Raw genomic sequence first — 72,089 nt, forward strand, 5'->3', positions numbered from 1 at the left:
GCAGTTAAAGGCTCTCTTTTTGGTCTAATGGCAATGTCTTGATCTATAGTAGTTGTAAAACTTTCAGAATCATGAATGAAAAATCGTGGCAAAACTATAACTACAACACAATAGTCCTTAGTCTGTAAAAAGTCCTTGTTGACAATAAAGGGAGTCAGCCCCGTGGAACAAGCAAGATAAGAGTTACTAGGGGCTTTAGTATATATAAAGGAGTCATTGATAATAGCAGTTTGGTTGCATACTTTTTCAAGAGTCAGAGGAGGGAGCATATCAGGGCCTAATAGACACAGTCCGAGGCCGGAAATGGATGCAAGAGTAATACCCCCCTCTGGGGCAGAGTGCCAGAATAATCCCTCTGGACTGTTAGTAGACACAGGAGATGTAAGGATGGCAATTCCCTCATAAAAGGGAGGTCCTAGAACTTTTAATCTGTATGGCATTTCAATCAAGCTCTATAATTTTATTTGAGGAACTTTAAATAAACTTATTTTAAGTAAACTTTATGACAAGAGGAACGTATGGTATAGACAGCCTATTTCCCTTTTATTTCTCCCTCTCATGAGAAGACACTCTAACTGCTTTAGGGGGCTGGGTCGAAGACATCAGATCATTTACTACTTCCTGCTGAATGGGACACGAAGCGGAGACTTGTTGCAGTTAGAGAATCTCTCCTAGAGAGGGGAACTATTTTAATGTACCCCAGAATGTAGGAAGATAATCTTGAAAGATAACTTTGGAAAGAAAGAATAAAAGTAAGGAGTTACTGAGAAGTGAAGACACAGCAAACTGGTCTTTTTGTAGGTCGAGGGAATCCAGGTAGACAGGCTTGGATCATCTCAGAACCATTTGAGGATGAGCTGGCTGAGATTTTCTTTCAGAACTGTTCATTAAATGGCACAGTAGTATTTAACATGGCTTGTAAAACAGATGAGATGCTAGCAGAGTTATCAGAAACATATACATAACATTTAATCTTAATAATAAAGAGCTATTTTTTATCTTTGGTTATACATTTTTCTCTGAGTGTTTAAGACCTTGCAGATAGCCAAAAGTTAATTAAGGATTAATTTTGGAGGTCATTAATGGCTCTCCAAAGAGACTTTTGGGACACAGGAGTAGCCCCACAGCTTACTGGTGTCTTTTGCCTGTTAGGATGAGTCAGGGCCATGCTGGCCAAGTAGTTTTCCCTTCTTTGGGAAGTCAGGAGGACTGATTGCTTCTCAATTGTGACTCTCCTGTTTTACATTGTACACCACTTTTGTTTGGGTCTCCATATCCTCCCTGCTCAGGAAGACAGGTGACTTACCAGGGGGCCAGTGTATAAGTGACCCATCATCTCCAGTGGCCTCATGACATGGGAGCACAGGCCAAAATATTGACACTTTTTACTCCGATGATTCCAATTGGCTTTGGCTTCTACATAGGTGATTAACACACTTAGAAAGGAAGTTACATCAGCTTGGATGTACATACATATGGAGCACATTTAATTACTGAAATAGACTTAACTAAAGAATGGCACAGGGCTTCTAAAATCATTTTGTCCTATCTTTAAAATTTTTGTTGTACTGTGGTAGCATAAACCATATATCTGAGGTATAGAAAGTAGGTACATCTCCCATTTTAAATATACAACATTTATAAGTATAGGCAGAACCTGTTATCAGTCTTGAAAACAGTACCAGTTGATTTACAAACTTAACTTATTTAACCTAGAAAACAAGTAAGACAGTATAAGGTCTTAGCACCTGTGTGAAAACACCTTTGATTAGTTCAGATACCTGTGTGGGTACAAATTACCCAGAGAACAGTGGAAACAGAACCATGGAGCTTGATTTTTTTTTTTTTTTCTCACATGAGGACCATTGTTTGAGCATGAGGCTGTGCCCTAAAGTAGGGAATATGTCTTAAGGGTTAATTTTGTTATAAGCACTGGACTTAAGATGCCAAAATTGAGACAGTTACTTTACATATAACAGAGTAGAATCTGGTCTTTTCTGAGCCCAAACAGCTAGCTAAATATTAATATAACCCTTGATAAATCTTTTTGAAAGAAAAAAACATTATTTGACAACCAATGATTTTGGCTTAAACTTGATAACTATTGATTTCATGCACCACAGAAATTTTTTATTAACATAAAACAATTTTATGTTTTACCCATGACTTAAATTTGATAAAGCTCAAGCAAACTATCCCAACATACTTAAGCCTGAAAATTTTTTTTTTCTATCATTGCAGCCAATATCCTATTTAAGCTCCTTTCTTGTCTCCTTTTCCCGTTATTTTTTTTTCTCTTTTGCTTCCTTTTTTTTTTTCTTTTTCTCTCTTTCTTATGATAAACCTTTTCAGCTTCCTTAATTATGTCTGTCAAAGCTAGATCTTGTAAACCCTCCAGATGTTGTAATTTCTTTTTAATGTCTGGAGCGGACTGCCTTATCTATGTCATTGTTATCGCTGCCTGTTGACCCGGAGAAGTAGGGCCAAAAGGAGTATATCTCCGGGAAGCCTCCATCAAGCATTCTAAAAAAATAGAGGGAGGTTACCTTAGCCATATTTGCGGGGTGGCGAGCAGCCCCCCTGAGACCTGCCATCAGAGCCTGGCGGTAGACTGTCAGTTGCTCCCTACCTTCTGCTGAGTTGTAATTCCATTCAGGTCGGGTGAGAGGGAATCCCACATCAATCTCATTTGGGAGCTAGGTAGGCTACTCATTTGGGCCTGAGACATGCTAGGGTCAGGGCGAGGACCAAAGGCTTGTACGGTGGAATCAGGTCCTTCAGTTTCTAGTCCCTGTAGCGGGCCCATCTCCTCCTCCCTCAGGCAAAGCTGGAGCAGGGAGAGCAGGGGGCTAAGGTGGGGGATATGGAATTGGGGCAGAGGGCCACTCGGGAGGGTCCTCTATTTTAGGATATACTTTGGGCTGAGCCAAGGGGTCTGGGGCCACTTGGCTTGGTTTTCTCGTGGCTTGTTGGGCCACTGCCAGGACTCGGGAGCCTGACCGTGGCAGGGGTTGGATCCAGGGCTTGACCCATGCCGGGGGATCCGTCACTAGGCTCTCCCAGACCAGGATGTATGGCTGTTGATCTGGGTGAGAATGGGTCCCTTCTGAAAAGCAATATTCTTAACAGCAGAAATAATGGTTAGATCAAATGCTCCCTCTGGCAGCCACTCAAAGGAGCAGAAAGTCTGTTATTTACCTTTTTTAATTTTTACAGATAAGTCATGAGCCTTACTTCTAACTTCAGAGAAATGAGATACCTTCAGAGTCAGGGGGGTCGTCACAGTCTGTACCATAATTAGAAACAAGAGTCCACAAACAAACACAAAATAGATACTGACAAAAAGAAACCAAAAACCGTGACACCTCCGATGCGTCCAGAACAGAAAACCAAATGCAGTTTCAGATGGAAGATGCCTCTGGTTTCTCCTGAAGGAGAAATACACAATCTTCCTTTACCAGATAGGAGACTGTCAGCCACCCTGACTCTCCTCAGATCCTGGGGCGTCCCCCAGGATTGCAGCCTGTGGTCCTGCCAACCACCATTGTCAGGTCCTCACGGTCCTGAACAACAGCTGCCCAAACTGAAATTAAAACAGATCAGAGCAACAGAAATCACAGAAATCACTCAAACACTCAGACAAACAGCGCTGCAGACATTTACATTGTTTACCTCCAAGGGGGTCTCTGGAGTCCGGGGTAGACGTGCAAATCCCTGGATGAGTCCTCAATTGAAAGACCCCCAGAGGGAGACCTTCACTCAAGTCTCGAGATAGCACGCACCCAAAGACACACAGGAGACCCAACTTGCTGCAAAAGCATGAGGCTTTATTTAGGAAACCAGAGCTCTGGGGTCGACACATATCTCACGCAGGAGACAGAGGTGTCAACTCTTTGTCATTTCTTTAGTAGTAAGTTTTTGATTTAATTCTTTATTGACTCTTTGTCATTTCTTGGGATGAATGTTAGGTCCATCAATCATAAACCATGGACATGTCTTATCAACAAAAATAAAAAACTGTATAAAATCCTTTTTCTTTACCCGTATTCCTCGCTCTCTGAGAGAGGCTTTTAAATCCTTTATGAAAGAAGCCTCTTTAGACAATGAATGGCCCATCTTGATGGGATGGAATGAAGAGGGAAAACTTACCAGGTCTTGCCGTCTTCTTGGGCGGAGAAGCAGTGACCACTTAACAAATCCTCCGGAGGTCGCTGAACTGGGGGTCTCCGTCCGGTAGGGGTCCGTGCCTCGAGCCCCACGTTGGGCGCCACTTGTCCAGACCCGTGGGACCTCATTATTCGTGGGGGCGAGGGGGACCCTAACCTGAAATAAGATGGGTGAGAGAGAGAGAGGAAGAGACTCAAGCAAATGTACACTTGTCAAGAGTCCAATTTTATTGAGCCACAGTGGCCTTTATAAGAGTTAGGGTTAGGGTCTTGGGTGAGGGGGGGGCTGGAGGAGGCAGGTGGTGGAAAGTTACAGAATCTTCTTGGCCTTTGGCCTAGGACAGTTTGCAGTTATTCCAAGAATTCACGGTATAGTTCTCACGTCTCTGCAGTTGCCAGGCAGGGTGTTAATTAGTTAGGTGTGGCGGGGTGAGGGGATGGAATCAGTTAGGTATGGCAGGGTGGGGGGATGAGGAAAGGTCGGAAGTTGCTCAGGGCATAAATTGCTCAGGACAGAGGTTATCTCAGGGCAAAGGTCTGTTCAGGGCTCATCTCCTCATCTCCAACAACCTTTGGAAGGGAGAATGAGGGCTCTAGTTTTATCCTTTTCTAAAAATTTTATTTTAGAGAGTAAGAGTGAGTGAGAGAGTGAGAGTGATAAAGAGACAGCAAAAGAAAGAATTGGCATGCCAGGGCCTCAGCCACTGCATTCAAACTCCAAATGCTTGTGCCACCCAATGTGCATGTGCGGCTTTGTGCTTGCCTCACCTTTGTGCATCTTGCTTACATGGAATCTGGAGAGTCAAGCATAGGTCCTTAGGCTTTACAGGCAAGTGACTTAACAACTAAGTCATCTTTCCAGCTCTATCTTTTTTATTTTAAATTTCAGTGAATCCCTGTTCATTCCCTCCATGTTGTGCTTCCTTAAACAGGCCCAAAGTAATATAGTTACCTGATCATGGATAAAAACTCCAAATATAAGAGTTAAAGTAAAATTTTCCAAATTATAACTTGATTTATTTCAACTTATAAACATAGTGGCAAAAAACTAATACTATATATGTATACTATGTGTGTATGTAGTAAATAGATATAAAATTGAACACACTTAAAATATAGTCATGGGTGCAAGCAATTTTTTTGTTTGTTTGTTTGTTTGTTTTTCTGAGGTAGGGTCTAGATGTAGTCCAGGCTGTCCTGGAATTCGCCATGTAGTCTTAGACTGGCCTTAAACTCACAGAAACTCACCTCCCTTGGCCTCCCAAGTACTGGGATTAAAAGTATGAGCCATCACACCTGGTAGTGATTTTTAATCCATATGCTTTTGGCCATTTTTTTTTAGAAATAAAATTATGTTGTTCTTTCTACTGAGTTGGGATGACTTTCCCAATTTTCTCACAAAAACATACCAGAATATGTTGAAGAACACAATCCCCAGTGGTAAAAGGAAATCTATGAAATGAGATAAATTATTTGCATATTATAGATCTGATAAATATTTCTCTGAATAAGACATACAATGATGAAAATTGTGTGTGAAAAGATGATCAATACCATAATCATTAGAAAAATATCATTAGGGAAATTAAAGTCATAAAAACAAAATTATTAATCAATAAAAACTCTAAATGTATATGTAGAAAAATTGACACACTTTGTATTGTTGTTAAAAATTTCAAATTGCATAGTTACTGTGGGGAAATATTGGTTCCTCAAGAATTTCAATCAGTCCCCTAGATATACTCAAAAGAAGTGAAAGAAAATTGGTAAAAGTTATTAATAATGTATCTTCTTTGTTTAGAGGTATGTTTGATATCAATCTTTCACTGTGGCTATCCCAATATGAATTTATTTTTTGTCTCATTGCTAAGACTTGAGAGCAGTAACTTAGTAGAGGGGAGGCATGTCTTGGTTCGTGGTCCAGGAGGGTGCAGTTCATCCCTGTGGAGAAGGCACGGTGGCAGGGGCGGGTCACGGCTGTGGTGGCGGGAACATGAGGATGCTTGCTCACATGTGGGCAAATAAGAGGCACAGAAAATGGAGTTGTTACCATGTGTTGCCGTCTCCTTCTCATTTCTGGTACAAAGCACCCAATAAAAAGCAGTTGTTGGGAGGAAAGTTTGTAGTTTAGCTTGCAGTCTGAAGCGGAAGCTTCACCATGGCAGAGGAAAGCCTGGCATTAGCAGAGGCTAGACACCACCTGGGCCACAGAGGTGGAGAAACAGCAGCTGGAGAGTGATCTGAGCTCTGGCAAGGTGAAACTGACTATAACAGCCCCAAACCTGCGCTTCAAAGCACACCTCCTGGAGCAAGCCTCCATCTTCAAAGTTGCTGTCAGCCAGGGACCAAACATTCAAAACACATGAGTTTATGGAAGACATCAGATTCGAACCACATCAGCTGACTCATTCTGTTTTCTTTTTTATTTATCCATTCACGGATCCCATTCCATGAGATGGTGACTCCCACAATTAAGGTGGGTCTTATTTACTGTTAAATCTTTAGAAATTTTTTTGATAGACTCACCACCCATGCTTATTCAACCATGGTTATTGCAGTTAAGCATTCATCAAACTCAAAAATTTAGGTTTATCTAGAGATGTTTTATTCATATTAAATCTTGAAATCTACCCATCAATACTAATTTAAAGTTTGTTATGGTTGCTTTCAATATATAAGTTTTGTCTTTTATATACTCTAGTGTAGGATATATGACACACCTAAAATTTACAGGTATGCATTGCATTCCCTGCATAAATTTATTAAGTGTTTTTTCTTATACTTTTGTCAAATTGCAATAAAAATTTTGATGCTATATGAGATTGTCATTATGAAGCTATAACCTGTTATATATTTAATCACATTGTTTTGTTATTTATTCCTTTATTTTATTTCATTGTTTGTCATTTGTTCTCTCTCCCTACAAAATTTTAACTCTTAATTTACAATGAATCATTATTGTTAACCATCATTTGTAATGGGTTAGGTGATTTCTTTGCTCTCATATCTTGGAACTGAGTTTGTGTTTAAAAAGGATTTCTACAGGCAAAATTCATGTTGTTTGACAGGTTCTGAGTTATTTAAGCAATCCCAAAGAACATATTGAGTTTTATATCATATGTTACATGTATTCTAGTTTTATGTAGCTGAAAATACAAGCCATAATAAATATGGTCTTGAACTCACAAATATATAAAATTGGATATATACACACATACACACACACACACACACACACACACACACATATATATATAATTGTATACATATATTATCAAGTAAGAATTATGTTTGTAAGTTCTCCATAAAGAATGATGAGTGGCTTTGAGGGGGAACACCATCTGCATTCTTAGGTTTATCTGTTGACCCGAATTCTGAGCTCCCACCTCAGTTGACTCACAGATTTCAACCCTTGAAATCTGGACCCTAGGCAGAGCCTCATCCCAAGGGTGGAAGGATATGTTTTACAACCTTTGCAATTGGATGGTTTACTTTTAGAAGACTTCTTTACTTTAGCACTATCTTGCTGTATTTTAAGAATGTATATAATTGTTATATATAATACAGCCAATTCAAGCATTTTTTTTTTTTTTTTTTTAGTTTTCTCATTTATTTGAGAGTGACAGACAGAGAGAGAAAGAGGCATATAAGTAGGCCTCCAGCCACTGCAAAGGAACTCCAGACACGTGCGCCCCCTTGCGCATCTGGCTAACGTGGGTCCTGGGGAATTGAGCCTCAAACCAGGGTCCTTAGGCTTCACAGGCAAGCACTTAACCCGCTAAGAGATCTCTCCAGCCTGCAAGCATTTTCTATAAGATGTTCTATCGCTACTTAGCTTAGTTCTGGTCATAGAAGTGATAGGAAATTATAGTAGGCTGGTTGGGCATACGTAACAAAACACCACAGACCTGGTGGCCAATACAGCAGAAACATTCCTTTTGATTTTTCTAGAACAAGGCATTTTCTGGGAATTTATATTCACCCTAGAGAGTGGGGTGACAACAGTCCAAAGACACCTTGGAAAATCATTGTGCTTCTGGTACTTGCTTCACCAAATAGCTCCACCCTCATTAGGTGACATCTCAGGAAAGCTGCATCACCTGAGTAAGTGGCAGGCAGCTACATCACTGAAGAGCCTCCTCTACCACAGCAGTTATTTACTGTTTATATATAGAATTGGAGACCTATGAGCCTTTTGAGCTTCATGTGAGTGTCAGGAGCATCATGAGCCCTCATTCAGAAGGAAATGATTTAGCTGCATAATTGACTATCATGTATATAGGAAGTGTTGGCCTAATCTGAATCCTCGCTCCTTGCCTTGAAGATGACTAAATTCTTACTGTGCTCTCCTATGATCTTTTCTCTCTCTGTGTATGTACCTGTGAAATTGCTTCACTGTCCTGAGGTTACTAGCTGTCTTGGGTGGGGCCTACTACTATGATTTTATTTAACACTAATTACTACTTGGATTGGGTTTGAGCGTATGATCTCAGGAGGACACAATTCATTATTATAATTAATATTTTAGCACAATTTCTATATTATGTCTTCTTATGCTTTCAGGTGTCAGCAGCAGTTTCCATTTCATTGCATTTAAAGCTATCAATCGATAGTGGAATATGTAAAATATTTACTTCTTGACATGGATGAAGGAATGCCATATTAGAACCTTATATCTTGGCCTCTTTGTATGACTTAAAGAGTTTCTTAACTTTTGCTTCATTTTCTTTCTATCCAGGTGATTACTATGGGAAAATGTAATAAATTATTATGAACTATAATGTTACAGATGAGTATGCCTTGATAATATAATCAGTGAACTACAAGACATTTTAAATGAAGAATTTATTGTTTCATAGTGAATCTTACATTTTAGCCAACCTTCTTTGGTTTGCATCTTTCCTAAACAGCTGAACTTAATGTCTTTACTGATGAGTTCTGTAAGACCCTACATTGAACCCAGGGCTTTGTGCACACTAGCCAAGTACCTTACCAGTGGAGCTACATGCTTAGCCTTATAGTAGCCATATCGACACTCACATTCTTTCTCTATAATGCCACTGTTGGCACTGTTGCAGTCAACCTCAGTTGCTGGGATGAACTTTCAAACCCAGCACAGTTATAAGAGGAATGGATTTATTGAGGCTTACAGATACAGGGGAAGTTCCATAATGGCAGAAGAAGGTGGTCTGCCTTCACAGGTCTATATATAGGGAGAAGAGAAACCACCAGCAGCACAAGCAAACATACTCTAGGAACTCCATGCAGAACTCAGGCACTTGTGTATCTTTAGCTGGAAATTCCCTTATGTGTTCCCAAGCACCTCAGGGCTGGGCCCTAAGATACACCACAGTGACATTAAGTTACAAACTTGAATAAACTCTCGAATCAATTGGGGGACATCCATTTAAACCACCACAGGCACTAACACATTCTCAGGTTCCTTGGCACTGAATATGCTAGTAAAGAAAGAGGGATTATAAGTTTCTACACTTGAGATGAATCAGTGATACAATTTTGTAGTAACAATTAATTCTACTTTCCTTTATATCATCTAAAACATTTGTTTCACATGCTAAATCTCCTTTTCAAAAAAAATTATCTTAATTCCCTCCATTAAATCACTGATTTTCAAAGACCTCAACAATAAGTTAGAATACAAACTAGGTTTATCTTATTTAGTCTCTCAGTTTTGCATTGAGTTAATAAGAAAAAAATATTAAGAAACTAGACCTGTATTACTTATAGTTATTTCTGTTGCATTTACTAAACTGTGGCCATTGCGAAATTATTGACAACATATAATGTTCATTTACTTATTTATAAATCAGTGGTAGGAATAGACAGTTCATTAAGAGAAAACTGAGAATGGGAGTGAGCCAGATTGCCTTTTTTAAAAAACTCAATACTTTTCCATAATGTTACTATAAGTACAGAGGCTCATATATAAATTCAAATATGCCATTCTGCTTTAGACTACTCCTGGTTTGTTTATGTCATTTCTACTCTTTCAGAATGAATACTTTTTAATATAAAAAAAATGCTTACTGCCTGGTGTGGTGATGCATGCCTTTAATCCCAGCACTTGGGAAGCAGAGGTTGGAGGATCAACATGAGTTGGGAGCCACCCTGAGACTACATAGTGAATTCCAGGTCAGCCATGGGCTAGAGTGAGACCTAACCTTGAGAAACAAAAGCAAAACCAAAAAAAAAAAAAAAAAAAGAATGTTTACTATCTATGTATTGTACTATATATGGTACAAGTGGTAGTTTGAACATGATAGTTTGAATGTGTTGCCTTGTAGACTCATGTGTTTTATTTAAATTGGGCTTACAACTTGAGTCCCTAGCAGGCAAATCCCTTCTACAGGGAGCATATCAGTGAAGGTCAGAAAGGGTAACATTCACATGTCATTGGCATACTGATCATTTGGAAATTGTTGGTACAGTCTATGTATTAATGTGAAATCAGACAGACCATAATCCTTCTCAAGTCTAATCCCAATGAAATTATTCTTGTGGTAGCAGGATCATTTGAGGAAGGAAAGATAATATATAACATTTATTTCAAATTATATGGATTCTGGGCTGGAGAGATGGCTTAGCGATTAAGCGCTTGCCTGTGAAGCCTAAGGACCCCGGTTCGAGGCTCGCTTCCCCAGGTCCCACGTTAGCCAGATGCACAAGGGGGCGCACGCGTCTGGAGTTCGTTTGCAGAGGCTGGAAGCCCTGGCGCGCCCATTCTCTCTCTCTCCCTCTATCTGTCTTTCTCTCTGTGTCTGTCGCTCTCAAATAAATAAATAAATACAATTTAAAAAAATGTTTAAAAAAATTATATGGATTCTATATTAGTCATGGTTCTCTAGAGTTTCAGAAGTGACAGAATATTTACTATAAATAAGGTTTATTAGATTAGTCTACACAGTGAAGGCTGTGCATTCCAACAATTATTGTCTCCACTCTGTAGAATCAGAGAAGCTGATAATCATGCAGTCTACATGGTTGGATGGTTCAGAAGTCTCAGTCTAGCCCTGTAGGCCTGTAGGATTCCTGGAGACCTGCTGGTCTTCAGTTCACATTGGCCGGCCAAAGAAGCTGAGTTCTAATGTCAGCAAAGGATAAAAGCAGTAAGATTATGAAATCACCAGCAAGTAACAAGGACAGCCAGGCAGAAATAAAAGGCTGTCACTGGAAGGTCTACACATTGTGAGGAAGATCTTTTCTCCTCATCCCTCAGCTAACCCTTCCTGAAAATGTCCTCACAGATCTGCCCCAGAAGTGTGCCTCTTACTTAACTGCTATTCCACTCAAGTTGACAACAGAAATTGACCATCACAAATTTCTTCTGTGAACTAATACTTTTCCTCTTCATCAAATATGAAATGAAAAGGCACACCAAGAAATTACTTCTCAGTTCAGTGTATAGATAGCTTTTCCTGTTTTTGGAACATCCATCCACTTTTTCAAAACAGATATTCAATAGTTAGGCCTTGACTTAGCTGTGTCCTTTCAAGCAGATAGTGACACTTTAAACATATCGCTTCCCCATTTCCTTCAAACTTACACCACAAAACATACTTTTGATCCTCTCAATTTACTCACTCTGTATTTATGAATTTCCTTACTCAGTGAGATTGATTGTTGTCCCTGGAAAAATTCTCACAATGTTCTTATGGCCCTTTGCAGAAATGTGCAAAGCAGCAAGATTTTAATTGCCAGGAGCACACATACCAAGCTGAAATTACATATACCAACTTTGTATTTCCACTCTCATACAGTAAGTAAGAGCCTGTTTTTGCAGCAGTTAGCACCACAGTTTTCACACTTTTGTGCTTTTTGTTGGTGATTGCCTGTTCTACATGGTCTCCAAACCTAGTGTGGAAGGCTTGCCTTGTGTGAATAATCACAAGAAGGCTGTGATGTGTCTTTTGAAGGAAATACATGAGTCACGTGATATCTGGGAATGAGTTGTAATGTTGTTGGCAGTAAGCTTAATGTTGCTTAATAACAGTATACTATAAATAAGGTGTCTTAAATAGAAACAAGTATAAATCATGATTATGTTCTGATCAGTTGATGAGAATGTGTTTGACCGGTAGCTCCTAGAAGGCTGACCTTGTATTTCCTCTAGAAATTATGCTTCAGGTTCATTAACTCAACATTGGTGGTGACTTTAAGGAATATAAGGATATAAAAAAATTAGTTACATTTTCTTTTTTCCTATTTATTTTAATTGATTGTTTTTAAAGTTTGCACACATAGACTCCTTCTCCTCCATCTCAATTCTGTTTTTGTTCCAGCAAGTTAGTGTAATATGTATAGCCGGTTGCCTAAATCAATAACCACTTCAATTTATTTTTGACCAGCAAAACTGTGTAATAGGGACTCAATACTGAGCTGACAAATCCATTTTCTTAATGACCCATGCATGTCTGTGTCCACATAATACAACCATACTCCATATGCTGTAGGTAAATAGAATTCCTGAAATCATTCGTGAATCCCTCAGTCCTTTATACTACTAACCTCTAGTTATCATGAAATAGGAAGCTGTTGGTATGGTGCTGGCCTGCTGTCAGGAAGGAGTGAATAGGATGGCAAAGATTATAATAGTGTTGGGGCTTGCATACAGACCTCTGATGGTCAGTCACTGACTTTACCTTCATTCCTTATCTTGGGCTGGCTGTGTAAGGTGAATCACTCTGCAGTTACAGCACAACTCATATTACCTCACATATTATATATCTTAGCTACCCTAGCTCCTGAATAGGCTGGTTTTTCTCAGATCACATCGTGAATCCTTCTTCCTGTGTATTGTCAGGCACACAAAGACATGAAGGAAGTAGACACTGCTTCCTTCCTTGATTGTAGCTATCCCATGATCTTTGGACAAATTATTTCTGAGTCTGGGGGAATATTTTAACAATTCCTAGTGAATTGTCAAGGAAACTTAGTTTAAAATATTACCTAGTAGTAGAATCCTATTTGGCTATATCACCTTAAGGGCTCAACTATGCACATATTTATACTAATCTCTGGGAACTTGAGCTGAATGTTCAGTATCTCTTTTATTATTATGTTCAAGGTACTTTAGGGAAAGCATTGCTTTTCCTGTAAGTGAGGATAAGAAGGACAGGTCATATTTTTTGAGTGTCTAAAATACAGAAATTTGTGTGGAGATCCTGAGATTTTTAATCTTTACATACACACATTCACACAAAACAAATCAAAAATCTTGTGAATAAAACTATTTTTTTTTTCTAATTTTGCAAGTATGAATGCTGGGTTAAGAACAAAAAAAAAAAAAATCAAAGTTAAAGGGCTAATTGGAAAAAAAGGTTCAGTTGAAGGGGGATGAGAATGGCTTTAAAAGAGGGTAATAGGAAGAAATTATGATTGAAATAATTATATACATGTATGAAAATTGTCAATAATTTTTAAAAAGTCAAAAGAAGCACAAAGGAAGTGGAAAGCAAGCCAACAATGGCTCAGGAGTTTGTGTTAGTTACCAGATATTATATAAGAATAATTATTTGTTATCCATCACAGTTTCTGTGGCACAAGAACCAAAGCTAAATGGTTCTGGAATGGTGTCTAAGTAGCCTCAGCCATCCCCTGGGACTTCATTCACCCAAGGTCTGACTGGGTCTATTGGACACTTTCAGGATGGTTAATCATACATCTGTAGCCTGGAAGCCTTAGTCCCTCACAACATGGACCTCTCCACAAGGTGGCTTCAGTATACTCACACTGTGATCACTGTCATCCCTGAGAATCAGCCATCTAAGAATCGGTGGTGGAAGTCACAATGCTGATTATGAACATGCTTGTAAAACACACACCATCATATCCACTGATTCAACCTGAGCATAAACCCAAGGGTCAAAAGATCAATCGAGGGCAGGGGGATTACTCAGTGGCTAACAGCGCTGGCTTGCAAAGCCTGATGGCACAGATTTGATTCCCGAATACCCACATAAAGCCAGATGCACAAAGTGGTGCATTCGTCTGGAGTTTGTTTGCAGTGGCAAGAGGCCCTGATGCACCCATCCCATACACACACTCTGTCTACCTACCTTCCTCTCTCTCCAATAAATAAATAAATAGGATTAAAAATAAAGATTGTTCAGGAGTACCACTGAAGAATCATAAATAATTAAAACAACAAGTTTTATGCAAACTCTTATGCATGTATCTCCACACAAAGCTATCTCACAAAGTTTAATCAGTTAGACAATTTCTCATACCCTGTACTAGATCCCAGGTAATTGAATTCAGGTGTTAGTAAATTCCAAGAGGCAGTTATTTTATTACCATATGCATAATTTCTCACAGCAGCATGTAACAAACCATATTTGTTTCTTTAGCAGCCCAAAAACCTGATTCAAAATTAGGGGGAAAAAAAGTTTGCTTATTGAGTCTGGCAGAATAACACACTTAGTTGTTTAAGGAAGGAAACTATTCCCCTTTCTTGAAGCTTAACAGCTCTGCTCCACACTCTGGCAGTACATCTGTCTTTGATTTCTTTTGGAGATGGCAAAACACAAAAGGGTTGAATGAAGGGGAATTTAAGGCAAACGGATTTGACCTCTTTAAAATATCACTGTGAAGTATAAACTTCTTTTTACTTATTGTAAATATTTTTTGGAGGAGGAGTATAGGAATTAAAATAAGTGTTGATAATTACTAATTATTGGTACTATTCACAATTTAACCATGTAAAGTGAGCTTAAAATATACTAGCCTCTATGCTTAGAGTATCAGTCTCCTCCATCTTTATGTAAAATATGTCCATGAATTTAATCTTATTGGTCCCATTATATAGATGAAACTTTGGCATACAAAAGAATTTAGCAAATGCTGGAAAACTGAAAGAAATTCAAAAGTTAGAACTACATTCCATTATATCCCAAGGCTCATTTAATCTGTTCTTTCATGCCCCTCTGCTCAGTGTAATTTTCAAAAGCAGTTAACTCATTTTTCATCATCAGATAACCAAAATAATATTTTGTTCTGTGGCCTTAACCAAGACTGAACTATTTCAGATAAAAGAATTTTCCAGATGGCTGAAATAGGAAGTGCCAAAATTTATTTTAAACGTTTTGGATAGGATTCTTTCTCAGACACATTTCATGCCTTTCTGCCTTTTCAGTGAGTGTATGAAACCCCGAATAACCTCTTCTGGAGAAGATCCAGAAACCACTGTTATCTCATTTTGTCTCTGGACTCTCATTTTGGCAACTAATCTAGAGAGGCTTTTCTATCCCAGTATACACAGGCTCTAAATAGTGATTTCTTATATGTTTTGCCAGAGGATAGAAATGGAGGGCAAAAAGTTTTCCTTTGTCTCTTTTTGAATGGTAACTATGGTGTGCATGTGAGTTATGTGCATGCATGTGCCTTTTATTTGTATGAATGTTCATGTACATGTGAGTGCATTTGTGTAGGTAAGTACAAGTGGAGCACAGAGGTCGATTTCAAGTGTTTTCAATGTCCACCTTAGTGTTTTGAGTCAGGGTCTCTCTCTGAACCTAAAGCTCACCAGTTCAGTTGTATCACTAGTACTCTGCCTGTCTGTGCTACCCTAGCAATAGGATTCCAGGCAAGCATTGTCACCATACCTGGCATTTCATATGGGTGCTGAGGATCAAACTCAGGACTTCATGCTTGCATGGTAACCCCCTTACCACCTGAGTCATTTTCCTACACGCAGCAACTATCACTTTTTGACTCATTCAGCTATAGCCTCCCCATATATTATTCAAATATTTACCACATATTATTTGAGAAAAGTTTAACACAATGTTAACTCTTTGTTAAAAATGCTATACTTCAAATAAGGATATCACTAGTTCTTTTCCACTGATAGGATGGGCTAGTGATCACACAATTTGACAATGTTTTATTTAGCATCTCCAAGGCCACTTATATCCCATTATTTTCAACACTATTTTTAGATGTCCTTAAGGTTTAAGCAATAATTAAATAATTTGAAAATGCTGCACACAGGAATAGCATAGAGTCTCTTTGACTGAAAAGTAGTAAGTAAGGTACTCCTTTTCAGCAGAGAAGCAATCATGGACACATTGCAAGCCCCTGTCCAACGCATACCATTTGGAAAGGGATCATTGGAGAGTACACTGCTTCAGGGTACTGCAACTTCTAGCAGCAGTGCCAGAGGTAACATATGCTAGGTCATTTCAACAAGGCCAGTTCTAGCTTGCAAAGATGTCTGATGGTTTCTTTTGAGAACAATAAATAAATAAATAAATAAAAAGTGGTAAACCTTGCCAAGCAGAAACAGAATTAGCTGAGCAATTGAAAAACTAACTAGCAGAAAGTTTTCCAGGCTTCAACACTTAGCCACATGTTCTCTAAGTGATGACTTTCTGGAAAGCCATCATTTGGAAGGCATTTTAGTTGAGGTGGGCGCCAAGGTGTTGGATATGCATATTTAATTAAATACATGTTAAATCTATACCTTAGCATCAGAAAACATGTTTTCCTGTTCTGGAGAGAAGATTTAAATATCCATTCTGCAAGAGACCAGATGGTGTTGGTTGCAACAGGCAGATTAGGGACAACTGATTGATTCAATAACAACAACAAGATAGTGCTCTCTCTCCCTCTCTCCCTCTCCCTTTCTCTCTCTCTCTCTCTCTCTCTCTCTCTCTCTCTCTCCATATATATATATATATATATATATATATATATATATATATGCTTTGGACTTTTCTAGTGAAAGTTGTGATTGTAGAAAGCTTTTCCTACTTATTTATTTATAAATAGATAGATAGGTAGATAGATAGATAGATAGATAGATAGATAGATAGATAGATAGATATCTAGCAGAAAGAGAGAAAGTCCTACATAGATTTTCACATGCATCATGGTAAGCACTTAGAGGGCATGAGGTAGCATTATGAGGAGGTTTAGGATGATTGAGCTCCTGAAAATAACAACCTGGAATTTCTTTGGCCTATCCTGACATACTTCACTTTGGTAGAGATAATAGAATGATCTTATTTGTTAACTCTTCCCCAGATGTTTTTCCACAAACAACCTGGCCCCTGCTGGGAGATAGGTCCCCCTTCCTAGAATTTAAATATAATCCTGACATTAAGTTTGGTCAAGCTCAGTCCCCAGAACTTGGTATCATGGCTAGCCTCTTCCTGAGCCAGCCTACAGCTTAGAACAATCAATTGTCTCTCTGGCTCACCTGAGCCAGAATGTAAGCTCACTACAGTAAGGACACAAACACATTTATTAGGGGAGGCAAGCTTTCTTCATGGCCCGTTCACCATTCATGAACCTCCAGGTTCTGATGAGTTTTCCCCTCACCTCAGCTGGGCTGAGGGGTACAGAACCCCTGCCCCACCTCCCACATGGGCTCTTTACTCCTCCCTGCCTCCACATGGCAGGAGCTCTTTGTACTTTCTTTTCTTTCCTCTCTAACTCTATTTTTACATTTCTCCAAGTCTACCACATAGGTTCTCAGACCATGTATGCATATCTATTTTCTTCTCTTGATTTTGTATTTCTCTAAACAAAATGTAATAACAATTATCCTTCTCAGTCTTATTCTATCTAATTCTTTGGTTAAAAGCAGACATAAGCCTAGGGTTTGGGCTTCAAGGACTTTGCTGGAATCCCCACAAACCCTTTATCAGCACCAATACAGGCAAGTCATGTTGTGAAAATATTTGAAAGAAACACTGAGCATTAGACAGCATGGAGAGTAGTAAGTTACCACTTTATCCTGAAGTAGGAAAAGCTTTCTACAATCACAACTTTCACTAGAAAAGTCCAAAGCAATCCCAGTCACTCCCAGGAAAGAGGAAGTCCTCTACTGTATGGGTGATGGCATCATCGAATAGGAGAGTGGTTAATATTTTAATTTAGAGTCCCTTTCAGAGGTACTGCTAGCATAGATAAAAATTTATAGTTTCACAGCTGTAGAGTTTTTAGATTTAATTAGAAGAACCATTTCCTTTATGCAACAACTTTCTCACGGATGTAGGCTGAGCTGATTTGAATTAATGTGCTTTAAATAATTTTTATGGAGTTTCATGCTATGAATAGCTAAACAGAAGTTTTGTGTTAAGTGGGTTTCACAGAAATTTTACCCCATAAGAAAGACTGGAATTTTCCCACTGGCTTTAGCAACAACAGTTTATAAATAAGTATTTTTTTTTTTACTAGAAGAGGAGAGGTCAATATGACCATGTATGTCCAGTCTAGGTTTCTTAAGAAATGTGACCTGTTTAATTTGGAGACTAAAAAACTACAAAGACACCTATAATCATCATGAAATAACTGGAAAACTGAGTCAGGGAAAAACAACAGGCAATGTGTATTTTCATGCTAAATTTTATGAATGGATCTGGAAGGCAGGAGAAATTAGAAGGCGATCATAGAGCCAAAAAATAAATGAAACAAACAGAAAATATCAGAAACCCATTCAAAATGGTCACCCAGCTTACTGGAAACCTGAGTTGAGTGACCACTGCAACAATGCCAATAGTTTGCCAATGCCTGAGAGCAGGTTGCAATCCTTGGACTTGACAAATGGTTGATTTCTGCTCTCGCTTGACATAGTCACTAACTTTCACTACACAAGTCCCTGCATGCCCTCAGATTTTTTTTAAAAGTAGCATTCCCCTAATATAGGACACATCAGTGGTATCTTTTTTGAGTTCATGGGGGTCACAATGCAACTTTGAGATATCTGTGCTCCACCGTCTTTGAGATAGAGTCTCTGGTCTCTGAAAAGGAACTTCCAGATTGCAAATGGACATCTGTCTAGCTAGCCTCATGAGTTCTGGATTCCCTCCCATTGAATGCATGTACCACTTTTCATTCAACTTTAAGGGTATTCTTGGGAATTAATCTCCTCAAACCATCAGGCTTTGCAATCCAGCTTCTTTCACCCTGAATCATATCCCCAACCATTTAAGCACATGTTTTGTACCCCTAGTTAAATTTATTATTAAGGATTTTTATCCAACTTGGACTGAACTTATTTTCTTAATTTTCTTTTGGATGACGTACTGTTAGTGTTTAGAAATGTACTTCCTTTTGCATTTTGATTTTATAACCCAATATTTATTAGTTAATTGTTCTTTCAAATTTGTATGTATCTATCCAGACTGTTTAGCTTTCTGTAAACAAGAACATGCTATTCATGGACAGATTTTATGTATGTATATCCATTGGTCCGTCTCCCTGTCTATATTTCCATACCACAATGCACACCTTTCATTTCCCTTTACTTATGACAAAGTTTCTACTACTGTGTTGAATCAGAGTACTAAAAGTGGCCACTGAATCTTTTCATATTGTTTCTGATGTAGTTATATGCTAAGGTAGATTTATGTTTGCCTTCATCCTGGCAATGCAATATATTACTTTTACCTCTTTTCATAAGATGAACCATATACGTGTGTACATGGTCAAAATTGAATAACCAAAATCACGTGTAGATTATGTTTGTTGCTTATAATGTTAAATAATGTTTGCTACTATTGTGTTGAATTTTTACATCAGTATTCATAAGGTTTATTATTATGAAGTTTTCTTTCTATTTAGTATCATTATCCAGGAAGTGTTATTGTAACAGTGAAATTGAAGTTCTGGAGTGCTTCCTGGCACCCCCTGAGTTCATATCTGCAAACTAACCAAAGAATTGGCAATTCCAGTTTCAAGAAAATTCTTTTTAAAATACCACATTTTATTCAGATTTTACCAAGGAGGACAGAAAGGTGGAGACTGACAGCTAAGTGGAAATAAAATGGGGAGGAGAGAAGTATACCATATGGATCCCAAAAGCCCATGTGGGCCATGTGTAGCTCAAGAGTACATGTGAACAGATATGGATCTGGGAAAATAGTATGGAAAGTGAAAAGAAAGTTCCTGCCATGTGGGAAACTGGAAGGGAGCTGGACAGTAAGGCACATGGGTTCTCCTGACTGGGCCTGGGCTAGGGCCTAGACCAAGCTTCTCCCAGCTAGGCCTGAGCCTGAGCCTGCCCAGGCCCAGCCAAGGGAAAAACTCACTTACAGCTAGAAGTTCTCAAGTGATCAGAGAGTAAGAACCTGCCCTCCCCTTTGAAAGGTATTTAAAACCTTAGGGAGGTGGGCTGTCTTTTTGTCCAGGTGAACCAAAGGGCCAACTAGTTGTTTATGGCTTGGGTTTGTCTCAGAAAGGGATTGGCTCTGGCACCTGAACTTGACCAAACACATGTTTAAATCCTATGAAAGACCACCCTTCCAGGAGAGGTCTTGACTATTTGTGGAAAAATAGTTCTTTGGAACTAGGCAAAAGATAAGAAAAACTTCCCTGCCCCTTTTACCTTCAGGGGTCTAGTCATGTTAACTACCTCTGCCCCATTTCCCTTTTGCATGAGAAGACACTCTAACTGCTGTCAGAGGACAAGGGGCGATGATGCCAGATTGTTAACTATTTCCTGCTAAATGGGGCATGAAGTTGTGGCAGTTAGAGAGTCTCTCCCAGGAGGGGAACTACTGTAAAGGACCACAGAAGTGTATTGATGGAGTGCAGGAAGACAGTCTTGGATGAGAATATTGGGGAGAAAGAATAAAAGTAAGGAGCTAACGAGAAGTGAGCACACAGCAAACTGGTTGCCTTTAGGGTTATCCTTTTTGTGGACTTCTAGTCCCTGTGGAGCTCTCAAGGGAATCCAGGTAGACAGTTGGATTGCTCAAGTCCATCTGAGCATGAGGTAGCTGAGATTTTCTTCTAGAACTGTTGATTGAATGGCACACTATTGTCTGACATAGCCTGATTCTGTTTCCATCTGGCTTGCAAAACAGATGGATATTAGCAGGATTATCAGAAACAGATAAACAACATTTAATGTTGATACCATATTTTATATAATAGCTTTCCAGAGTGTACCTTTTAAAATTTTTCCTGGGGTATCCAGGACCAAAGATTGGTACCATAGAGTCACTCGGTGCCATTAAAGGCTGTACAAATATATTTTTGGTCTCAAGACTTGCTTAAGGATGTCATGGCTCAATTTAAAAGAGAGTCACCATTGCTCTCAGTAAAAGGAAATATTTTGAAATCAGCAATCTTTTTATTTAAATATATTTATTTTTATTTTTATTTGTTTATTTGAGAGTGACAGGCAGAGAGAAAAAGAGGCAGATAGAGAGAGGGAGAGAGAATAGGCACACCAGGGCCTCCAGCCACTGCAAACAAACTCCAGACATGTGCGCCCCCTTGTGCATCTGGCTAACGTGGGTTCTGGAGAATCAAGTCTCAAACCAGGGTGCTTAGGCTTCACAGGCAAGTGTTTAACCACTAAGCCATCTCTCTAGCCCTGAAATCAGCAAATTTTGATCAGCTATCTATCTATCTATCATCTATCTATCTATCTATCTATCTATCTATCTATCTATCTATCTACCTACCTACCTATCTATGTATCATCTGTCCTAGATTTGAAAACAAACCTTTTAAAATCTATTGTTGTCTTTCCTTATTATAGAATTAGAGCTATTAGAGCTGGGGAAAACATGTCTTAAGGCCTTGCTTGTTTCAGAAAACTCTTGTTGTATTACTTAATAAGCCATTCATATATTTGAGGTATCCCTTTATTTTTGGTTATACATTTCTCTCTGAATGTTTAAGAAGAAGCAAATAGCCAAAATTTAATCAAGGATTAATTTTGGAGGTCACTAATGGCTCTCCACAGGAGACGTTAGGGATCCAGGAGTAGCCCTATAGCTTCTTTGATACTGGTGTCTTCTGTCTGTTAGGATGAGTCAGAACCATGCTGGCTTAGTTTTCCCTTCTTTGGGAAGCCAGGAGGAATGATTGCTTCTCAGTTGTGACTCTCCTATTTCAGACTGTACACCAAGTTTTTGTTTGGGTCTCTGTTTCCTCCCTGATAAGGAAGACAGGTGACTTACTAGGGGCCCAGTGTAGAAGTGTCCCATCATCTCCAGTGACCTCACTACCTGGGAGCACAGGCAAAAATATTGGCTTTTTTTTTTTGCTTTAATGGTTCCAATTGGCTTTGGCTTCCACATAGGTGATTAATTCACTTTGAAAGGAAGTTGCACCAACCTGGATGTATGTACATATAGAGCACAGTTGATCATTGAAATAGACTTAGTTAAAGAATGGCACAAGGGCTTAAAGTCATTTTATCCAGCCTTTTAACATTTTGATGTCCTGTGGCAGCATAGGCAATATTTGAGGCATAAAGAGTAGTCATGTCTTACCCTTTCAATAAATACCTAGTAGTTATAAATACAGATGAACTAGTTATTAATCTAGCAAAAAATGCAAATCTAAACCAATAGTTTAACCTAGAAATTACCAGAAAAGGACAAGTAAGACAGTATAAAGTCTTAGCACCTGTGTTTGAAAACATCTTTGATTAGTCCAGACCTGTGTGGGTACCAATTACCCAGGGAACATTGGAAACAGAATCACAGAGCTTGAAATTATTTTTCACAGATGAAGACCATTGTTTGAGCATGAGGCTGTACCCTAAAGTAGGGAATATGTCTTAAGAGTTAATTTTGTTATAAGCACTGGACTTGAGATGTCAGAAATGAGACAGTTACTTTACATATAATAGAGCAAAATCTGGTTGATGAATCAAAACAGCTAAGCTCTAATAAAACCATTGACAAATCTGTTTTGAAAGAGAAAACATCATTTGACAACCAGTGTTTTTAGCTTAATCTTGATAGCTTGATTTTATGCACCATAGGAATTATTAACATAAAATAATTTTATGTCTTACCCATGATTTAAAGTTGATAAAGCTTAAGCAAGCTATCCCAACATACCTAACAGGAAGATGAAAGTTATCATTACTGAAATGAAATCATTTAAACCTAAGTGATTAAACCTATTGATGACAACTCAATAGAATTAAAATAAAATGTAAGTTCCTTTTTTTTTTTAAACAGGAGAAAAAGATTCTTATTTAAAAAATATTTTATTATTATTTATTTGTAAGAGAAAGAGGGAGAGAGAGAGAGAGAGAGAGAATGAGAGAGAGAGAATGGACACATCAGGGCCTCCAACCACTGTAAATGAACTCCAGATGTGCCCCCCCCCACCCCCTTGTGCATCTGGCTAACATGAGTCCTGGGGAATTGAACCTGGGTCCTGTGGATTTGCAGGCAAGTACCTTAACTGCTAATCCATCCCTCCAGCCCAGTAGTTACTTCTAAATTGACAATGTCTTTAGGTATGAGTACCTCATCTTTGGAAATTAAACAATTATATGTGAACTTTAATCTTAAGTCTTAGTTTCTCCAGTATTTAAAATCTTGATGAATAGAGGAAACTAATTTACTTTACTGAGAGTCTTAAAGCCAGTTTTCATATCCTTAAACCATAACAAATTAGCATCAGTGAGCTGTTAATGAGTGAGGCCTTAACCATAAGACTCTGTTTCTCTACTGATTAAAACCTTGGTATCAGGTAAACATTAGGTTTTATCGAATTAAACATCCTACCCTGAGCAACTTCCATTACAATTAGTGATGTTCTGGTAACATCTATACTTTTTTCTTCTCCCTTTCTGGTCTCTCCCCCGCCTTGATTTCCTGATTATAATAAAACAGAAATTGCCTCCTGAATCAACTGCTTTAAAGTTCTTAGCTGGTTTGCTTGCCAATTTTTTTAGTTTCTTACAAATATCCAGTGTTGCCTAAGTTAAGAATTTATCTTTAAGACGAGTTCCTCCTCCATGGTATCTGGAATTACATTAGTATGTTTTCTAATTGTCTTTTTAAGTCTCTGAAGAGAAGTAATGGACAATACCTGTTCTCCCTGTATTATCTAAATAAGCTTAGTTTTTAAGGCGACAGGCTAGCAGAGACAGCTGGGGTATCTCGGAAGCCAATCGTCCCATCTGAAACAAAGTGGAGGAAAGTGAAAGAATCTAGGGTCAGGTTATGCCCAACCCTGGCGTGCATCTTCTCATAGAAGGGGGCATCCCTCCGACCACCTTTGGGAGAAGAAATTAGGGCTCTTTTATCTCCTTCCTACAGGAGCCCTCACCCAAATTTCCCTGTTTTCTCCCCAACTAAACACGTAGCACAGGGATATAGTGTGGTGTATGTGCCTCTGGGAGCAAGGAAGGTACAGGACAGGATACTCATCCTCCTGGACAGCTCCCAAGCTCGAGTATGTACAGCATTCCCTCAGCCCTGCAGTGTCTTACATGTAGGCAGTGCCATTGGTAAGGTAGGCAAGAGTGGTGGTTTGATTCAGGTGTCCCCCATAAACTTCAGTGTCCTGAATGCTAGGTTCCCAGCTGAAGGAGATTTGGGAATTAATGCCTCCTGGAGGGAGCATATTTTTGGGGGTGGGCTTATGGGTATTATAGCCAGTTTCCCCAAGCCAGTGTTTGGCATACTCTCCTGTTGCTGTTGTCCATCTTATGTTGGCCAGGGGTGATGTCCACCCTCTGCTCATTCCATTGTTTCCCCCTACCATTGTGGAGTTACCCCTTGAGCCTGTAAGCCAAAATAAACCTCTTTTTCTCACAAGCTGCTCTTAGTTGGGTGATTTCTACCAGCAATGTGAACCTGACTGCAACAGCAAGTGTGAAGAATTCTGCATCTACTCCTGTATTGACAGCCAATATGTCCTATATGTCCTTCTGGGGGAAGGTGTTTCCTGGGACTACTTTCCTTTCTCTGCTCTGTGGGAGCCTGGGATATGGGTGCTGCCTCATTTTCAAATGTTTCAGAATGATCTAGGGACTAAAGGGTATTATTTTAAAGGTAATCTTCGGTTTTATTACTTTAAATACAGGGATCCTACCCTTTGTTGATATTAGAGAAAGAGACCAATGAGAAATAGTAGACCAGGGTTTCTATATACACTTCAAACACATGTGAGTCCTTGTGCATCTGGCTAAATGGGTGCTGGGAGATTAAACCTAGGTCTTTAGGCTTCCCAGGCTAGCACCTGAACCACTAATCTATAATTTATTTGGTGCCTTTTTATGGTGTTTTTATATGCTGATATACATTTTAGGTAAATCTGATCTTTGTCTTATGTAAGAACTTTGTAACATGGGCTGGAGAGATGGCTTAACAGTTAAGCGCTTGCCTATGAAGCCTAAGGACACTGGTTCGAGGCTCGATTCTCCAGGACCCACATTAGCCAGATGCACAAGGGGGCACACACGTCTGGAGTTCGTTTGCACTGGCTGGAAGCCCTGGCACGCCCATTCTCTATCTCTCTCTCTCTCTCTCTATCTATCTGCCTCTTTCTCTCTCTGTCGCTCTCAAATAAATAAATAAAAATGAACAAAAAAATTAAAAAAAGAACTTTGTAACCTGATCAAGTATCTTGACTTAGTTTACCTATTTGAACATTTTGTCTAGTGAGAAATTTCATATAACAGGTATTATTTAGGTGTTCAAAAGAGAGGAACTATAAAACGAAACAAACTTATATGATGCTTTTCATTCCTTTTTCCTTGATAGAGACAATTGGCCATTTTGTCTCTGCACAGGGTCTGAGGTACACATGACTTAAAATTGTGTGGGGCCTGACATGAAGGGGTTGCCATCCCTTTCTTCAGAATCAAGCTTGCCTTGAATTTAGATAGCATATAAGAGTAAGCAAGAGCAAAAGGAAATGACAGAGCAGAGCACTATGCATCCTGACATTCCTTGTCTTACTCTGACGTTGTTTGTTTTTACCTAGGAAATTTATTTTACCCATTTGCAATATCCAAGGTGGTAGAGTCTTGTCTATGTATAACCTGGTTAGACCTCCAAGGAATGTGAATAATATCTATGCTTATGACTTTGTGACCCATATGATGACACCTGTCTCTAACATAGGCTGAATTTATATTAAGTCCATGTCCCTATATAAAACTTTTAGAGCATCCTTAAGAATCTATAAACAGTTGAAAGATTTTTAACTTTAGGCATGGTGTTTAGCTTTAGCCTGAAAATTAGCTTTACGTTCCTTGTAAAAGAACATTAATTTTATGCAAAATTTGGTCTTTTTAGATATCCTATGCTCTTTCTACATATGTACACCTTCATCCACATACTTCAACATTTTGATCTAAGTTCCACTCAAAAAAGCATTTTTAACAAGCATTCTACATCCAACACTGAACAATTCCTTCCCAATACCATCAATCATCTTATTTCAATCCATAGTTGACCATCTTTTTTATAAGGTTATTAAGAAAAACTACATCAAATTGATTAATCCTATTACCCACTGACAAAGAAGCAAGTAGTATAGTTTCAAGGAGTTAACCGGCTTACTGTTGGAAATTTGTACATAAACAGCCTTAGCAGAAAATCTTACAACTTCCTTAGTGTTTATGTCATCAAAACTCTCTACCTGACAACCAGACTTGTTTTATAATACCAGTTTATATACCTATAGACTTTATATAACCCCTTGATTTGAGATATCTCCTGTTAACAAACTCCATGAAATACAACTTTAATTATAAGTCTATGAATACAGGCAAAGCATGGTAACCATTTGGGGAATAATCTTTGTTAATACCTCTAACATACTTGGAAATGCTTTTATTAAGAGTAACTGAGACAAATTTTGATTTTTGTCTTGAGGTAGGCTGGCCTAGAACTCAGGCCAGTTTCTTCCTCCTTTTAAGTAACAGGGAATTAAAATATTTTATTAAAAAAAAAAACATTTTACTCTTATTTATTTATTTGAGAGAGGGAGAGAGAGAGAATGAGAATGGGCATGCCAGGACTTCCAACCACTGCAAACAAACTGCAGATGCATGTGGCACCTTGTATACCTGGCTTACGTAGGACCTGGGGAATTGAACCGAGGTCCTTTAGCTTTACAGACAAGCACCTTAAACACTAAGCCATGTCTCCAGCCAAACATTACAATCTTTTAAAATACCTGGCAAATTATGAGCCACTACCTCAGAGAGAATTTTGTTGTTTTCAATAGTCCTTTATGTAAGTTGAAGTTGACCTAGAACATAATTGTATTTATATTTATGATATAATGTAATAAAGTATGGCTTTGTTTACATAAAATTTCAGCTTATCATAGGCTTTAGTTAAATCTGACTTTTTTTTTTAATTTTTTTTTATTTATTTATTTGAGAGTGACTGACAGACACAGAGAGAAAGACAGATAGAGGGAGAGAGAGAATGGGCGCGCCAGGGCCTCCAGCCTCTGCAAACGAACTCCAGACGCGTGCGCCCCCTTGTGCATCTGGCTAACGTGGGACCTGGGGAACTGAGCCTCGAACCGGGGTCCTTAGGCTTCTCAGGCAAGCGTTTAACCGCTAAGCCATCTCTCCAGCCCTAAATCTGACTTTTAAAGACAAAAACCAAACAATCCTTGAAGTAAATCAAATGCCAACAAAAACTTTAGGAGACACCTGTTTGACTATTCGGATTAACAAAGAAACCAAAAGGGATCTATAAACAACATTATCTATTTGTTTTGTAGTGAGTCCCAGACCAGAAATGAACAGAAGACCACCTGAAAAAAAATTAAAAAGGAGACTTTATTAAGCTGGCTGGCATCAGTCCTCTCACAGGAATAACAGCCCTGTCCTACTTTTACAGTGAGTTTTTTCTTTTCTTTTGGATGCCCCATTATCATTATTTAATTTAAAATTTTGGTGGTCTTTTCATTGATTTTTCAAAAAATATCTTCATTTATTTGAAAGCAGAGATAGAGACAGAGAGTGAGAGAATGGATGCATCAGTTTCTTTAACTTTAGCTACACAAGCCACATTATACATCTGATTTCATGTGAGTACTGGGGAATTGAACACAGGCTGTCAGGCTTTGAAAGAAAAGGTGTTTAACTTCTGAGCCACCTCTCCAGCCCTGGTTTTTATTTATTTTATTTTATTTTATTTTATATATTTTTGAGGTAGGGTCTCATTCTAGTTCAGAGTGACCTGGAATTCACTGTGTAGTCTCACGGTGGCCTTGAACCCATGGTGATCCTCCTACCTCTGCTCCCAAGTGCAGTGAGATTTTAAAGGTAAAAACCACATTCCTTTACAATTACCCACCCCTTACTCTTCAGTCATCCCCCCACTCCAGTTATCTTTTGCAATAGCAAGCAAGCATGATTTATGAAAGCAGAACTTGGGCAGAGGGAGCTCCAGGTAAGAGCAAGACTGAGCACCAGATGAAGCTCTCACTGAGAACCAGGGCTCCTTGACCTCAGGGCAAGGCTAACTTCAGGTGTCTTTACTGGAGTCATGCCCTCAGGCTTGTAGTTACTGCTCTGTGTCAACCTTTATTCTCTTATGGTTCCTTGAGAATGTTAAGAAGGCTGAATGCCTTAACATGGCTTCCTTAAGGTTGGTTCACCGGAGGTTGTCTCAGTTTAAAGCCAAAACTGAAGAGGAAATGTCAGACACAGTTCAAATTAAAATGCTTTACTTATTTTTACCAAGCAGTTTAAAAGCCGCATGGCTTAAAATGCGGAGCCAGGCTATCACTGGTGATCCTCCTGTCTCAGCTCCCCAAGTAGCTAGGAGAGTAGGCCTGTGCCATCAGGCCTAGCTCATTTTACTGTTTTTTAATACCTGCATGAGTGAATGATTTATAATTGTATAAAGATATATTTGTCATAGAGTAAGTTGGCAGAAAAGTCAAAGCAAGTAGTCAGCACCATCAGGCATGTCTTTCCCACTGTATCCTTATCCTGAGGCACAGACAACATGGTTACTTTTTGTACCCAGTTGACATATCCACAAGCTTTGGCTCCATGGCTGGGGAGAGGAGGCACGTGGTTAGTACTCAGGTGTGTTGAAAAACCTTTTTGAGCCAAGTGCTTAGATTGTGGGCTTGGCTGGAGTGTTTTCAGTCTCCCCTTCATTTCGGTGGCCAGAGACTTACAGACTCTGGTTGGTGGTGTGAGGTCTAGGCCTGTGCTTCAGGATGGGTAGAACCCGGAGCAGGAATGGGAGCTCTACCTCCCACTGCCCACAGGCAGCCATGTGTCTTGTGGCACACTAACTTGTAATGGAAAAAAAAAAAAAAAAGCAAAAAGAAAGAAAGAAAAGAAAAAAATGTCTAGAAGACATTCAGGTAGGGAGCTTTGGTTCTGGGCCTCCATGTGGCCATGAGACCCCTCCCCTTCAGCTCAGCAGAACAAGTTCACAAACTCCCGAGGAGTTAGGCCTTGGGGCTCCCTGAAAAAGTTGTTACTTTTACAGAAGATCCCTGCCTTTCCCTCTACCATTTTGCCTTCATGTGATACTGTATCTCAACAGGGTTCTAGTCTCAGCAGGGTGGGACAGTCCAAGGTCAAGAAGCCATGGCAGAGCTAGTTGAAAGAGAGAGAAAAAGAAAGAGAGAATGCAAATGCAAACCGTAAATCTGATTTCTATTTAGTTTCTATCTTCCTTAGTGTGAAGCTACAAGAAATGAGTAACTTTTTGGGGGAGGGGAGGTTGTTTATTCCCAGAAATTGCTAAAATCTAAAGGATCTGGAGTACCCACGGAACCAATGCGAGCAGCAATCAGAGCATACCAGCGACTCAGAGAAGTAAAGTAAGGAAACCACATTAAATGTGTCTATTTTTAAAAAACAAAACAACAAAAAAACCCACTCTCAATATCTCTTGGTGGTACCTCCATTATGTAACAGAGAAATTGGGGTTCTGGGGTGCTTCCTGAAATCCCAAGTCCTGAGTTCATATCTGCAATTAACTAAAGAATTGGCAATTCCAGATTCAAGAGAATGCTTTTTCTTTCTTTTTTTAAAATTAATTATTTATTTATTTGAGAGCGACAGACCAAAGAGAAAGACAGATAGAGGGAGAGAGAGGATAGATGCGCCAGGGCTTCCAGTCTCTGCAAACGAACTCCAGACGCGTGCCCCCCCTTGTGCATCTAGCTAATGTGGGACCTGGGGAACCAAGCCTTGAACCAGGGTCCTTAGGCTTCACAGGCAAGCACTTAACCGCTAAGCCATCTCTCCAGCCCGAGAATGCTTTTTCAAATACCACATCTTATTCAGATTTTACAAGGGACTGCAGAAAGGGGAAGCCTGAGAAGTAAGGGGAGATAAAGTAGGGAGAAGATAAATATACCTTGTGGAGCCCAAAAGCCCATGTGTAGCTCAGGAGTCCATTTGACCAGATAGGGATCTGGGAAAAAAAGTGTGGAAAGAGAAAAAAGTTCAAGAAACTCTTGCCCTGTGGGAATCCTGAGTGGCTAAAGAACCCATGTGGAGGGTAAGGACTGGAGGGTGGGGGGTGTCCTGGCTGAGCCTGGGCCTGGGCAGCAGAAAGAAAAACTCACCCACAGCTGGAAGTTTCCAATTGGTCAGAGAGTAAGACCTCTCCTCCCCTTGCAAAGGTATTTATAACCTAAGAGTAGTGGGCTGTCTTTTGGCCCAGGTGAACCAGAGGGCCAGCTCTTGGTTAGGGCTAGGGTTTGTCTCAGGAAGAGATTAGCTCTGGCACCTATACTTGCATAAAAATTTGAGTGTTGGATTTCTGTTTCCTTGTCTCAAGATGTATGTTATTTCACCTTAGTATATATTCTCGGTGCACTTTGTTTGAGAATATGCTGTTAATTTCCATATTTGTGAAATTTCTAATTATACTTTCAGTGTTGATTTCCAGTACCATTCAGCTGTGATTAGTGAATATAATGTAAACATAATATTTCAAAATATATTCAAGTTTTTATGAGTGTCATAATTTTTTCCTGAAAAATATTCCATGTATTTTTAGAAAAGTGTCATATGCCCTTGACAAGAGTCCAGTCTGTCTATAAAAGTTATCATTTAAGTCCTGTGCTTCCTTACTGATACTCTGGCTGTTAAACCAATTATTAAAAGTTGATATTTAAGTTATGTACAGTTATAATGCTTCTTAGCACATGCCTTGGCATATTTTTATCTCATCTTATCTTCTATCCTTTTTCATTCTTCAACCTTTTTTTTTTGCTTTCATTCAAAGATGACTTCTACTTTATTTTTCAAATCTTCAAGTCTCTTTTCTAATTGCCTGCATATTGACAACTATTTTTTTCTGTTATTTGTATATTTATGTTTCTTGGAACATAGCTTATTTTTCACAAGTCCTTATGTTTTCTTATATACTCTAAATATTAGTTGTATGATCTAATGGTTCTTCCTTAGACAGGAGAAATTGCATGTTCTTTGTTTAAATTGGCAGATTTCATCTAATATCTATAGGTAAAAATAAGAGGATTAATACTTCTTCATATGTACTGTTGTTTATAAGGTTAAGCCGGTCAGAATCGCCACAGGAAACTATTACAGCTTTCTACATAGTGTCTGTATAGCAGTATATAGCATATAAAACTCGGTAGCTTTCTATATAGCTATAAAGGGAAAACCTGAGGATCAGATGTTCTCAACTAGTAGGAGGAAAAACTGAAGATTTCTAGTACACCACACATGCACATTCAATACCAGATCTCAAATTCACACCCCCCTCAACCCTTATGTGGAATTGTTTGTTGGGATATTATAACAGTGTTGACTTCAGGTTATATAATTTGGGGCCTGGGGTAAATATTTCTCTTATACCTGCATAAATTGTTATATTCTTTTTTACATTTGGGTGAACCTTCAGTAGGTTATATTTTGCTCTTTTAATGTGTAGTGAATGTAAAGTTTATTCAACACCAAGTTTTTTTTTTTTTTGCCATCAAATTTTTATCCTTTTCAGCACTAATGCTTTCTGTATTTATGCTAGTGGCTTCATGAAAAAGCTTAGACTGCATGTGTAGAGATGGTCTCATTGACAACATCGTCATATGTGCATGATCAGTGATTTCTTCCAAATCACTATATGTTTGTTTCACATTTGATGTCTAGCATTGTCATATTTGGGTTTGTTCTTTGGTTACATTTCTATCTTTATCAGCTGATTTCCTCTGAATTACTTTCATATAGGTTTCACGTGAGTTCCTCCCTGGAAAATAAGGAGCAGAAAACCTCCCCAATGTTGTCAGCAGCGTGGACCCAGGGCTCGGCTGCCAATCCCAGCATGGTGTGAAGGACAAAGCGTGACTGGCCACTGATCCTGTTGCACCTGTTGCGTATACTTTGATTTGTGAGTTGACAATTGAGGGGAGTTTGAGTTTCATGCTAGTTACTCAATGTTGCTATACATAGTGACTACAATTTCACTTATGTGTCAGCTATTGTTCAATTAGACTATGCTGAGATTATTTGTGCTGTACAAAGAAAGACAGATTTAAAAATGCTGAAAGGAATACCACAGTATTGTGCCTACTATACCCACACTGAAGGAGTGCCAGCCTTCTGCTTGGCTTTACAATTTTCAGTTATTCTGTATTCTGATTATTCTGATTCTTGTTCTGAAATGGGGACACTCTTCCATCCATGGGCCTACAGTGGTACATTTTACATCATGATTTATCAAATAGATCTTATATCATAAATTATTGCATGTAATTAAAGGCAGGCCTGTGCATGTATATTCTATTCATGAGCTAATGGTTTTGACTGATAAAACCTATAATAAATTGGATATTTATAATAGTAAGCATTGTCAACTACAAATATCACATTATATTTCTGTTAGAATGTATTCCTTTAGATACTTTAGAATTCTAACTATCAGAGAAAAAGAGATGCAAAACTTTCAATTTTATCCCTGAACATGGTATTCCTTTCTTTGGGTGTTTCTGATATTCTATTGGCTGTTAGAGGTGGGGGTCTCTTCTGTCTTATGTCTTTTAAAAGGCTCGTACCTAAAGGAGGAGTCTGGAGACCAACTGGAGAGAGAGTCCTTTCAGCTGAGTTTCTCCCTAGGGAGTGGCACCTGCTGCTTTTGTTGCTATTGTTTTAGGCCTTTTAAGCTTATACTTTTGAAGCACCCCAGTGGAACTTACATTCTCCTCTGAGTAAGTCTGTAGGCTTCTTGAGCCCTGGCCAAGACAAAGAATTAATATATATTGAGATCAAGGGCTTCCCCATTGAAAAGATACAGCCCAAATCCAACACAAAGCAATCAAGAAAATAGAGGTACCTACATGTGTCTGTCAGTCATTAGCAGCTATGATGTATGCTCAGAAAAGCATGATCTACCTTTGACATGGGTCAGATTTTTTTTTTTTTTTTTCTTTTAAGGTAGGGCCTTTCTCTACACATGCCGGCTTGGAATTCACTATGTAGTACCAGTCTGGCCTTGAATTCACAGTGATCCTCCCACTTCTGCCTCCTGAAAGCTGGGATTAAAGATGTTCACCACCACACCTGGCAGTGGTATTTGTAATAATTATCTATTTAGAATTCAGAAAGCAAATAATTACATTAACTCATTTGACACCAACTGCAGTGAGAAAAAAGATGAATGAATATAAGTTTATAAATCAGGACACAGCAAGGGAAAGAGGTCTTCGCTTACACTACAAATTTGGTATTTGTGCATAGGCTTATGTTGTTTAGAGACCACATCTAAAGAGAACAGAAAAAAAAAAAAGTTCAAGCTGAGCTATTAAAATGAATGGGTTTTCTCTAACTCGTGAGCACTGATGACTTTTTTTCCGTCAAACTGGATTATGGACATCATTTTCCACAGTGTCCTGATGTTTAATAATTGTGTGCTCTTGTTCTGACTCTTCAGACAGGTACAAAAAGGGAGAGGAGTAAAATCATGACATTTGCCTACCCAGTGGTCTGGAAACCCTCACCTTAGTCTTCCATTCGCAAGTGCAGTGTCCTGTTATCTGTCCCCATCAGAACTCTTTACAGGGCTATTTCTGGACCTCCTATGCATCTCCTCAGCTAATGAGCTCTCATCATTGTACATCACTTGAGAGGAGGTGACAAATAAGCATTTCTCTCTAAATAAATTGTAACTGGTGTTGAGAGGCAGCATTGTGCTATTTTCTCTTTCGTTTCCTCAGTGTGATAGCACCTGAAAGATACCACCCTGTGGGAACTGTGCAGTGTCATTTCTAAGAGGCACTCTATTTATAATTAATATCTCGTACAGCTTTGAAAGACTTTGATTCATATATTACTGAAGTTGTGACTATTATCTTTTCCATTTTCTAATCTTTTATAAAATCATGAATATTGTTTTTAAAAATGAAAATATTATTTTCAAGGCTTTGCTTTAGAATAATGGAATTGCTAGAGGGTCATTAAATGTTTCAGGGTTATGCTGTTGATTTTTTTTTTATTGTTGCCATAATTTAATGAAGTGTATGTGCATGTATTGAGTGAGCCCATGCAGGTGTTCACGCCTTGCTGCAAATTTTGCATTGCGAAATTGACTTACATCTCTGAAGATGGCCCTCAATGGATACTTCTCATTAATAGAGACACAAAATTGTGTTGAGTGCAGTGAATTCTCAAGTATTCTTCCCTATTTGTTGAGAGAAGTTTTATGAGAGAAATTAAGAACTACTCCTTGGGCATGTTCATTAAACTCAGTGAGACAAGGATTCTCTTTGTGACCATAAACTTTAACATGTCATTGATCTTCTACTCAAACTTTAGAACACTCCTGAGGTTTGGAAGTTAGGTATTATACAGAAGCATACCAAAATCCCACTCAGCAGCTGTTCACAGCCCAATGTAAAAAGTGTGTAAAGCATAAGACCAAGTAAGAAAGTCTTAAATAGGACCTCATTCTCTTCCAGTAGGAATGCTTCTAATACTTTTTATTAAAAGACTGGTTAATTGGGCTGGAGAGATGGCTTATAGGTTAAGCACTTCCCTGTGAAGCCTAAGGACCCAGGTTTGAGGCTTGATTCCCCAGTACCCACATGAGCCAGAATCACAAGGTGGCACATCCATCTGGAGTTTGTTTGCAGTGGCTGAAGGCCCTGCTGCCCCCAATATTTCTTTCTCTTTCTGTCTGTTGCTCTCAAATAAATAAATAAAAATAAACAAAAATTAGAAAAAGATTGGTTAATCTGATTCATGTTTCATGAGGAAAGAAGAATCAGTGTTGTACTCTGATGTATAGCTTATCAGAACATTATATTTTTATGTATTTTCATATATATTAAAGTTGATTTCTTTTTATTGCTAACAGATGTGTGTGTGTGTGTGTGTGTGTGTGTGTGTGTGTGTGTGTGTATACTGCATGTGTGTGTGAAATAGAGGGGGAGCCTACTGCTTATGTACCTGTTCTCTTGTTTTGGGATTTAGGTATTTTCTTGCTTGGTGTGAGACCTGCAGACTATCAGGACAGACTTTCTTGATAGAGATCTCGGCACTGAGGGGGGCAGAAGCTAGCATGGCTTCTAGCACTATGAGAGCACATGCCTAAAGCAACCGTAGTCTCCATTCAAATGCATGTCTGAGCTAGCTCTCTAGTGCCAGTGTGCCCTCTAGCTTACCAAGTCTTGGCAGTAAAAGAGGGCAAGGAAGTTACTGCAATGTGGATCTTATTAAGTTGACTGTCCCTCCCACTCTGTCAAATGGTAGAAATGCATCCAGAGAACAACTAGCTACAAAAACAAGAGTGAGGCTAGAGGGATTGCTTAGTGAAGCCTATGGACCCATGTTCAACTCTTCAGATCCCACATTTGCCAGGCACACAAGGTGATGTAGTAAGGTCACACATGCACACAAGGTGGCACAATAGTCTGGAGTTTGGTTCCAGTAGCTGGAGGCCCTGGCATGCCAATTCTCTCTCTTGCTCTCACTCTCACTCTCCTTCTCTCATGTAAAACAAAGACCAGTCTGTAGGGCTTGCCTCAAAATTAAAAAAAATAAAAATAAAAAAATAAATTAAATAAATTAAAAAAAAGAGAGTATGCTCCTTGCTGGAATAGTGAAAAGCACTCATAGGCACTCACAATCATAGACCTGCTGCTGTGGCACTCCATGAAAACAGACGTGGACATTGCTGGACTTCAAACTGTATGTGTCCCTCTAGAGCACAGTGATTGCTATTTTGCTGGACATAGATGAGGTCTGTCTGATCTCTGTGAAGGCACTAACTTGTGTGATATCTATGCCAAATATAGAACAATTATGCCAAAGACATCATTACCCATACTATACCACATAGGTGAAGGACGTACTTAAGAATCCACTATAGGGCTCAAGAGTTGGGTCAACATGTAAATAGCTTGCCCTACAAGCTCAAGGACCTGAATTTGGATCCCTAGAACACATGTAAAATTCCAGGTATGACTATATGTGCCTATAATACCAGTGTTGGTGAGGCAGAGACTGAAAGATCCCTGGTGCATTCTCATTAGCTAGTCTAGCTAAATCAATGAAACCTAAATTCAGAGAGAGTCTCTGTTCCAAAAAATAAGGTACAGAGTGACTGAGAAAAATACTGATGTCAACATCTAGCCTCCACATGCATACACACACACACACACACACACAAACACACACATATGAACATGCATGTGCACATACACAAATTCCTCACTCATATACATGCAGAAAAAATACACAATAAGACAATATTTTGCAGGTGTCTTCTCAGATGAACGTGAGTATTTCTGCTTTGTTAACAATATTTGAGCTGAAGGATTTGGTCTTCTGCCTTTCTTTTTTTTTTTTCATTCTGTATTTTATGCAGAGTTTCCTCAGTTTTTTTTTTGTGTGTTTTTTTTTTTTAACATATACACTTTCCTTTATGAGCTTGCAAGTCTCATTTACTTCAGGTTTAGATTCCACTACTGTTGCCAGTTCATGTTCTCTCCCCTCTACTTCTTCTTCCCTCCCTCCCCCTTCTCTTTGCATTATCTCACTGTTCTAATCCTGGCTGGAATGACCTCTGGAAGTGCAAGCATGGCACACACAGGAAATAGAGATAAGAAAGGAAAAGCTAGGTGCTCAGCTTGCATTCCAATTAATTAATGTCAGATATTAGTCAGGGCATAGATGTTTATTTTTCTTTGAGGACCTGTGACCCTGACTAAATTGCCTACAATGTGAATTACCTGGCTTTTGATGTTTATCAATTTATTTTATTTTGACAGTGACAGAGTGATTTCAGTCTCTGTAAACTCCATCAGGAAGTCACCATTTTCCATGTTTTTTAAGTTTTGTACAATATTATGTTACCAATCAGGGATAGCAGGAAAATGTCACCGAGTCATCTATGTAAATTTTTCATAGAGAACTTTTCAAATATATTTAGGAATAAGAAGAGTAAGGAAAAAGGTAATTAATGAACAGAGAAAAACTGTCAAGGCATACAGACAATGGGGTGTTGTTGCAATGGCCAATTCATAGGTAGTCCACAATGCTTTCTTTTAAAATGTATTACCAAGTCATTCTCACTGCAAAACTCACCAAATAAGAAGCCATCCCAAAGATCAAATTGCAGTTAACCATTTCTGAAATCAATATAATCAAAATGATCCTATGACATCAAGTTTAAGTTGGATTTGGATACTGTTAACTCTTCTATAAACTTCTACTTCAATTCCTTTCCTATTTTGTGCTATATATTAACCTGTCTGGGGAAGGTCCCTTGCCTATATCCTTAAGACCTACGTCAGTTTAACGTCTTCATCAGCTAGATACTAACATTTTTGGTGTTTTTATTTCTTCATCTTCCTTGGCATATTCAAAGTTTTCATTATTTTTTAACCACTGTGATTTATAGTTTCTACTTTGTCAACAAATTCTATTTTATTATAATTGACTTCCTATAAAAAATCTTATAATTTGGGCTCTACAAAGATAGCAGTCTTATCTTTTCCCTTTTGGATAACTAGATTCTAATACTTTGCCTCAAAGTAAATTATTTACTAATCACATGCTACATTAATCAATGATTGAAGGAGTATATAAACTAATGAAGCCACTTATTACTAACTCCACTGTTAATAATCTCTCTGTAACTTCTGGAAAAAAATCTAATTACAAGCTAGTGCAATTATGCTTTAATAAAATATGTCTCTAATACCCTGAAATGCTCACAGTGTATTCAGAATCAAATAGGTTTGATAAGGTTCTATATAATAGCTTTCAATGAATTGAGAAATACGTTATTTAGCCCTCTTGACCTTAAAGCAAATGCATATTACAAAAATTGAAAATTGCAGCCGATATGTGTAATGTTCCTCATTATTTAATATGCATCATGCATATTCTACTATAATTATGTAATGACTTCTCATATTTCCTCAACAATGATTAGAAAACAACTTAAGTCTTAGAGCTGGGAGAGTGACTTCATTCTGTAAAAGGTTTATAGTGATGTAATAAAGTTCTGATACATAATTATCTTTGATTATCTGCTGGTCCCTAAAAATAATGAAAAGAGCTTTACATTGAGCTGTTAGGAAGATAACTAGAAAAATTTCATGTGAGCAAATGCAGATATTGGATTTCAGATTTACAAATTGAGAGCCCAGGCAAAATAATGTCTAAGCTACTTTGACACTTTTAAAATTCCAAATGTACTGTGGATGATGGTGATTCAGTTCTCTCTTAAAAGAAACTTGGTCAATGTTTAAAATCTGGATTGTTCTCTTTTCCTGTCTTTTTTTTTGTTTTTAATTTCAATATTTATTTAAATATTTTACCTTTTTCATTTTCATAAACATTTGCTTGAAAAATTAAGGGCTATAAGGGAAATAAATACTACTAAACAGATCTCTTCCTTGATTATAAGCACTTTGAAGTCTGTGAATTTTTTAATAGATAAATAATTGTCACAGACAATTCCTCAAAAGATTTCTGATCACACACTACAGAAAAATAACTATTTTGTAAATGAAACTTTGGTGATTGGTACTACTATTATAATTGTTGGTTTTAGTGACTTTTCCAGATTTATATTTATCTCTAATAGATAAACAAGGTATTTGAAAATAGGAGGGGTGATGTAAGCTAAGAAGTAAGGACAACTTACCAAAATGGTCAAATGTGTTTGGCCCTCATCCAATGGCCAATGCTTATTAAAGTCCAATTTCTGGTAGTCTCATGCTTTGAGGTAGAATAATTTTCAGGTGCATGTTCTAGGCTGACCCCCAGAGTGCCTGTAGGCCACAGTGATGACTGGTTTAAGAAAGTATTCTTTGCAGCTCTCATGACCTTCTTTCCTCTCTTCTCCACCTTAATTTTACGTCACTTCCTATAACTTACTTGTACTCAAATCCTTGTCACCAAGTCAACAACACTGAACATCCTATTTACCTAAGATAGTGCCTATCAAAACGGCTTTAAATTTAAAGTTGAGTTGCATTCATCATGAATTATATAAAATTATAGCTCTTGAATGCCTACCTGCTACCTTTGTTTCATTTATATATTCAGTGACTTACTTTTACAGGCACTACTAAGTTTCCTCCTCCTCCTCCTCCTTCTTCTTTTTTTTAGAACCCCAGTAGTTCACTATCTTAAACAGTCACTTAACCAATGGGATCACGTGAAACTGAAGAGTTTCTTTACAGACAAGTGTACAATAAGCAAAGCCAATCGATTATCCACAGAATGGGAGAAAATATTTGCAGATTATCCAGCTGACAAAGGCCTAATCTCTAGAATCTACAGTGAACTCAAAAATCTTTTCCTGTCTTACAGAATGAGCAGATTCTGTTACTGCCTTACACTCAGTTATACACATGTCAGATATCACTGTCCTCTCTAGCATACCTCTCTCCCCTTCAGCTTGTGTATTTTGGCCCTAATGAGCTGGCAACATGCAGAATTTACATTGTTACTATTTAAACATTTGCTAACCCAATATCAAGGCCATTTAACAAGCCATAATTTGGCTGAGGAAAACATTGCCCATGTATCATAAAATAGATAATTTCATTTCCTTTAGTAAGTATTCTTAGTGAAGTATTGTTCTTGGTACTGTGATGGGACAATGCCTGTCCGGGACTTTCTCTCTTTCGCTTGCAAAATGTATCACCAGTAACACTGGAAAGAACAAGAAATATATTAAATTTCAGATATTACAGTAATGTAGTTATTTTTATTCACACATTAACACTTGTCATAGTGACTCTTTTTAAAAACGATTACATATTAGAGTAGAAGTTTAAAGTTGCCATCATTTACTAAATGACTACAGATGTAATGCCTGTCATATGGACACATTATGTAAATGTTTTCCTGTAAGTATATTATGACACTGAAATTTCAGAACTCATACTGAGAAATAACGATGTTGCAATATGATATTGCAAAACGATAGAGAAATATTTGAGTGACCCTTTAAAACCTATTAATTTTAATTTAAAGTCTATGATTTTTATCTATACTAGTTGCTTAGTGGGTTCAAGACAAAATTGTAAGCAGGAAAATATATTAAAATTCAGCCATACAGACAGATGATATATGGAATAAAGCAGGAAGCTGATATTGAAACTTTTGTTTATCACAATCACCTATAAACTTTTTTTTTTTTTTTTTTTTTTTTTTTTTGAGGTAGGGTCTCACTTCTAGCTCCGGCTGACCTGGTAGTCTCAGTGTGGCCTTGAACTCATGGTGATCCTCCTACCTCTGCCTCTCGAGTGCTAGGATTAAAAGCATGTGCCAACACGCCTAGCTTCACCTATACACTTTTAAAACACTAATCACTGATTCAGAAATTTGTAATTTCCAACAAGTTCTGAGCTAAGCTTGCTTATATGAGTCTGTGTTTATCATACCCACTTCTGAGCATGTGTGGGTCCCAAGATGTTAGCATGCTCTTTCTTTAACTTGGATATAGTATCTAAAGCATGATCAATATGCAAAGTATTACTTACTTGATAGGCAGTGTTGGAGATTCTGTCATCTATTTCTGAAGTAAGATCTTGTGAGGAACTGGGCTGGACTAAACCTGCAATGGAAAGTGTCTCTGACTTTAAGTCTAGCTAACAAATGCTGGGGTAGGGAGAGTTGTTTCAAGCAATTCAGAGCTACATTCTTTCAGAATGGGCATGAGGAAGGTTGTATAGTTTCTTAAAATACATGTGATAGGAACTCTCAGTTCCAAAACACAAACTTAGAATATCATCACAAAGGAAAATGACAGCAGCAAACACATCCTACAGATCTGAAAGCATAGCACCCCTATGAATAATGCTGTAGGAAGTCATTCTGATTTTTGTTGGGGAAAAAGCTGGTGCCTGTGGTCAGAAAATGGGCTTCAACACATGTAGCAGTTATCTTCTCATTCCTGGGACAGAACACTAGGCCAGAGGCAGCTTATAGGAGGAATGGGTTTATTTCAGGCTTACAAGTTTCCAATAGAAGCTTCATGGTGGTGGAGGAAGCTGGCTCACTTCATCATACGTTAGCAACACAGGGAGAAACAGCAGTCATGACCTGCTCTAAAGACACACAACAGGCTCAGGGTCCACCTCAGCAATACACCCTCCACAGCAAGGCTCCACATCCCAAAGACTCCACCAAATGGGGACTAATTAGGACATTTAATCACAGTCACCTGAGACTGTTAGGAGTCATTTACATTCAAATCACCATGTGTGTGTTTACTTCTCCTACTCAAATAGTTTCTACTAAGTGGTTGATCTATCTGACATTTTAATGCTAAATGAAAAGTCTTGGTCCAAAGTAGTGTATGAAGCAAGGAATACATATATGGTGCAAAGATTGTTTTAATAGTTTAGCATGAAGAGCTATGATTTTGTGTTATCAGCCATATTGATATGTAGGTATTTTGAAATACCAGGACAGAGACTGCAGCAAACAGGGCCACATCCATAAGGTGAAAGAAGAGGACTTGTTTATATTTGTTCCATTCCCAATTTTCTTCCGGAGCCAATAGCATCCTTTAGTGGAGTAATAAAGAGAAAATCAACATGACATTCACAATTTCTTAGGCAAGTCAAAGTACCTTCCTAGGGGGATTTTCATAATGAAATACTGCCATTCACTTCATACATCTCAAAATCAAATTGAAGGCCTGAGGGAAAAATCTCCCTGAGGAATTAACACTCTTCAGATTGCATGTGTGTATAATACAATAATTCTTGAAGCAGAGGCAATATTTTTCCAGAGTGTCATAAAAAGGGTGAAATGATAAATTGGAAGGAACCTTATGGGGATCAGAAAGCAGGATCTTTTGCATGCTAAGCAAGCATTCTATCACTGAGGTACATCCTCCATCTATCTCTTGCTTTCACTCTCTTAAATTTTTTAAAAAGGGTCTCACTAAATTGCCTCGACTCACTATATAGTCCAGATAGGTCATTCGCTTGCACTCCTCTGCTTTGGCTTCCTGAATACTTAGGTTTAAGGATTGTGCCTCCATGTCTCATTCTTGATTGAATTTCTCATGCACATGACAAATCATTTTTTCTTGGTGATTTTAGGACTTTCACTTTGTTTCTCAACATGTTGATTATGATTTGTTTAGGAGCAGAACTTTGCCTTTATCTTTTTTGGATTTCATTGAGCTTCTTGGTATGTAGATCATTTTTGTACAAAATTCAGAAGTTTTCGGACATACCAGACATCTGTTCATCAGCTACATCGTATCTATAGATTGAGCCTCTGGTGAATTTTCATTTTGTTCTTGCACTTTCTGACTTGGGGGTGGCTATGTGGTTTCTCTCTTATGATATTGCTGTTTATTTCTATTGTTTGTTCTGTGGAATGTTCCATTCTTCAAACCAGGCTTTCTTTATTTCTTTAAATGCAGGTATAGTGAGTAGCTTCTCCACCCCATCTGCTAAGTAATTCTTTTGGACATAATCAAAAGATGATTTTAGTACATAATTTTCTTTTCATTCCTGTTTGTGAGGATGTCTTTTTATTCAGAACTAGACATTTTAAATATTGGAATTTAAATCAATCTACCAATTTAATACCCAACCCATGCACCAGAGTATGAGTCATTGGTCGAGTGACTTGACTGTACTAATTCAGCGAAGACCAATTCACTGCAGCGTGTGCCTTCCAATGGTGCAAGCAGAAGGCAACGCTCAGGCAGGTGCCCAGACTATGTGTCAGTCAGAGTTGACTGGTCTCAGCCAGCCTTTCGGATCCCAGCTTATTGAACTTTCAGGAGTTTCTAGCTGGTCTCCTTTGCTTGATGCCACATCTAGCTACTAACCTCTACTAGCTGCCAGCTGATAGTTTTAGTTGTTAAATTTTGTTGACAATGCACCATGATCATACTTGCTTCAAATTCTAATCCAATGTGAGGTGGACAATTTTGCCTATGCAGGGTATATTCCCTGTCTGAGTCTTGCTCTGATTTTTATTTTCTGTTTTTTGGTTTTTCAAGGTAGGGTTTCACTCTAGTGCAGTCAAATAATTGAGCTGGAATGGATGTGGAGAAGGTTTAGTCAGTAAAGTACCTGCTACACAGGCACGAGATTCTGAGTTCAGATACCCAGAACCCACTTAAAAAGCTGGGAGAAGCAGCACATGGTTGAACATCAGCATTGGGGAGGTGGAGGTAGGAAGATTCCTGGAGTTTGCTGGCCAGCTTTTTAGCTGAATTTGATTTGTCAGCTCCAAATACATTGAGAAATAGTGACTCTATCAAAAACTAAGATGGAAGGGCTAGGGAGATGGCTCGGTGGTTAAAGATACTGTTTGTAAGACTGGTAGTCTAAATTTGACTATCTAGATTCCATGTAAGGCCAAACACCAAATGCCACATACTTCTATAATTGCAGTGTAAATATGGCAATGGGAAGTAAATCCAGGGCACTCCCAAAACTTACAATTTGAATGTCAGGTAAAACAAGCAAACAAACAAAAATCAGGATTGCCTTACCTGAAACAAAGTGGAAGGAAAGGACAGATATCCTGGGGTTATTCTCAGAACTGCACATGTACACCATGGTAAGTGAATTATAACACACACACACACACACACACACACTAAGGTGGAAAGAAATCTGGGAGGGCACTCAATGTCTACCTCTGGCCTACACTCATACCTACAAACATTTGCATGCCAAAACATGCACTCACGTATGCATGAACCCACATATATACACATTAAAAAAATCATCACTCAATGCAAGTGCTAATTAAATAACTGGATATCTGGACCCCCAAATATTTGTCTTATCAGAAAACAATTATTTAGTTCATAGTATTTTGTAGATATTTCCTCCATATTGAAGCAGTCCTTTCTGGAGAGAAGAGAGAGGATTATAAGAACTAAATCATGATTAACAAAGCCCTTCAACAAGGTTTTATGAGCAGTAGATAATCTCTGGGGAAAGGATATTTTGATGAGACCTACCTATAAGGTATGCATGAATCTCCAGGGAGGCAGCTTTTGAGAATCATCACCTACGTAGGGCTGAGCCTTTTGATGATACAGATTTGAATCATATATGTTCTTGGAAGTAGTCCCAATAAACTCATTGGTTCACCACACTTAACTGGAGCAATTTTTTTTTTTTCTTGTGCTCGTATCATTAGTGGATAGCTGTTTGCTTATGTCACCTCAGAAAGTCACACAATAAAATCTGCATTAGATTTAGAAGTTATAATGTCCCTGAAATCAACTATAACTAAGTAGTTAGGATATGAGCAAAAAGGGCATATTTAATAGGCAGAATATATATTCAACTTACTTGGGTAAAATATAGTGCAATTACATAAAAATAGGCATGTACATTTAACCAAGACCTTGGGAGCTTTTACATGATGTCATGAACATAGGATAGGCATAATTTGGATGGAAATGAATGCAGATCATTAATACTTCTTGATAAACTATATGAAGGGAACTTAAATTTTCTTCCCTTCTGAGTGCAATTGTTAAGTGGACCAGCATATAGTTGCAGGCCCAAGGTGTGTCTGGGGGGAGGGGTATGCTTACTTCAGTAGTATGAGCTTGTTCTGTTTGAGTTTGTATGTCCTCACTCTTGCCAGTTTGATAGACTACCTTTCCAGCATGTTATTTGTTATTTACCTTGATACAGCCTACAAAAAATATTTCCCATTACTAATTACCTTTAAGACTAATTGAGTCTGAAGAACCCATTCTGATACGCCATGTTAAAAATAAATGTTTTTGTTTGTAGGACCTTTATCACCTGTCAGCTGGTGAGGCCCAAGCACTAAGCAGTTGTATTGTCTTTGCTGTATACATTGCTGTCTTCTAAGTTCCACCTCAGTCCCACACACTGACTCTCAGACAAAATTCTTTAACGATTTGTTGCCTTCCTTTCTCCTGTTCTCTTGGCTTTCACTCCTCCTTTATTGCATCATTTTGTCTTCATGCTGGAATGCAGAATAACTGTCCTGCTTGAAGGTTTCCTCAGCAAAGCCTGGCATAGTTTGATACACTTTGATACTACCTGCATTTCCTGCTAAAGCCTTAGTAATTCTTCATACCTTGGTGGACTCAGCTTATATCTCAGAGCAGCTATAAAGGATCCCAAAACACAATGGTGGGGTAGACCCAGGTCTAGAACAAGTCACTAGTTTTGGTATAATTTGAAATCGTCTCCTATAAAATAAAATTTACAGTCCACCCTTGCTGGAGCAGATAAACTTCCTACTTACTCTCCCTCTGTGTTATAATCCATTCGTTCTGGAGAGATCAGCCTAGAATCAATGGCAAACTATTTAAAACTCACATCTGAACTCATTCATATGGTTACGTTTTAGATCACTGTACATCACTATTTCAAATTAGGGCTGGAGAGATGGCTTATAGCAGTTAAGGTGCTTTCTTGTGAAGCCTAAGGACCCATGTTTGATCTCTCTCTGTATCCCATGTAAACCAACACACAAAGGTGACCCAAGCACAAGGTTGTACATGTGACCCAGGTATAAGGTTGTACATGTGAAGTAGGTAATGCAAGAGTCTGGAGTTTGATTTCAGTGGCTAAGGCCCTAGTGCACCAATTTGCTCTCTCTCTCTCACTTGTTTTTGCTCTCTCTAAAAAAAAATTCAAATTACTTTCCAAACATATTACATTAATTTACTACTATGTCAGGGCCATCAGGCTCCAACATTAGGAGATGGTCAGTTGACCAAATCAAAGTGGCCCTTACATACTCTTTTGTCTTTGAAGCTTTGCTCACAGACCAAGATCATGCCCAAGAGTAGGTGATTAGCACATGGATGGATAACAGTGGAGCCTAGCATGCCAACATCTAGAATTAAAGAAGTCCTATATGTAAGACACACATCAGTTGAGGCAATTAAACCGAGTGCATCAAAATGCCTTTCGTTTGTAGAACTCAAGGCTGGTTCAGATGAACTAAACTTTTATATCTGATAAAGATCCCTACCTCAGAATGTGTAGATTACTTCAAAAACAAGAGCTAAAAGTGAACTTATAGGGCTAATAATATCTATTAATACTGAATTAAAGTACAATCATCCCTATTTTGTAATTAAATCAAATAAAACAAATAATGAGGGTTTTAAACCTTTTGTCCAAGTACTTCTAAGTAACTTATAATATTACTTTTTGTAGTGGTGTGATTCAGGTGTCATCCATAAACTTTTTATACTCTACCCAGATTATGGCAATTGTAAATTAAAGCCTCCTTGATTTGGTGTATTGTTGGGGGCAGTCTTACGGGTGTTATAGCCAGTTTCCCCATGCCAGTGTTTGGCACACTCTCCTGTTGCTATTGTCTGCCTTATGTTGGCCAGAGGGTGATATCTACCCTCTGCACATGCCATCATTTTCCCTGCCATCATGGCACTTCCTCTCAAGTCTGTAAGCCAAAATAAACCTCTTTTTTTTCCCCACAAGCTAATCCTGGTTGAGTGATTTCTACCAGTAACATGAACCTAACTGCTACAGTAATGTTGGCACCAAGGGAGTGGGATTGCTGCTAGATACCTGACTATGTGGTTTTGGCCTTTTGGAGCTTATTTTCAAGAGGGATGTGGAAGGATATGAAACCTTAAACCAAGCATGCCTTGTAGTGCTATAAGTACAGCTTGAGGGACTATTCTGGTCAGAGTTGAAAGACCAAAATGCAGTAAGAACTATGGACTGTGATGTTTGGTTTATGAGGATGAGAAAGAGCTCTGCCTGGGCTGGGCTTAAAGCAGTTTGTGTGAGAGGCTTGCTGTCATGACAGCATGTGCAGGGCTGCTTTGTGGAGAAATGGATTGGTGTGTACAGAGGTATATGGCACAGAAAGATATTTTTGGGCCAAAACTTCTGCTTGTTTAGCTGCAATTGTATAAGAGATTACAACCATTGAGATTGGGCCAGCTGACCTGCACTGGTGCAACAGGAAGAATGTAGACTCTTTTGAAGGGGCCTGAATGCTTAACAAGTGTCCTGTTCTTCAAAGTCTGGTTTATTCTCACCTGGATTAACAAATTGGCATCCTACCTGGTATTGTGGAGTATAAGAGATGCAGGAAGGAGAGGTTCATTGAGTTTGCAATGCAGTCTCGTGTTTTGGAAATGGCCATGGGCAGTGTGAAGCAGGTTTGCTGTATGCCTGCACAGAGACTCAATGGAATCATGAGGATGAACCAGGAATTGCAGTGAGACCCAGTGGAGGTGCCAGGACCAGGACGTGGCTGCTGAAGAAAGATTCCAGCCCCAGATGAAGATTTCTATGACTGTGAGTAGCCTAGCTGGAGGTGTGGAATTGGAACTCCAGAGACTTGTTGCTGGTTAGAATTAGCAGAATTGGAGCTTTGCCACAGACTACAGTTCTTGGACTTAGAGCTACAGAGTTTGTTGTTTGTCCTGGTTGTTTTAAATCTTGTATTGGCTGAATATTTCTTTGCTATGCCCAATGGCATGTTTTGCCATTATGGGATTTTTTTTTTTTTTTTTTGTATAATGACTCAGTTAAAAGACCTTGGATTATGGGGATGTTTGAACATCATGTGGTTGATAAAAACTATGGGAACTCTTAAAGTTGGATGAATACATTAAATTTTAAATCATGAATGGTTATCAGTTTATGGGGGCCAGGGACAGAATGTGGTGGTTTGATTCAGGTGTCCTGCATAAACTTAGTTATCATGAATGCTATTCTCCTCAGCTGATGGCATTGGAAATTAAACCCTCCTGGAGGTGGTATATTGTTGTGGGTGGGCTTATGGGTATTCTAGCCAGTTTTCCCATGCCAGGGTTTGGCACTCTCCTGTTGTTATTGCCCATCTTATGTTGGCCAGGGGGTTATATCCACCCTTTGCTCATGCCATAATTTTCCCTGCCATAATGGAACTTCCCCTTTTGTCTATAAGCCAAAATAAACCTCTTTTCTCCCACAAGCTGCTCTTGGTTGGGTGATTTTTACTGGCTATGTGAATCTGACTGCAACACTTTTAAAATAAGATCTAAGGAAAATATTTGTTATGGCCATGGCACATTTCAACCGATGTTATTAGGGGATGCTGGATAATCTCCAATGTTCACATGTGGTTGAATATGTTATTACTGACATTCTCTTAAGTTTCAGCTGCAAGTAACATAAATGGAAGAATTACAACACTCTGCTAACATTTTCTGCTTCTTTCCAGAATGTTACATTTTTTACAAACCCTTATTGTTATTTCTTAGAATGAGAACCTGACCTTAATTTTCAATAGGTTGATAAGAAGTGGCTAACAATTGAGTTTAGCTAGAAGAGCGATCTGGTGCTATCAGTTTAGATCATTTAGTAGTTTGGACTGTTCTCCTGCTTGTATCTATCTCCAGATTTTTAATTTTTTTTTTTTTATTTTTCCTTCTCGGTCATGAATTGAGCTGTTACTATTACATTTATTTCCCCCCCTGGGACTTTGTGGAAGATTGTTTAGGCTAGCCTCACATATCTTCCTTTTGTGGCACTGATTACTAAATTGTAAGAGATTTTGATACAGTGTAAACGGGAGAGTGATGAAGGAAGGTTCTGTATGTCAACTTCTGCCTTCCCCATGCATATGTGCATTCAAATATACATGTACATGTGCCCACAATCACACATGCACCCTGCACATACAAATGTCATGCACAACAAATTCACCACATGGACACTTGTGCACAAGTGCTAAATCACACACACACACACACACACACACACACACACACACACAATTCCTCATAACACTTCAACATAGAGTCTTGCTTCTTCTTAGAAGGTTGAAGACTATGGAGAATATTGGTCCTCACTATCCATGAGAAAAATCTTATTTTTCTTAAATGCATTATAATTAAGTTTGGAGAGCAAATAATTAAATTGAATATTAAAGAGTGAGTCGTAGGGATACAGAAGAAGGGGAAAATATGTTAGGGACTGAGAAAGAGTCGTGGGGTGAGTGTGGTTGATGCATGTATTGAAGTGGAATAATGATTTTTTTTTTAAGATAGGGTCTCACTGTAGCTCAAGCTGACAGGGTGGCCTTGAAATCACAGTCATCCTCCTACCTCTGTCTCCTAAGTGCTGGGATTAAAGGCTTGCACTAACACACCCAGCTCAAACTCTTTGCTTTTTATAATTAATGTATGTAAACAAAAAGTGACCAGTCTCTATAAGGATATAAATTATCAAATTGTTTTTCTGCTACCATACCCTAAGAAAAATAGTTGGTCCCTGTAAAAGAAGCTTAGAAACAAACAAATCCTCTTTAACTGATTTCCTTTAGGTTAAGTATAAGTAGTATGGCAATTTAGAGTAAATGTGAACCTGAAGGGTACTTTCATCTTCCTATAAGATATTTTCTATTAAGTTGTTTTATTTGAGAAAGACAGTGATACAGAGAGAGAGAGGGAGAAAGAAAAAGGAGAAAGAACATGGGTGGTACACCAGGGCCTCTTGTTGCTTCAAATGAACTCTAGATACATGTGCCATTTTGTGTTTCTGACTTTACATGGGTAAAGTAACCAAACCCCAGCATGGCAGGCTTTGCAAGCAAGTGTCTTTAACTGCTGAGTCATCTTTTCAGCCCTAAGCTCTTTTCTATCATCAAGTTCAACCGTAAAACATCAAGAGAGAACAACTTTTTATAATGCACAGAACCAAAATTTCACCAATTCTTCACATCTTTCTTTTGTAATAAGCAAAAGAAAAAAATAGTAAAGGGACTCAAAATTGGTCCACTTCTACAGTCATGCAAAGCAACAAGAATGAAGACATTGGAAAGAAAACATTGTCACTGAGACAGGTGTGATAAACTGGTTCTGTGTTTAGTTGACACTGCTTGACCCACAGAGCAAATCAATTTCCTGGATGAAGGGGAAAAATACTCTTCCCATTGATAATCATCCCCTTCCCAAACAAAAGTGGACTTTGACTGAAATAAAAAGAACAAGCAGACCTTCATACCTCTCTGGTCAGGAGATAGATCCTCCCTATGACTAAGATTGGATTTGAGGACTGCATTATTAAATCTGGTACAAAGTAATACATAAAACAAGGCAAATGCTAGGGAAAACACTACCTTTCTCCAGAGAAGGTCTTGCTGCATTCATTCAAGCCAAACAGAGAACTGAAACTACCAAGGAAATATATACCTGGAGACCCAACCTAATCAGCACAAAGCAGCAGTCCATCATGGTTGTGCCTCCAAGGTAACTATAGCAACACTAACTCCCTAAGTCACCTGAAAAACTAGTAGAGCAACTCAATTCTCCATGCAGAGAGTAAATGCATATCTATTACTGGTGCAGATGTAATTCACCTCAATCTCTATAAATATGCTAAACATAATAGCCAGAATCCAATAAAAAGTGACAAGAGAAAAGCTTAGGATGAATATAGCTAGACTTAGTGATTTGATCCAAATTACAAAAAAGACTTTCAGGTATTTGAATTCTGAAGAGTATTTAAAGAATATAATAGAACACATAGAAAAAATCATGAAGACAAGGAATCGTGTCAGAGAGCAGACTGTGCCACAATCTAAAAGACAATATGCACTTATAATTTAACCATAAGCACAAAGAAAATCATTGAAATATTATCAAGTGTTGTCAAATACTCTTCTTTGTACACAAATAGTTATCCAAGTACATAGAATGCTGAGACAGGAGGATTGCTGAGAGCTCAATGTTAGGTTGTCCAGTGAGTTTTAAGCAGCCTGCTTTATAAAGTGAGACCCTGTCCACATGTTGCATATCTCAACTGTGATGTTGTTTATTCCAGCTCAAACATTTGTCAGTACCTAATGAAAATACATATGTGGCATGTATCGGGAATGTACAAAGCCTTTATTGCGTATGACTTTCCTTTCCTTAAGGTTCCTAACTCACATCGTGTCCAGGCAATCATTAAGCAGAGACAATATTCATATAGATAGAAATAGCATATTACTTTCTGAACTATTTGGATTACCAAAAATTACCAAACTTATATGTGATACCCTTTACTTAAACAAGAAAAAAGTTTCAAATCACTTTCCATCCACTTAGTGATAGGGTCTTCAGCAACTTTACAAATTCTCACTCGGTCTCTCTTTCTTTTTCTGTAAACACAGAAAAATTGGGTGTAGTTGCACATGACACTATATACATATGCTGAGGTCAGAGGAGAACTGGTATCTTCTGCTATTACTTTGCTGTCTTATGTCCTTAAGACAGAGACTGTCACTGAATCTGGGGCTCCACGTTTGCGGTCAGACTGGCTGCCTGGCTCCAGCAGTTTTCCCACCTCCACAACCTTTCATTATGGGGTTATAGGCATATGTATCCATGCTTATTTTTATGTGGGTGCTAGGATGCAACTCAGGTCCTCAGCCATAAGTACAAAACAAAGAGCAGCAAGTACTCTTCCCCACTCAGCCATCTCCCCAGCCCTGACTAATCTCTGTAGTCCGGTCTACCAGTCTCTCATGACCTTCAAAATCATTTAAAGCCTGTTAAGATGGTTGACTTGTATGCTCATTCTTTGTTTTCCAATTGTTTTGTCAAGTCATGTCTTATTGTTTCATGTTGTTTAATTCCCTTAAACAAGCCCCACACTAATAAGATGCCTGGGTGTAATTACAATATATTTGAAAACAAATTTTAAAACTATTCTGTTTTTATTGGAAAAGTTAAATTGTATTATTTATTTATTTATTTATTTGAGAAAAGATGCAAAGAAAGAGATAGAAAGAGAGACAGAGAAGAGAGAGGATGGGAGAGACAGATGGGCATGCCATGAATTCCAGCCCCTCAAAGGAACTCCAGACACATGTCCTACTTTGTGCATCTGATTTATGTGGGTCCTGGGAAATTGAACCTGGGACCTCTGGCTTTGCAGGCAAGTATCTTAACCACTAAACCATCTCTCCAGCCCTTATTCCATTTTATTTTTCAGACATTTTATTCTTCTACCTGCCCCCTTCCCTACTCAGAATTTAAGCAGGTTCTAGAACTTAGCAATGTGCCACTGTGGTTTCTCAGTTCTGGAGTACTTTTTATCAGCCCATGTACCTGGGAACGTCTTGTTCCACTAAAGTATACTTGCCCAGAGTGTCTTTCTTCCTTTCCCCAATCATGTGCAATCTCAAAATAGAGCTCTCTGTGCACATCCATTCTTAATTTGGTTCTCATTCAAAAAATTAAAAAAACAATTTGACTTAAGTGTAGTGCATAGTGAACTGTATGGATCAAGTTTCAGTTTCCTGCATGTGGTTATCCAGTTTGTCCAGCACCATTTGTTGAAGATGCTGTCTTTTTTCCAGCCTATATTTTTCAGGCCTTTGTCGAATATCAAGTAGCTATGGTTGCTTGACCCAAAGCCCAGGTCCTCAAGTCTATTCCATTGGTCTATACTCCTGTTTTTATGCCAGTACCATGCTGGTTTTATTATTATGGCTTTGTAATGTAGCTTTAGATCAGGTTTGGTGATGCCACCAGAGGTATTTCTTTTGCTGAGGATATGTTTGGATATGCGAGGCCTTCTGCCTTTCCATATGAAATTTGAGATCATTTTTTCTATCTCTGTGAAGAATACTGTAGGGATTTTAATTGGAATTGCATTAAATCTATATATTGCCTTTGGTAGAATTGCCATCTTCACAATGTTAATTCTGCCTGTCCAGGAGCATGGGAGGTCTTTCCATTTTCTCAAGTCCTCCTCAATTTCTTTTTTGAGTGTTTTTATGTTTTCGTTGTATAGATCTTTCACTTCCTTGGTTAACATTATTCCAAGGTATTTTAATTTTTTTGTTGCTATTGAAAATGGGACTATGTCCCTTATTTCTTTCTCTGTATCTTTGTCATTTGTAGACCAAAAATGAACCCAACATGACTCAGGAAAATTTTGTGGAAGAGGGGGAGGAAAGAATGTCAGAGCCACATGTTGGGTCAAGATATGCAGAGACATTTATTGTACCAATAACTGTGGGCTAACTCCACAATGCATGGCCCATATACCTCAACAAGGAGGGGCCAATGGGGAGGGGGTAGGTCATGGATGAGCCTAATAATGGTACCAAACTGCATGTATTTGCTGAATAGAAAACTAATTTAAAAAATTGACTTAAAATGGGTTGCATTTTACACATTGAAACTGCAGGGTCCAGAATAAAATCCATATATCAAATTCATCCAGTGTAATCATACACCCCCACCCACACTCAAACACACTCCAGAAGAAAATACAAAGTATGTTTTGCTTATCTCACTTTTGCCAAAAACATATGTCTACTTGTTTTTACTAAGACATATATTCTTCTAGTCTGTCAATGCACTGATGTAGAAAAGAGATCTTGTCTGGTGACACTTTGTAGAGCTAAGTAAGAGGAGGAGTGTTAAAATACTCTCAGGGTTGACACAATATTGATTATTTGAACACTGTGTTACATTGTTAGCAGGGCTCAGTATTTCTGTATACATGTAGCAATCAACAATTGCACAAGAGTTTCTATATTATGTTATCTGATCTGTACTCTTGAAATTTTCTTCATTCTTTAATTATTGTAAACATAAAACAAAATATAGTAGAAGAAAACTGAGGAATAAATGTTAGGAAGATTATATGTTAATGCAAGTGCTAGAAAAGTTAATAAAATATTGTTAGGAACTAATGTTAGGTTGTGAGAATTAATACAAATAATTATTTGTTATTTTAACATAAATTCATGTTTCTCCCATTTAAATGTTTTCTGTAATTTTTTATTTGTCAAAAACTACTTTATAATTAGGTGATTAAATAATTTGTTAGTTATTACAAGTATTACAAAGTATGTTTTATAAAAATATCTGTTTATATTTGTTTCTAGAGATATTACTACTGAGAAAATTACTTGTAATTGTTAATGTGCTATTTAATTCTCAGAATCCTACTTTAATTAAGATTTAATTTTATGGGCTAGAGGAATGGCTTAGTGGTTAAGGCATTTGCCTGCAAAGCCAAAGGACCCAGGCTCAATTCTCTAGGACCCACATTAGCCAGATGCACAAGGGGCACACGTGTCTGAAGTTCCTTTGCAGTGGCTAGAGGCCCTGGCAGGCCCATTCTCTCTCTGCTTCACCTCCTTCCTCTTTCTCTGTCAAATAAATAAATAACTTAAAAATATTTCTTTTGAAATATGCACACTTTAATATCCTTTATATCAATTTTAATTAATTTAGAATTCATTGTCATAATTTATTTTAGCTTTCATTTAAATAGGCTGCATGTTTTAACATATAAACTACCATGAGAATTGATTTTTAGGAAAAAGTCAAAATTTTATATAATTTTCTTACATTTTATTTTATTTTTATCACTAATATCTATTGGATTTTAGCCATCAACATTTAAATGTGGATTAGTTTAAACACTTTTTTTTTTCTTTTTTTTTTACTTATTGGTTGTTGTGGAATATTACTTTTTTCCTTATCAGGGCAGATTGTTTTGGGATAAATAACATATTGTTGCGTTTATAAAAAAATAGTTTTACTTATTAGAGAGAGAGAAAGATCACCAGTGTTTCCTGCTACTGCAAATGAACTCCAGACAAGTACACCACTTTGTACATCAGGCTTTACATCGGTATATGGAATTGAACCTGGGCTGATAGGCTTGGCAGGCAAGTACCTGGAACTGCTCAGCCAACTCTCCAGTGCTTATGTTGCACTTTTTTTTTTTTTTACTGTAAATATATATATAGTGTTTAACATGTAAGAACAATAGTCATTTGCATACCTCACTAAGAAAATAAAGATTCCAGTTTGTTCATCCATGTTAAATTATAGCCTTGTTCCACCAACAGAAAACCATTGTCTTCACATTTTTTATACCTTTTATATTTCTCCTCGATTTATTTTATTTATTTGAGAGGGAGGGGTCATAGATAGAGACAGAGAGAGAGATAGGAAAAGAAAGAGAGAGAGGGAGGGAGGTATGCGCCAGGGCCTTCAGCCACCGTAAATGAACCAGATGCATGTGTCACCTTGGCTGAAGTGGGTCCTGGGGAATCAAACATGTGTGCTTTGTCTTTGCAGGAAAGTGTCTTAATTGCCAAGCCACCTCTCAGCCCTCCTTGTTTTTTTTTTTGTTTTGTTTTTGTTTTGTAAAGTAGTCGAGTATTCCAAAATTCTAAAACAATCCTAGTTTATATAAACTACTACTTCATATAAATGGAAAAATGCTTCATAGATCCTCACAGTATTTGAATATGTCACTCAAGATAAATTTGTGGATTGTCCATGTACTTTAACATTTTCCCTGAAATTTATAGACTTCTGATACTTCTTCTGTAATAGTATTCATATTTAATGCTTTTATTTTTCCATTCAATTGTGCATAGTCATTCTAAATATTTTATACACAGGTTGTTAATATCCCTGATATCATCCCTTCTTTGGTCATGTGTTAGAAATAAATAGCTTTTATACCTGCAATGCTGATTATTTTGCTGTGTATATGTCCAGTGTGTGAAAATATAATATTACTTAGAAATAAATTGAACTATTTATCTGATTTATACTTTATACTTTGTCTGTTGGTTAATGAAGTGACTCAGTAATCTAGTATAAATTCTTCAGTTGTCCATATTTCTTCTATAATTGTTGGCCATTACCACGGATGTTTATAATCTCAATGGACTGATTTGAAAATGTTTAGGTTTGTGTTAATACTCAGATTCAATTGTATTAATATTTATGGATATTGATCTCCAGAAATGTTCATAGAATCTCCCAACTTGCCCCTCTGATCTATAATGCCACACTTTTGAACTTTTCTCTGATATACCCATTGTTTATATAAAACCATGTATTTTTTCCCCTGCCAGTATTTCCATCTAGTAAGTAATATGTTACTGGTCATCCTACAAATCCTCAAAGACATATAAGTATTCACAGTTTTTCTTGTTCATTGTAGGCCTTTGGCCTTTCCATAGAATTGTAAAATCTCCTGAAGAAGGAAAACACACAGTCTCTTGCATATACATGTGTTCATACTCAGGTGTAAATACACCAAGCACTGTGTCTATAACCTATTTTTTTCAACTAAAATTTCATAAAATACAGATATTCACTTGGGGAAATTTGAGATTTTTATTGTTTTAAGTCATCCAGTCTATGAGTATGGTATCCAATAAATATTTTCTTAAAATTATCTCTATTTCCTGGGCTGGGGAGATGGTTTAACAGTTAAGGCACTTGCATGTGAAGCCTAAGGACCCAGATTTGATTCTCCAGGGCCCACATGGGCCAGGTGCACATGGTGGTGCAAGCATCTGAAGTTCCTCTGCAGTGGCTAGAGGCCCTGGCATGCCCATTATCTTTCTCTCACTCTCTCTGTTCTTTTTTTTGTCTCTAGTAAATAAATTTTTAAAAATCAGAAAAAAATATTTAAAAAATAATCTGTAGTTTCTGCATGAGGTATTATATAGCTTTTGGTAGATTTACTGGCAGGTATTTTATTCATTGAAAAGTAAGGTAAATGACATTATTAGCATATTTTATAAATATATTTATTAATGGCTAGTGATATTCTTAATTTAAAGATATTGATGTTGGGCTGGAGAGATGGCTTAGCAGTTAAGTGCCTGCCTGTGAAGCCTAAGGACCCGGTTCGAGGCTGGGTTCCCCAGGACCCATGTCAGCCAAATGCACAAGGGGGCGCACGCATCTGGAGTTTGTTTGCAGTGGCTGGAAGCCCTGGCGTGCCCGTTCTCTCTCTCTCTCTCTCTCTCTCTCTCTCTCTCTCTCTCTCTCTCTCTCTCTGCCTCTTTCTTTCTCTCTCTGTCACTCTCAAATAAGTAAATAAGAATGAACCAAAAAAAGTAAAAAATAAAGATATTGATGTTTATTTATTATAAATACTATTAAAACTGTTTTATGTTCACAGAGCAATTAAGCAGATGGTACAGAGAATCAATGTGTATTCCCTCTCTCTCCACAGTGTTTCTGCTGAGGTTCTTGCCTTAGGTGAGTGTGGAACATATATGGGAATGAGGGGTGTCTCTGCCAGTGTTGGAGCCTTTCTCATCTCTTTGATGTACTATAACCTAGGAGGTATGGTGCCCAAAGCTCACAGCTATACAAAACTCCCACTGAATCAGTGTCATAGGCTTTTTGCCATACAAATTCCCACAAATGAAATCTACAAACCATGCAGGGTAAAATTTAGAAAGGTTTTATTATAGAGCTTAAAAGAAGGAAAGAAGACTAAACAGGGGGCTGAGCCAGTCAGTTTATTCCTCATACCATATGCAAGCACTTTGTCAGGTTTCTAGACAAGTGGGCACTTCTTTATTGAAAAAGAGAGGTAAGGAAGGACCAGGTACACTCCTACACATTCAAAGATATTTCTTTCCTTACTGGCACTTTATTTTCATGGATCCAATTAACATTATCCTGTTGTCAAGAGATTAGGTTCTCTTTGCCCACTAAAGAATTAAGAGGAAGGAAGAAGTTGAAAGATAAAGAAGATCAATGTTCATTCAAAAGCAGAAGTAAAGAGGCATCAAGAATCAGACTCCTCACATGAGGAGGGGTTTCCACATATACTGTTCAACTACCCTTGTGGGAGCTGGGCATTTTCTTGACTGAGGGGAAGCCCAAGGACCCAGAATCTACTGTGGGTTGGTCAGCTTTCAGAAAGACAAAGGCATAACTGGTTCATAATGCATTCAGCGCTGCACATGTTATAGGCCAACAGGTCAGATGAGCTCAAAGGTGAGAAACTGTGTCCTTTGTTTTCAGAGGAGAACAAATCAGTGAGCTTGTCTCTCCACCATCTTTGTTTACCATGATGGAACACTTCATAAAGTGAATATCAAAGAGCCTTTGCCCTATTTGCCTACCTAGATAAGGAAACGATCTGTCTTCTACAGACTTTCAGCTCATTTATCATAATTATGAAACTGGCAGCGACGGTAGCAACCAGGAGCAAAGTAACTCCATTGTTTAGGTAACTAGTTAGGGCACAGACCCAGGAAGTACATAATGGCTACATGCCTAGTGGACCAGTATCCCACACTGAGGACACAGTTTATAAGGAACTCTGGACATCAGTGATAAGCCCAAAGAAGGAACTAAGCACTCATGAGCGAAAATCCAAATAGGTCCCCGCTTACCAAGATGTTCTCTGACCCTCTGACTTTGTTCTTTTTAACTTACTGGATCTTCCTCCTCTTTGGAACCTTTAGCAGACATTTTTCTTTGGTCTTTTTCTCAGTTTGTGGTCTTTTTCTCAGTTTGCAATCTTCCACCAGATCCCCTGACCAAATAGAATCTCCCATGTATCCTCAAGTATTCCAACCAGGCTCCCCTCAACTCAATGCAATCAGGCTCATTCTTTTACATATGTGTTTTGTTTTATTTTTTATTTTTTTACTTTTAAGTACAAAGTTATGTGGATACATCATATGTTAATACCATCATTTTCCTCCTCCTTGCACCTATTCCACTGAGGGCCCTCCTCCGTGGGATTGCTGGTATTCTCCTTAGGTTTGTAGGTTATGAGATGTGAGGGCATCAGTCAGTCATTGCAAGGGGTAGAGGAAGTGCCAATGGACATTTTCTCCCACTCTGTGGCTCTTATAATCTTTTCACCCTCGTCCACAAAATTCCCTGAGCCTTGGTGAATGTGTTTTAAGTCTACTTTAGTGCTGAGCTCTCAGCAGGGCTCTGGATTTATGCTTTGGTATGTTTTAAGTATCCTCTGTGTCTGTCTCCATGACTCTAGCACTGGTTGACAGGCTTGGTATTTAAGCAACATGCTTGCTTATATTGCCAATTCCTCTGGAGTTCACCTGAGCCCCAGCTGATGTACCAGGGGGGTAGTTTATGCAAACTGACTATGGTCAGCATATGTTCGATGGGATAAGCATTATTAATTAAGAGAGCTTTTGTAGGTATATCCTCTCTTTTGGCAAAAGACTAGTGGGAGCTTCTTGTTGGAGTCTGAGTGGATCCCTTAGCCAATAAGAGAGCCACTGGTTATCCACCTAAGATAGGTACCACTACTGCACAGGCCTGTCCATCAATTCAGGATGGTTTCTTTTGTATAATAGTGTCCCATGTTAGCACACAAAGTTTTTGGCCAATTTCCCTAAGAGGCTCATGTAGTGCTTTCTAGTATTATATGGGCAGATCATCTGCAAATCAGCTTCTTTCCAGATTCCAGCCAGATCTCTAGATCTTCTGTCTCAGCAGCATATGGTGTCTATAGCAATACAGTCTTACCTTTTAACTCATACAGGTAATCAATGCTTTGACAGAAATCTGTCATGTTTTGGGGACCTCGTAGGTCTCTCTGATCAACAGCTCAATGTGGATTTCAACTGACTTCTGGTACTGGAAGTTATAAGCCAGAGCCACATGTTTTAGGGATAAGCTTCATCTCATATTCTCAAGGGCCCTGATTACCTGACAATCCCTGCATACTTCAGTGGATGGTTATATCATTTAGTCTGCTATGCAGGAGAAAGGTTTCTATGGAAAAAAAATCATTTTGGATATAATTTTGTGTGTATTTTCCCTGCCCTACCATTCCATTTCCTGACAAACTTCTATCTCTGTTTTCTGACCTTTGAGTTTCCTGTCAGTTATGCCTACAACTCAAGGTGTTCCATGTGGGAACCACAGATTAGGGAGAACATTCAGTGTTTGTCTCTCTATGCTTGTGTGAGTTCATTTAGCCTAATCTGTTCCAAGTCCACTCCTACAGGTTTCATTGGATCATCTTTCCTTACTGCTGAGTAGAATTCCAGTGTGTATATGTACCACATCTTTACTATCCAATCATTAAATGATGTACATCTGTGTTGACACCAGTTTCTTGCTATTATGAATTGATCAGCTATAAGCATGGTTGAGCAAATATTTCTCCAGTGGAGACTGGAGCCTTTAGGGTAGGTGTATGCATCTGGAGTTGGTTTATACTGACTTGGAAGCCCTCACATGCCCATTCTCTCTATCTTCCTTTTTCTTTCCCTTTCACTCTCAAAACAAATAAATAGACCACTTTAAAAAATTATTTGGGGCTGGAGACATTGCTCAGTGATTAATACGCTAGCCTGTAAAATGTAACTTGAGTTTCATTTCTCAGTAACTAAGCCAGGTGCAAAAGTGATGCATGTATGTGGAGTTCATTTTTTAGTGGCTGGAGGCTCTGGTTCATTTATTGTCTCTCTGCCATTCTGGTTGCAAACAAATACATTGAAAAGGAAATCATCCATCTCTTTTGCCTCTGTTCATACATTGGAAGAGCTTGAAGAAAAGTCCAGACCTTTGCTTTCTTGTCTATCTGTTGGTTCACATTCCCATAGGCATCCATTTCCCACATGAGGGAGCACCACCCTTTGACAGATGCTGTTTTCAGTTAGGTATGCTCTTTTGCTGCATTGTTTTGTTAAATATCAAAAGTATTTCCACCTAATTTGCAAAAGCTAAAGAAAGCTTTCCTTTATTACATTTCTTTGAAGTCAGTTAGAGTTGTGCAAGAAAAGTGGGCAGGGGGAGAAAAACGCAGTCTCAGTAGTTTAGTAATGAGATATGCATAGTTGTACAAAAGAGATCTCATTTGGCACATTCATAAATGAAAATTCTTTCTGGACTTGCTCCAAATATTGTCTTAAGTGGGATTTCATTTTATTTAAATTTTAATGAAAAATATAATTTTGTATATCTAGTGGATAGTGTATGAAAAATTTAAAGCCCCAAGAAACACTTAAAATGATAAAATATCTTTAATCTTGGTAAACATGTAAAGTTAAGGTAAATTCACAAACTTGTTAGGAATGTGAAAGTTGCTGTCTGGGCAGCAGGTGAGCAACCAGTATGTCATTAATCAGCCAGTCCATGCAGCATTAATTTTTTTGGGGGGTGGGTCTCTCAACTTCTAGCAACATACTTTCAGAATATAATTTCCAAAAGAACAAAATGTAAATAAACATTGTAGCTTGGATCTCAAATACGAGGAATACAGATTTTAAGTTTATATGATAATATATAACTATGAAGATTTTTCTTTAAAGATAAATATCATTGGTAGTGGATTTTCTGTTACTTTTTATATTTATATATCTACTCATTTATTTATTGATTGATTGAATGATTGTTATGATGTATTAACCTGTAGCCCAGGCTGAGGGATTCTTGGACGACACAAAATCTTGGGGAAGAAACCAGTTTAAAAGATAGATAGGAGATTCTACAAAGAGCTACCTGACAAGGGGAAGCTATGCCTCAGAGATTTTCAATACTTCAAATGACTATTCTGCTTTCATAGAATAGAAAATTTTCAACTTAATGATATAGAAATGGTAAAAAAAATCATTTCAATTTTCTAAAGTGTTGTTTAAGAAAATGTTACCAGGGAGAAACTGAAACTTCCATTCTTTCTTCATTAAGATTGATAGCTCAAATTTAGAATGGACTTATGCATGAACACCCAAGCCTCAAAATTAAATGAAATCTGATCCTAGATGATTAAACTTCTTGCAGCTGAATCAGGAAACAAGCTGTCAACTGATTTATAATAGACACTTCCCATTCCAGGCGAAGCAAGACACCAAAGTATTATCAAAGTCAGATGACTAGGAAGTTCACAATAAAATCAAATAATAATGAGAAATAAAGTTATATTTGGAGGACTTGTAGGCTCAAACAACAGAATAAATAATGGAAATATATTTGGGATGCTGTAATGCCACTACTTGAAATGTTAAATCAATATGAACAACAGTGTCAAAAATGAAGAGCTAGAATTAGAGATGCATCAGTAGGTAAAGTGCTTACTGTGTGAGCATGAAGGACTGAGTTCAAGATCCCAGCATCCATGTAAAATGCAAGGTGTGATGATGGTTGTACACAGTTCTAATCTCAGCACTTAAAAGGCAGAAACAAGAGGATTTCCAGAGCTTCCTGGCTATCAAGTTTAGCCAGGACTGTGATATTGGGTTCAAAGAGATATCCTGTCTCAAAGAGTAAGGTGCAGGTTAATTAAGATACTTAGTGTCAATCTCTGGACTTTTTATGTCCACATGTGCATGAGCACCTGCTGGTGCTTGTACACCACATTCATACAGGGACAAGCATCTGCACACTTGTGTGTCTCTCACGCACATACATATATAATTTTAAAAGCTGAAAGGAAAATGAGTCAATTGAAACCCTTACAAAGGGAAAATTTAAAAATTGAATGTATTAGATTTACTTTAGTTGGCAGGAATCAGGAAGGAAGAAATTGGCAAGGCCAGATGCAACCAAGGAAAACAAAATACAATAAACCCAGACCAGGAGCACCATTGACAAAACTAAAATATCAGGTTTCATTTTCTTTTCTCACATGTAAAGAGCTCAGAAATTACCACTCTTCCCAGCAAAATTAGAGAAATTAAAACTAGCTAAACAGATGGAAAATCAAGAACTCTTCTGAGATCCACCAAGAAATTGAGATCACAGAGCAAAAGTTTTACAATCTAGAAAAACAGGCAGGCAGATAAAATGGATACAATTTGTCAGAAGCATGGAGACCCTAAAGGCCTCAGAGATTGATATTGAGCAGGAAGTAGTTTAAGGTATAAAATTGTGCTATTGGTAGTAAGTCTTAAAGGACCACATCACTAACCAATTGTTTCCTCTTCTATGCATACCAGCCCTCAGAGATAAATGCTGAGAATGATATTGGTTTGAATATAAAATGTTCCTCATGGACTCATGTGCTTGGACACTTGTTTCCTAGCTGGTGGTTTTGTTTGATAAGGTTTTAGGACCTTGCTAGAGGATGTATATTGCTATGGGAGGGGAAAATATAAACAGCCTTGAGGTTTTATTGCCCTTCTTCTTCCTCTTCCTCTTCAACATCTTTATACTTCACTTCCTAACCATGCTGCAATGTAACCATCTCCTTCATGCCCCATCCACAATGCCTTCACCAGCATGAAGGAATGGAATGTATTTTATGTAACTGTAAGCCAAAACAAGCCTTCCTTCCTTGTTTCTGGTAAAGTATTTGGTCATGGCAACAAGAAAGTAACTAATACAGGCTCCTGCTTCCAGCAGCAAGAGTTGAAAGGTAATTTCTTTGAAATACATTCTTAACAGAGCTCTTTTTGTTGGAGCCTGCTTACTGAGAAAACTACTTTACTAGAGCCCACATCAGAGTTTAACTGATGCCAAGGGTGGCAAGTACTACATCTTGCTCCTGCATGCCTTCTGTGTGCAGGCAAGGTAATATCCACCTCTGATCATCCCAGCCTGTGTCATCTGAAGAAGTTTGGAAAACAAAGGATCATTACCCCTATGGGGTTCAGTAGGTCCATGGCCAGGCCATCTCCATGATTTCAGATATTTAGCTCCCCAAACTATAAGACAGCAAGCTTTCAATATTTATTTTTGAATGAGATTCAGCAGGATTATCATTGTGATTTCAGACTTTTATTCCCCAGAAGTATGAGATAGGAAGATTTCAGTTTTGTTTCCCCATGTGGGTTCACTGGGACCACAGCCAGCCCAGTACTACGTTTCAGACTTCTGGCTCCAGAACTGTGAGACAGTATGATTCCTTCATACAAAGTCTCTGAGTTTGTGATAGTATATTATACTACAAAGAAATCAAATACATTGTATGCTTAAGCAAGCCTGTCTCTAAGTATACACAATAATGAGCTGACTACATAGTTCCACACAATCTATATGTGAACACTTATTTCAACCCTATTAATGATTACTGAAAATCTGTTAACAAACACGCCTTTCAATATGTGAGTGGCTGTGGTATATGTATATAGTGGACTATGCAACTATGCAGGACATTATATTTATTTATTTAACTTTATATTGACAACATCCATACATGTAGATGATATACCATGAATAATTCCCTCCTTAACTTTTCGCCTCTCCTATCTCATTTCCACTGAATTCCTTCTTTCTAAATAGCCCCTGTTTTATTGTGATGCCATCATTTTAATCCCTCCTATTATGCAGTCTTATGTATGTAGCTTTAGCCACAATAAGATCATGAATATCATGGTCTCTTTGTATCTGGAAGACAGTGTTGCAAACCACTCCTCTCCTTCCTTTGGCTCTTACATTCTTATAGTCACCTCTTCTGTAATGGCTCCTGAATTTTTGCAGGAATGACAGAGATGTCTCACTGCTGAGTACTCCACTATCACCACTTCTCAGCACTTTAGTGCATTTTGACTCACACCAGTGGTCACCGCTGTCTGAACAAAAGAAATGTCTCTAACCAAAACTGAGAGTAGTTTTAAAATGTGGACAAACCATAAGTATTTACACTTTTGATTGGGTTTTTAGTACAAGGAAAAAAAAATGTCCCTCAAATTCAGTCAAAAGATCAGTTGGTTTACCCCATAGCAGACATGCCACCATTGTACCAGGTGTCACATTTTGCCTGGCTGGCAAGCCTTGAAACTGAAAGGGTCCACTTCCTGTTAATCTCACTGATGCTTTTCTCTCCTAACATGCTGCATTGCTCTTTCTAGCATCATGGCAGCTAGTCAATGGGCAGGAAGTTTCAAGCTCAGCTCAAGCTTGATTTTTCAGTATCTTATGCAAAACATTTTATTTGAAAATTCTGTAGACACCTGCACTGGCATCTTACTGTTTGCTCAATCCCAGCTGCATTTAACCCAAAGCACAGGAAGAAACATTCCTGTAGTTTATGTGTTGTCTCATGGATAGTGCCATATCATACGAGCAACTTCCATGCCTACTAGCTATATGCTCCACATCAGAAACAGGCCCCAGTTTCCTGTATATACCGACAGAGGACAAGACCCTCAGCTTGGGTAAAATGCGTAAGACACTGACTTGTTTGCTTTGAAGTAATGGACTTGCATAGGATAAACAGAAAGTGACTATGATGAGCCTTCTTCACAGCTGTGCTTGCATATGGCTGGGCAGCACACATTTAAAAGGCCTTAATTTTTGTGCAGAATAAGAAATTAATTGTTCTGATGACATGAGAGCATCCTGGAGGCACCCCTTCCCTGATGAAGGAGCCATCACCTGCGTACTGCAAAACTCCATTGCCAGGGCTCACTACACAATCAGCTCTGCCCTGAAACAAGTCACTCTTTTCAATGGTTTGCTTAGATTCTAGTGTATTTTACCTCAATTTGGCTACTTGAAATAAATATATGTCCCCAAAATTTATGTTCTGAAGTACTGTGACTTTATGAGTCTGGGGAGGAAAATAAAATAATGGGAAGAGAAAGAAAGCCTTTATAGTCCAGTGAGCTAGCTCCTTGTCTCACTGCGGATATGTCTGTATGAGGTGGAACGTGCTTCTCTGCAGAGCCCTATGGTAGTCCGCATCTGAAGTTCTTAGGAAAAAGACATTAGCATCCAGAGTCCAGTTTGCCAATAAGTGCAAAGAGCTGGAACTAACAGAGGCCACCTGGAACATGTTTATCCAGCGCCTTAACTTCAGCAGCATGGAGAAAATTCAGCAACTTGCCTCACATCAGGAAGACCCAGACTGACCTAGCTTTCATATGGACAGTAGTACAATGTCCATTCAGAGCATTGTAAAATGCACAGGGATGGGAAGAAGGCTCAGTCAGTAACATGCTTGCCTCCCAAGGCTGAGAACATAAGCTTTGCCTCAGCAGCTACACAAATGCTGGCCATGGCTGTGGAGAAAGAAGTTTTCTGGGGCTTTTGGGCTTTCCAGTATAGCTGAATCATTTTACTCTAAGTTCTGTAGGAGAGATCATCTCATAAAATAAAGTAGGGAGTAATGAGTGAAGACATCTGAGGTCCATGACTGTCCTCAGCAATACACATGTTCCCTCACACACGTGCATACACACACCCACACATACTCATTCCTACAAAAATATATTCCAAAAGCTGGGTGACTTACTTAGGAATTTTTTCTCTCCACTTCTGGAGGATGCAAGGAGTTTCAGTGTGTGTTGAGGTACACTTTCTAAGTAAAGAAACAATGGCCTTCTTGCTATGTTCTCCCCTGGTAGACAGGGTATGGTGTGGTCTCATCCAAAAAGCGACTGTCCAAATTGCTTAGAGTTTTTTCCTCATCACCGAATAGTGAATTAGGATTTCAATTTATAAATGGAAAGGACTCAAACATCGACACTTCCTTCACAGTATATCAACTGATCCCCACTCCAGGTTCGTGTGCCCCTCCCTGCACAAAATATGCACTGCGTTGAGATTCGTTTTTCATGAGAACTTTCTGTGTCTCATTGTCCAACTGTCCTCTTCTAGCACGCTCTTGTGACTGATTCTATGTGAGGCAGAGGAAAGTGTTTCACTTTCTCTTGGTGGTTCTGTGAGGACTGCCTGGCCACATCTAAGGATCTGGAGCCCTTGCGCAGTAATGGCCCACTGTCAACTCTGCAATCTGCAGCAGTCAGGGAATGTAGTAGAATCTTTAAAAATAATGTTGAAACATGAGGTCCTGAAGGTCTCTTTTAGATAAAAATATCACTATTATCATAAATGTAGTATTTTCTTTATTATTTGATTTACCTTGTTTCAAAGATACTTATGATTGGGGCTGGAGAGATGGCTTAGCAGTTAAGTGCTTGCCTGAAGCCTAAGGATCCTGGTTTGAGGCTCGATTCCCCAGGACCCATGTTAGCCAGATGCACAAGTGGGTGCACGTGTCTGGAGTTTGATTGCACTGGCTGGAGGCCCTGGCACACCCATTCTCTCTCTTTTTCCTCTGCCTGTCACTCTCAAATAAATAAATAAGAAAAATATTTTTAAAAAATACTTATGATTTTAAATATTTAGAGCAATTCTTTGTCTGTCAACACCTATGATTCTAGTTAGTGAAGGTAACTCCATTAAAACTGAAATAAGAGCTTATACCTATGTTCATATCATGTCAAATTAATTATTAGTATTGGAAAATTAATTGAAATAAAGAAGAGTTGGTACATCTCAGTACTTTTATTTTATTGGGGAATTATAACATAATAAGCATGAAATTTAAAAAGGAAAATTCATTAATAGATATTTTTCATGAAAGCCTTACTAGTACATGACCAACCTATATCTTAAAATTATAATAATGATGACAATCTATGCCCAAAAGATTTCTGGTATGTGGTCAGAAGATGTGTTTTACCACCTCATCCTCTGTTACGGGAGGTAAAGAGGAGTAAATAGCTTGGAAGAGTGGATGTGAATGTGTGCTTGTGGCTACAAGCTGTGATGCAGAAGTCAGCAGGAGACAATTTGAGGAGAATCTTCAGGTTAGGATTAAAACATCTATTAAAACAAATGTAAATAAAATGATTGCATAAATTAAAACACAAAATACATTTCAATCTTAGGCATTGATTATACAAATATTTAAAGGAAAAAAAACCACTTAATTAAAAAGATTTCATAGAAATTCACACATTACTAACTATATACAAACACATTTACATCTGTGAAACAAAATGGATAATATCATTCCTTGTCTTTCTCTCAAATAAACTGTTTTTTTTTCTATAAATATTTTGAGTGAATGCAAATAAGTGGCACCTCTCTCCACTTATGAATTTTAGTATGCATAAAAGGAAGAAAATTAACTTTTACAGAGTGAACACTAATATTTCTGTTGCAATCGTCATTTCAGTTGGTGGGTTACAGTCTGCTCAGCCAGTCTTTTCTGGAATCACAAGACCACCTAACCAGCTGCATTCTTCATATTTAAATTAGCTGGCAGTTGTAAGTTTTAAATAAGCATTACTGAGTAGCAAAAATTATTTCACTGTTTCCAAAGTGAATAATAAAAACCTAGGAATCTGGCTTTTCCCTGGGGCTCCTGGCTTTGGCATGCACTGTCTGTGAGGAGGAACAGAAGCAGCCGTGTTTGTGGATATGCCTCCCCATAGTCTCCTTGATTTTCTTGGATAGCAGCTGCTCAAAGCAAAGGTTAGGTTTTTTTTTGTTATAAATGCAATTCTCAACCAGAAACAGATCATCTACCTTAAAGGGGCATTTTAATATTCAAGGAGACTATATATATATATATATATATATATATATATATATTAGAGAGAGAGAAAGAGAGAGAGAGAGAGGGAGAGAATGGGCGCTACAGGGCCTCTAGCCACTGCAAACGAACTCCAGACGTATATGCCACCATGTGCATCTAGCTTACGTGGGACCTGGATTCTTAGGATTTGCATTCATGTGCCTTAACCACTAAGCCATCTCTCCAGCCCTCAGGGGTATATTTTTATTTCACCCAATAAATGAGAAATACTACTTGAATTCAGTATGTATGAGAAGAGCAGCTAAATGCACAGACAATAACTATCCCCTCCAGAGTCCTGGTGCTGTGTCTTTATAAAAGTCCCCAGGAGGAAATTCTATACAGAAGTACCACCATGCATCAGAACCCTCTGTCATTAAGGGACCATGATGTCCTTCTCCTCATAGGCTCTGGTTTCTGGCATGTAGTAGATACTCAGTGCATGCTTGGAGATGGACAAGGACCATAATGACTTCTAGGCTATTTCCCTATTTCCTTGAGTGCCTTCATGGTGTTCTAAATGTGCATATACTATGTAATATGAAAACTCAGGTATTTGACCTTAAATTTAGTTCACTTTTGATGATATGAGGAGGAGTGGCCTCAAACTCACAGCAATCCTCCTACCTCTGCCTCCCGAGTGCTGGGATTAAAGGCGTGTGCCACCACGCCTGGTCCTTATTTTTATTTTAGAGAGAATTTAATAGGTATAAGCCCTCTTGTAGCCCATGATTGGTAGTAGCTTGGTATTGGAGAGTTGGGCTCATTTTTGGATATGGTTCTGACTTATTTCCCAGCTCCAGCTATGGGTTCTGTTCCACTGAGGGGGTCAGTTAGCCAAATCAATAGCAGTTGGTTTCCCACCATGTCTGTGCACCACTATTGGACGTGTGTGAGCAACATGACAGGTTATTTGCTTCTAAGTAGGTTAGACCATGAGTTGCTTGGGCAGATATTGATCATTTTCCCCCAGTCGCCCATGTAGCACTTTCTGGTACTAGATGTTCTGAGTGTCTGGGGACTGACTCTCTTCCAGCTTCCAGCCATGTCATTCCATTTTATGTGTCAACTGCATATGGTGTCTTCAGCAGTAGGTTCTTACCACTCACCTTTGGTGGGTCATCAAGTACTCTGTCAGAAATCTATCATTCCTTAGGAAACATTTATTGAGCACTAATGTGAGACTGATCTTTCCCAAGTAGTGAGGGAATCAATGGTCAAGCAGACTCCATGTGAGCTTAGATTTGCTGCACATTTGATTCCTGAGAACAGGAAGAGTCAAATATTATTTCACATCACAATCATCCCTAATTGCCTAGGCTTTATTTATGTCTTTCCTATGCATTTGTCTCGAAGCTTAAGCACCTTTCTGTCCCAGAATCTTACCTTGACCAGTTTTTAAAAGAGCTTAATCCTTTCTACATTTGCTAAAGTTCTGATTATCATATTGTGTGCCAATGTCCAGTGATTCATAATACTGGAGGAATCATGATATTTTTCACTTTTCATGCACAAGGTGGGGAAAGTTAGGTCCCATCTTGTGTAATTGATGCTACTACCCTAGAGAAACATCACACTTGTGCAGTTGATAAATGCATCCAGTTAATATGCTAAATGAACTGGACTTTTGAATAGTCTTTCTCAAACTTTCCCTAGTTGTGAAAGGAGTATGTGTATCAACTTGTGATTCAATAAACAAACTTCATAGTTGATTTAAACCTCTGTTTCCCAGCCACCTTTTTAATATAACTTTTAGAACCTTGGCCTGATATGGAGACAGACTTAATGGTGGAAAATGATTCTGACCTTGTTATCCTTGTGATAATAAATCTTTCATTTAATCAATGAGCTTCTTGTTCTTATATGAACGAAATAAGAATAATTGTTTGGCAATTAGTTTATGCTTGAAGGTTCTCTCTGGGTAGTAGTGAAGCTGAGACGTTATGGAAAACATAAGCTTGTATATTCATCTTTGATCAGGCAATTACCTTTTAAGACTAAGTTTCCCATAGGAAAACTACGAGATTATTTGAGACTACAATATGTAAAATTATAAATATTTGGCCCTGTATTTGTGAGACATTGTAGTTTGTTTCATGGGATAACTTTTTAGGAATCAGATATCTTTCCATGGGGCTGGAGAGATGGATTAGTGGTAAAGGCACTTGTCTGTGAAGCCTAAAAACCCAAGTTTTATACCCCAGTACTCATGTAAGTTAGATGCATATGGAGGCACATGTGTCTGGAATTCATTTGCAGTGGCTAAAGGAACTGTCATGGCCATTCTTTCTCCCTCTCTCCCTCTCTCTCTGTCATAAAAATAATAAAAAAAAATCACTTTCTATCTGTAAGTTTACTCCTCTTAAGAAACCAAATTGTGAGCTAGAGAGATGGCTCAGCAGTAAAAGCACTTGCTTACAAACTCTCACAACTGGTGTTCAATTTCCCAGTACCCACGTGAAGGCCGATGCACAATGGCACATGTACCTAGAGTTGGTTTGCAGCCACTGGAGGTTCTGGTGTGCACATTCTTTCTCTATTTATCCTCTCTTTCTCTGTCTGTGTGCAAATAAATAAACAAACATATCAAAAGAAACCAAATTTTGACTATTTTAATTTTTACATATTATTTTCTTACTTTATCTTATTTTTTGTTCACCATACTTTGGATATCTATTGCAGTATGGTAAATATAGCTAATAATTGAATATTATATTTTTTAGAAATGTCTAACAGTAATTTTTAATTTTTGCAAGCCTAAACATGTTTAATACTTGAGATGTGATGTTAATTTAGGTTTATTTAAATAGCCCATATTATATTACAACAAATTGACCACATTTATGTATCTTTAATATATAGTCTCATAGTTGATGATTTCATTGAATATTAAAAAGACAATACTTATGAATATATCATATGGAAAGTAGCAGTGATTATAGTTAAAAATATTTTATAAATTTTCTAAATACAGTCTTCCTAGATTTGAATCATGACTCAACTTTCTACTAGACATTTGATCTCCAGCATGTTACTAAGTCCTCCTGTGCCTCAGTTTCTCTATGTATGGAGTGTAGTACTAATTATAATGGGTAGCCCCTAACATTGCAAACATGTGAGTGTGCTGAAGGGTGTTGGTCAGATTCTGGATGCTCGGACTTTGCTTTTTTAGTTTGCTTTATTTTTCTTAATTGATAATTTTTGTACTGGAACATAAAATAATTTGATAATATTCCCCTTTCAATACCTTCTTTTGCCCCTTCCTCTCTGTCCTTCCATAGAACTCCTTTCCAGTTAGTCCCTTCTCTATGCTTTAAACTTAAAATTGTTTTAATCACTCATTTGAGGGAGATAATATGGATTGCCGGGGTCTTTTGCCCTGCAAATGAACTCCACAGGCATGTGTTACTTTGTGCAACTGGCATTTCGTGGGTCGCAGGGATTCAAACCAGGGCCAACAAGCTTTGCAAACAAGTGTTTTTCATTGCTAACCCATCTCCCCAGCCCTCTTCTCTATTTTGATAAGTCTCTTGCCTACTTCGGTCATCCATGCTATACTTTCTTTTCTTTTTTTTAAATTTTTATTAACATTTTCCATGATTATAAAATAATATCCCAGGGTAATTCCCTCCCTCCCCCTCCAACACTTTCCCCTTTGAAATTCCATTCTCCATCATA

This window comes from Jaculus jaculus, chromosome 5, assembly GCF_020740685.1.
Source record: "Jaculus jaculus isolate mJacJac1 chromosome 5, mJacJac1.mat.Y.cur, whole genome shotgun sequence".
NCBI classification, from domain to species: domain Eukaryota; kingdom Metazoa; phylum Chordata; class Mammalia; order Rodentia; family Dipodidae; genus Jaculus; species Jaculus jaculus.